At 43.6% G+C, this 70,630-nt stretch overlaps 2 protein-coding genes across 5 annotated transcripts in view; one reads left to right on the top strand and one right to left on the bottom strand.

Moving 5' to 3' along the window:
• Nucleotides 1-5,997, bottom strand: part of LAS1L (LAS1 like ribosome biogenesis factor) — a 12,315-nt gene extending 6,318 nt beyond the window's left edge. For all 3 annotated transcript variants that reach the window (XM_041485047.1, XM_041485048.1, XM_041485049.1), the window contains exons 1-8: nt 5,403-5,997; nt 4,693-4,818; nt 4,435-4,504; nt 3,238-3,319; nt 2,005-2,196; nt 1,369-1,415; nt 880-989; nt 79-164 (exon numbers count right to left, since the gene is read on the bottom strand). In XM_041485047.1, the coding sequence (XP_041340981.1) occupies nt 79-164; nt 880-989; nt 1,369-1,415; nt 2,005-2,196; nt 3,238-3,319; nt 4,435-4,504; nt 4,693-4,818; nt 5,403-5,986 (1,297 nt within the window). In that variant the 5' untranslated portion in view covers nt 5,987-5,997. The remainder of the gene's footprint in view (nt 1-78; nt 165-879; nt 990-1,368; nt 1,416-2,004; nt 2,197-3,237; nt 3,320-4,434; nt 4,505-4,692; nt 4,819-5,402) is intronic.
• Nucleotides 5,998-23,143: 17,146 nt separating this feature from the next.
• Nucleotides 23,144-64,418, top strand: MSN (moesin). Of its 2 annotated transcripts, XM_041485138.1 has the most exons (13): nt 23,144-23,294; nt 45,489-45,572; nt 53,505-53,600; nt 54,122-54,396; nt 54,864-54,947; nt 55,362-55,508; nt 55,974-56,070; nt 57,443-57,606; nt 57,990-58,120; nt 58,757-58,917; nt 59,425-59,517; nt 59,933-60,166; nt 61,203-64,418. In XM_041485138.1, exons 1-13 carry the CDS (start codon nt 23,283-23,285, stop codon nt 61,365-61,367), a joined length of 1,743 nt encoding a protein of 580 aa, XP_041341072.1. In that variant the 5' UTR covers nt 23,144-23,282; the 3' UTR covers nt 61,368-64,418. The 2 variants fall into 2 exon arrangements, with proteins under 2 accessions (XP_041341072.1, XP_041341073.1); XM_041485139.1 differs by lacking the exons at nt 23,144-23,294; nt 53,505-53,600; nt 54,122-54,396 and having other exon boundaries at nt 45,514-45,572.
• Nucleotides 64,419-70,630: the final 6,212 nt, after the last annotated feature.

Here is a 70,630-nt window from a genome sequence, read left to right as displayed (position 1 = left end):
GTCATAACACCATAAGAAAACATAAGAACATAAGAAAAGCTGTGCATTTTCTACTTGGGTGATGCATAAAGCACTCACCTTCATACTTGATATTTAGCATCTTCAGACAATCCATCTTTGGGATGAGAAAGCCATCACTGAGAAGAGCTTCAGCCACTGTTGCCCTAGAGCAGAGAGACTTATTACTGCCACTTATTCCTTTATGTTATCAAAACACCACCTGCCCCAGCTCTGAAACAAGTTTGACTGCCAAACACCTGGAACTGTGAGGAGGGAATGGAGAAATTTTTTGTTTGAGAGATCTGGTAATGCTGTTCTTGTATGGCATATATATTTATATTTAAAACATCAGGAGTTACAGCTCTTATCTGTGACATGATACTCTTTCCCCTCTGCAGTTAAACCATTTAGATTTCTCAAAGCAGGTCAAGATCTCCATGCAAAATTATATGGTAATAAGGAAGTCTCAACACACTAGGGTCCTAGAGGCTCTGTAGTAATAGAAAGATAAAAAATATAGAAAATACCAAGTATTGCCCTGCAGTTTTGAAGAATTCCAAAGGTTCCTGTGAAATCAAAATCTCTACAGGACTGAGCTTTTGAGGAGCTCAGCCCTGGGAGCATTTTTTGGGAGCTTTTGAAGACACTGAAGATGCTGCTTGCCTTGGGGCCAGCATCACTAAGTCTGGGACAACACCTTGGAGACCACCTGGCACAAGGACCATTGCTCATTAGCACACATCAACAACTCAGTCCTCAAAGAGGCACTAATTGCTTTCTCTATGATCAGCTACAGGACACTATGAAAAGGCAATTTAATAGGTCTACAGCCCAGTTCAGCACCATACCTTTCACCTCAGCTCTTTATCAGACACATACCTGTTTTCCTGCATCAGGTCTTTGATCTTAGCCAAAATCCAGTCCAATTCTGAAGAGGAATCAGACCACAACTCTCGAGACTTTGAAAGAGATGGCATAGCCTGCATAACCTGAGTGAAGGAAAAATTCAAGCATTAACAGAAAATACACTCCCATTACAAAGACATTATTGCTATGACAAGAAGATGCACATGCCACCTGTACTTCATCACCAGCACCTGAAAAAGTTCACAAATGTTCCCCTTTCTTGGAATCTCCAATAAGCACAGATCTCCTTTATAAACCTGAACAAAGTGTCCACGTTAGGAACTGTCAAGAGCTCAAATTCCTTGTTCTCTGTAGTGAAGTTTTCCCTTGGCAAGCCATGTATGACAACACTAGCAGACAGACCTGAGCAAGGAACTAACTAAGGCAACAAAGGAAGAAAACATATTGTCCAAAAAAGAAAAATAGAATTACTGAAAGTGTTGATCATCAGAGTGCACTTACCCGGAATTGCTCATTCTTGTAAGATGTCAGAACATCTCTGACTTTTTCTAGAAATAAGCATAAATATATAATTTAAGCAGAAGATCAACTATGTGAGGGAATTTTGTATCTAAGGAAGCTGTTTAGTTTTGCCAAATTTACAGTCAAGGAACAAGCATTGGTGAAACGAAGCCAACAATTCTGTAGAGACAACACACTGAAGGCTCCCAAAACTCCCAGACTTATCCAGCAACATGAATTTTCTCAAGTGGGGCTGAACCATGATCTCCATATTTTATCACTAACAGTAGCCAGAGACAAGTAAGCTGGATAAACACAGACAAATAAAAACCAAATTTCTAGATTAGTGTAGGAAGAAATTGTTCCCATATGCAGTTTATGTTCTGATTCATATTTGTATTCCTTGTACTTGGCATTTAGCATCAATTGGAGCAGCACTATAGCAATTCACAAAGTGCAAAAATTTGGAGAAATACTGCCAAACCAGTCAGTAAACACCAGGAATCCACCAAAATCCAAAGAGGAATCCCAAAACCTGAGCTGAAGGTATATGTTTATGCTAGAAGATGACACATTCAGACTGCTTTCTTTAGCATATCCAATCCTTGTATCTGCTGTTGTTCTAGGAACACCTACCATGGAATTCCTTGTGCTTCTGACAGGCCTCACGCTGCGGGGTTTGCATCTCCCATGCTTCACCATCCCCATCTGCATTTGCTTCCACCTCTTCCTGCTCTTCTTCCTCATCCTCATCTTCTTCACACAAGTTATTGCCCAGCTGACGGCTCCAATACATCTTTCGTAGCCAGTCCAGCACAACATCACAACCTAAGAGAGAACAGAAAACGTCTCAGTGAGGATTTCTTTGTTATTGCAAAAAGTAATAGGTGGCATATTGCTAGCTTGTATTATAAAAATAAGTGCTATTAACCAGTTATGAACGCTGAAAACACAAAATACTCCATTAATGAAAATGTGAACAAGTTAAAAAAACCCCAAACAAACAAACAAAACCCCCAAAACCAACCTCCAGAAAGAAACGAGGAGGGGGAAAAACCCAATCCAGTATCACAGACATGGTAACTACCCATCATTTTTTTGGGGGGGAAAAAAAAGATTGGACACTGCTATGGCACTGCACCTTGCTCAAGCTAGGTCAAATTTAAGCAGCAAGTAGGTTGCTGCAGTGGCATTCTGATGAGAAAATGAGTCAACACTTTAGTATCACCATGGTCAACACAGCATCTACAACAATAACAGAATTTTTTTGTGCAGGGACTACACTATGCATACAATAAACAGAATGGAAAGAAAATGCCTTTACTTCCATCAGCATTTTCCCAGCTCAATCTAAGGACCATGCTGAAGATTATTTAACTGGATTCTTAAGCCTTAACCCAAAATTTCCAAGAGTCTCTTCAAATGCTATGAGCTGGTCATTCACTCAGGCTTGCAGTATCCACATTTCTCCCTCAATGGGACTTTTTAAGAGTCTTAGGTATCACTAAACCATCAGGAAAAGCTTCCACCTATTTCCCCAAGACGAACTTCCTGTGCCGTAAAAAAGAAAAAGCACCAAACTATTGCAACCAGCTGTTGTTTCAGGGATAGGAGAAAGCCTCTGAACATTTACCCTGTGAGGAACACAACCTGGAGCCACAGGACACAGCTCAGCTATCCTGAGAGGGCAGCGGCAAATCCTCTCAGTGTGGTATCACAACTCTCCCTGCCAGGACAAGCACACTGCCTGTCCTGCAGCACCCCAAAACGGAGGCAGGGGTGCTCCCCTCAGGTCCTGCAGCTCTGGCACTGCCACCCCAAGCGTGCCTCAGGCCACCCCTCCCAGTGCCAGCTGCTGGTGGCACTCACCCTTGCGGCACAGGGCCAGCCGCGGCAGCTTCCCGTGCGTCAGCTCGTGACGGAGATCCACAACCCACACGGGGATGTCCACCTGCAACAACAGCCAGCACCTGAGCCCTCTGCTCCCACTGCACCTGCACAGCTGCACAGAGCCTCCCCCAGGTGGGAACAGCACCTTCCTGGCCACTCCTGTGCTGTAGTTCCCCTGCCAAGATCCCCCAGCTCTCTGATGCCACTCCTCCTGCGGCCTAGGATCCCTACAAATACTTGTATTTTAGAGTTTAGGTCCTTCAGTGTTACATGCAACAAGAGATTTCTTTTTAGACAGAGGTGTTACATGTAATTTAATGTAACTGAGAGGCAGTTAAACTATATTTAAATGGGTGAGACATTCTGGATAACTATGTATCAAAGACACAAATAATATCACGTATAATACTGAAATTTCTACTGTAATTTGCATGCAGTTTTTTGCAACTTTCCTGAGGACAACTACATTTAACTATGCAATACCTTTGCTTTTAAGCTTGATCAGTTTTAAAAAGTGAGAAGTAGAGCTTTTCTCAAAAACCCAGGAAAAAAATAAAAATAAATTCATAATTCTCACACACGGGCCCAAACATATACAGAAGAGTCTCAAACACTGTCTGTCCTTCACTGTCAAAACTTGTTCAGTCCCAGGTATGGTGTTCAGTGCAGCTGGCAGTAAAAGGACTCAAGTTGGTCCTGCTACTACAATTACAGCTTGAAACTTTCCTCCTCCATACATGAGTGGAAAAGCTCATCTGAATAAAGAGACACAATATGAAAATACCTGCAAATGTGAGTGTTTTTTATGTACAGCCTTGCTTGTCAAAAAACTAGGATTTACAAACCTCAGATTTAGCTCTTTTTCCTATCTCAGTCGCCAAGAAAGCAAAACTTGTGACAGTATATCAAGTGGGACTACACACATGTAAATCAAGACTTTTGATCACATGTGAGGAAAAAACCTTTAATGATCATCAGCCTTTGTTACTCTTATTGTGACTTCAAAGAACAAAGTTTTAGATCCAGTTGCAACAAACCTGTTTAAAACTTTGCAGCTGGAATAAACAAGCATCTATATCTGTTACTTTGGTTACAAAAGAATGATCCCCACAATTTCATTCACTCAGTGTTGTTAATAACCTATAAATTATCAAGCAACTCTTATTAAATAGTTACCTCTCTCGCTAATTGTCTCAGAGGAATGTTGACCATCTTCTGTTTCCTTTCTGTGATCAAGTTGACAAATCTGCATGCAGGTTACAGAAAAAATAAATTACTATCAAGAGCTGCAGAGAAACTTGGAACTCCAGAGACAAACTCCCCGTGTACTATACAACCCTGTGGTCCCAGAGATGCAAAGTGAACTCAGACAGTGGAATAATGACATCTGTCCAGGTCTTTCTCTCAAAGCACAAGGGTCTTGAGAGCCCTTACCTTACAAGAGCCAGCCCATAAGAGAGGATGAGCTCGTGTGACTTCAGTCTGCCGGATGAATCGAGGACCTTACAGCGAATCAGTTCTGCTGTGGAGTCCACTGCAAGAGGCATTTTTGGACCATACCTGAAGGCAAAGGAAAACCAGGTGAGCAGGCTCACACAAATACACTCACCCTGTTAAAAGGGCAGCCTTTCCACTACATTTTGTGCTCTGTGGTACATAACAGCCTAAGAAATGACACGCTGAGACAGCATCAAAGGCTCTTTCCAGGACGGTTCTATTGGAACAGAGTGGTTACACGGTTACTCCTAAGCACACGATAAATGAATATTTACTGATACGCCAAGCACACAGACAAGATGCTTTACCTAGGCGGGTCTTGTGTACGGATGCAGCAGAGGAATTTAGGAGTATACCTGCCTCGAGCAATCAGCCCGTGAAGCAGCGGGCATGCAGGGTCTCTGCCCGCACTGCTCCCACAGGGCCCCGTGCTCCCGGCATAAGCTGCGTGCCCGGAGCCCCCCGCAATGAAGAGGGAGCGCAGCAGACGGGGCCCACACAGCCCCGGCCGCGGAGCTGCTCCGGCGGGGAGCTGCGCTCGGCTCCCCGGCCGCCCCCGGGCCCAGGACCGGGCCCAGGGCACAGAGCGGCCGCTCCAGGGACACAGGGGCGGCCCCGAGACCCGCCCCGCTGCCCGCGGCCCGTACCGGCTCTTCCACGCCGAGACGCGGTCCAGCGCGTCCTGCTGCAGCCGGCTGTCGCCGCAGTACAGCCCCACCATCACCTGGTCCCACTCCGCCCGGCCCCTCCACGCCACCACCGTCCGCAGCGGCTTCGGCCGCTTGCGCGCCGGGGACGAGCTCGGCCGCTCGCGGCGGCAGGCCGGGCCCGCGCGGGCCGCCATGCCGCTCCTCGCCCCGCCTCCCGCGGCCGCCCCGGCCCGGCCCTGCCCGCTTCCCGCGCCGCTTCCGCTTCCCGCGCCCGCCGCTCGCTGTGGGTGCGGCCGCCTGAGGCGAGCCCGGCCCCGCGGGTGCTGCAGGGGTGCGGCGGCGCTGGCGGCAGCTTCCTCTGCGGCCCCCAGGGCTCGGGGCAAGGCGTCCTCCCCTTGTGCATGCGGGAAGCTGAGGGACGGCGAGGTGTGTCCTGAATCAGGGCGAGGGAAGCCTTGCGAGAAAGCGCAGGGCAGTCCCCTACAGCCGCACCATGTGCCCCATAATGTTTGGTGTCCAAACGCTTCTTGAGCTTTGTCAGTCTCGGTGCTGTGACCGCTTCCCTGGGGAGCCTGTTCCATCCTCTGGGTGAAAAGTTTTTTCTTAATAGCCAGCCTAAATGGCCCCTGAGTCAGCTTCGTGCCATTTCCTCGAGTCACTGGTCAGGAGAGTGAAGAGCTTGGTACCTGCCCCTCCACTTCCCCTCACGGAGATGTTGAAGAACACAATGAGGTCTGACCTCAGTCTCGTCCAGGCTGAACAAACCAAGTGACCTCAGCCACTCCTAAGGCTTCCCCTCCAGACCTCTCCCCTTCCTCCTGGCCCTTCTTTGGATGCCCAACACAGCACAGAGTACTCAAGGTGGGGCAAGCACGCTTCTTGGTGAAGAACTTTTTTCTGATATCCAACCTAAACCTCCCCTAACACAATGCCAGGCCATTCCCTTGGTTCCTGTCCCTGGTCACCAAAGGGAAGAGATCATCCTGCTCCTCCTCTTCTCCTCATGAGGAAGTTGTAAATTGATTGAGGTTTCCCCTCAGTCTCCTCCAGGGTGAACAAAGTGACTTCAGCTCTGCTCATCCAGGTTCCCCTCAAGGCCCTTCACCAGTTCTTGACTTTTATGTAACAAAGTCACTAGGCTACTAGCCAAAATATCTACATGGGGTTTTTTTAGCTCCGAAAGAAGTACATAGTCTACACGACTCAATACCATTTTAATGTAATTTACTTATTTGAGGCATAAATTAGGAATATTCCCCTTTTAACTGGATGGTCTTCTTGTTGTTTATATAGCAGGATGATGTGCTAAGATTATTTTGTTTAGGAAGTAAAAAATTCCGTATACAATATCATTTAAGTTTTATTTTTCAGTAAAAAATTATTTCATGCATGCTGACCAGTCCTGCTAACTTGAACTGACCTGTGAATCAGCATGGAGTAAATACAGCTCCCCCTCCTTTTTCATGTTCCCAGCACTCCCCAGTGTGGAAGCATGAGGAGTTGCTTGTCATGGAAAACATCAACACAGCTTCATACAGCACAGAAGTGATGGGGAAATGGGGCCTGTGCTTGGCAACATGGCTTTGCCAAGAGGGTGAGAGTCCTTCCCTTCTCTGCCTTGTTATGAATTATTTCATGCCTCATGGAGTCTCTTAGTTGTGAGTTTCCCAGCAAGAAGAGCAGTGAATGATAAGGGAGAAGCCCTGCTGCCTGCTGGCATTACCCATCATGAGGGGAGTTTGTGGTGTGGTTCCCTGATGACTCCAGTGCAGCCCAGGAAAGGAAGGGGCTTAGGCTTTTCTGTGCTTATGACTGGCTCCGTTGGCCCTGCTGGGCACCTGGTAATTATAGAATTATAGAATGCAGTGAGTTGGAAGGGACCCACAAGGATCACTGAATCCAACTCCTGAGATCATTGTCCAAATGAATTTTGAACTCAGACAGGCCTGGTGCTGTGACCACTGCCCTGGAAAGCCTGATTCCCAAAGATGAGCTAATTGGTCTGCAGAATTTACCAGTGGGTGAACCCTTACAATTTATCTTTGGGATTATTAAAGAGAGGAAAACCTCAACCCCTCATTCAGCAAAGCATGTGAGATTGTGCTTCATTTTGAGTGTGTCTGGGAGTGAAGTACCTGTTTAAGTGGGCTTAAGATCCCAGCTACCTGGTTGGAGCAAAATCTTCTCATTTATTCTGGACCAGGGTAGACTTATGCTGGGAGATGTGTGAGCGTTGCTGTGGTAGTCTTTCTCTCACAGTCCTGATTAGATGCCTCAGATAATAACATATTAGTAATGATTAAGCCAAAGCACCCATGGTTTTAATGCAGTTTGTATCAGCTTGTCACTGACTGTAAATAACTATTTGAGTAACTTGGAGTGGTGAAATCACATCTTCATGGTTCCTGTTCCTTCTGCTAACTGCTGTAAATTGCACTTTACAGTTGCATCATGGATGCAAAGTATAAGTCCCTCTGACTGTATATTTTTTTTTCTAAAAGGTTTCCTGTCTGCCGGTTCTTGAGCTTTGTGAACTGGAAACCTGCAGTTTCTAAATGCACTGAACAGAGCCATGGTACTCTTAGAAAGACTTTCCATACCCTAGTAGTTTTACTGTAGTGAGTGTTTCAGGCTCATCTCCATTTGGGAGATTTCTCAGCAAAATTTGAACTGTCAGTGTTGCTGATGCTGCATAAATGGAGAAAACAGACCATAGAAATTGCAGAGCAGAGCAGGACAATCTCTCCCATGCCCAGCTGGTGATGCTGTGCCTGATGCCCCCCAGGACACGATTGGCCTTCCTGGCTGCCAGGGCACTGCTGGCTCAGATTCAACTTGCCATTGTCCAGGATCCCCAGGTCCCTTTCCCCAGCACTGCTCTCCAGCCTCTTGTTCCTCACTCTGTACATACAGCCAGGGCTGCTCTGTTCCAGTGCAGTTGGCCCTTCTAAACTTCACAGAGCTGGTAAATGCCCACTTCTCTAATTTGTCCCAGACTCTCTGCAGGGCCTCTCTGCCTTAGAGGGAGTCAACAGCTGCTCACAATTTAGTATCAATGGCAAGGCTACTTAGTATTCCTTCAAGTCCTGCATCTGAACTTTTAATGTTGAAGAGAACTGGGCCAAGGATGGAGAACTGTGGAACCCCACCAGTGACAGGTCTCCAGCCTGATGCTGCCCCATTCACTCCAATTCTTTGTGCCCAGCTTGTGAGCCAGCTGCTCACCCATCTCATAACGTGGTTATTCAGCTGTATGCTGGACATTTTATCCAGGAGGATACTGTGAGAGACAGTATCAAAAGGTTTGCTGAAGTCCAAAAAGATTACATTGGTTGTCTTTCCTAGATCAGCTAGGTGAGCTACTCTATCATAGAAGGAAACATGTTTTACAATCAAGACTTCTCCCTCATGGAGTCATTCTGCCTGTGACTGATGCCTGCGTTGTCCTCCAGGTGTTTTTCAATAACTCCCAGAATAATATCTTCCATTATTTTAATGGGCACTGAAGTGAGACTGACCAGCCTGCAGTTTCCAGGGTCCTCCTGCTTGTCTTTCTTGAAAATCAGGACAATATTCACCAGCTTCCAGTCAGCTGGGACCTCTCCAAATTCCCAAGACACTCAAAAATCATGGAGAGGGACTTTGCAATTACATCAGCAGCTCTGAGAGTTCTTGGTTGAATCCCATCAGGCCCATTAGATTTGTGGAAATCCATCTGGACCAGCACAATTTCAGGGTCAGTTGGGAGTTGATCATTCTTGCAGTCATGGTCCTCCAGCTCAGGGCACTGAGATCCCTAGTGTGTGCTTCTTTTACATATATTCATTTACAGAAATCTTCTTCAATATTTGCAGTCTTTCTCATCTCAGACTCCCTTCCACACTGCTATAAATGAGACATGCTCCATAAACTCCTGCAAAATGCTGATACCTGCTCTAGAGTTAGCCCCTCCCAGGTACTCCTTAATGTTCCTCCAACTTGGAGCTACTTGTGTGCACTCTGCTAACCCAGTGCAATAGCAATGAGCTGGAAGTATATCACAGAATCACAGAATATTCTGAGTTGGAAGGGTCCCACAAGGATAATTGTGTGGAGCTCTTAAGAGAATGGCCCACTCGGGATCAAGCACACCACCTTGATGCTGTTAACACCATGGTCCAACAAACTGAGCTAATGGCAGGTTCTTTAAAGTCATGGAAATGTGAACTACCCTGGAGCCAATTAGTCTGTTTTACCTCGTTGAAATCCCTTGTCTTCTGGATACCACCTTACACCTTCCTCCTCCTTGCCTTTGTATTAACAGGGTGGGAAGGACACAGTGTCTAACACTCATGCTGTTCATCACTGGTACAAGCAGGACCTGAACCCTAGCACCCTCCCTTGCCTCTGAAACTGAAACTGAAAACTGATGTTTGCTACAGATTGTGATACAGTCTCTGGGTAAAAGTCACTTGCACCCTTGCTCTGACCCAAGCCCTGAAAATGTGGGCTTCTCCTCCTTGAAATCCATCAACCCGTGGCATATATTTTTAGATGTGCCTGTGCAGCAGGAAAATTCAAAGAAAACTTTGCCAGGGAGACCTTTTCTGTGAGTCATCTGTTCTAGGAGGGGAGAGTTTCTTTTTCATGTCTCAGCTGGGAGCGGTCCATCCTCCAGTTGCTCAGCAGGCCAGTTTCTGACGTGTTTCTGAGCAACGGCACTAACAAAATGTGTGGGGCCAGAGAGGGAGCACTGTGCTCTCTGTCAGTGATTTGAGGGGAATCATCCTTTTTTAAAATATGCCTTTCTGTCTCCCTCCCCCACTTCCCTTTTTCCTCCTTCAGTGTTGCCACCTTGTAGTATTTTAATCAGAGGAAGCAGATATATCAAGGAAGTCAATGGCAGGGGCGAGGTGGGTGGGGGGGGCAGAGAGGAAGAGGAGGAAAATCACATCACAGCCCAGTCTGCCAGTGTAAACACTTGATGATTTCCTGTTATTGTAGCCTAAAATGTACCATGACATCATTTGCAGGCCTCCCAGAATCACCCAGAAGGAGGAAAAGCCAGCATTCCCAGCCCGCCCCCAGCGTGAATCCAGGGGATTCAGACCCTATAAGGCAGTGAAGCTCTGCAAGCAGCAAAGATAGTGTTTCGAAAGCTTTCTTGTTCTTGGCAATGTGGAAATTTCACAAACAGGAAAAACTGCTTTTACTTTTCCTAAAGGGGAACCGTTTATGCCTCATGAAATATTAATGCCTTGAACTACAGTTACTTTAGAGGCAGAGCTGAAATACATGAAATGTTCTTAGCTGAGGACAAACACAGGGAAGCCCCTCAGCAAAATCACATCAGATTATCATTACCAGACATCTACTTTTTTGTAATACCCACTTTCATTCCAAATCGCTCTACACACAAGGCAGTTCAGTCAAAAGTTGTGGATTATATAAAAGAGTACAAAATGAAATTAATCTGATAATTTTGAAAGGTAAAGCTAGCTCTCAATATAGCAGATATTGCCAGTGAAATGTTCTTCCTCCATTTCTGAGCATTAAATAAATTCTTGGAAAGTGAAGAGCCAAGCTCTGTGGAGCCTAGATACACAAACTATCCTAGAATTTGACTCAAAAAGTCAGATTTCTGTCTCAGTTACAGTAAATCACTCAGTCTGCACTGCTGTAGGGAAGAACAGAATCAGGTTCAGTGAGATGGGCTCTCATTACTTTTATTGAGAAGGACAATAACTAGGCTGATTTCACAGCACATCCTTCAGCTGAAATCTCTTTGGGCAGACTTTCACATGACCACAGTGGGATATCTGCAAAATCTGTTTTTTTTTTTCCTAAACAAGATAAAAAACTTCATAAATACAGTACTGTATATATAATCATTTGGACTCATACCCTCCCTTACACACCTGCCAACTGCCTGACGTGTCAGTAACTGCAATGTAACTTTTTGTTATTGAAACAAGAGAAACCAGTGTTTTCATGTTATATGTAAGGAAAATGAGACACTTAGACTAAATGAACCTCTGCTCTACAGAATAAAATGAATTGTCTTAATCTGGATTTAAACCAATCCTATGCCTCCAGATAATATCAGAATATTAGATTTGTTTTACCATAAAGTAGACTTGAAATTCTGAAGAGAGTCAGCCTAGAGAAGAATACAAGCAAGTATAATAAATAAAACACACCTGCGACTGATATTAAAAGGAAACAGAATGGTCTTGCAGTTTACTGGACAAAAAGTAAAATAATATATAAATTTTGCTGGGTTTACTGGAATACAAAAGTGGGCTGTTCCCCATGAGCTATTTTTGTATAGGAAAACAAAGATATTCAATTCCTCACCATGCTGAGCTCTTTTCAAAGCTATATATACAAGATGATTATCACTCATTAAGTAGTTTGCTCTTCATTCCCAATGCTGCAGGGTGCAGCACTAGGAACTAAAATGAATTTATGCAGAGCTGTGCCAGGACCCAGCAGTCAAGTGCTAGGTTCTAATGACAGCATCAGGACCTTACAGACTTACACCCAGCTGTGCTGCAAGGAAGGCCCCCGGACAACCAAGTGCTCAGGCACCCTTGTGAGAGCTGTGGGGTGTTGGGGACTTGAATTAACTTCTGTTAATCTGTGCCTTTAGAGGGCTGAGGTAATCGGGTGGTCTTGGCAAGGCAGGAGAGGAGATTCTTCTTCTAAGTACTGAACTTGCCAGGTCCTTTGTGCAGTTATCCCAGCTCTGGGATCTTTGCTGAGTCGTGTGAAAACTCGTGGCTGCACACTGAGAGGGGAGATGGCAGCAGGGCTGTGCCTGGCAGAGGATGGGTGGCCACAGCTTTGGAGTGGGGGACAGGTACCTGTGGAGCTTTGTGAGGTGTGAGTGTTCATCTAAGAGACTGGTTTATCCTATCAATATCAATGGGATATTGATCTGTGTGTGTGCAGGAGGAAATCTGGGTCATGTGCTGAGTCTGATTCCTCCATTCCCACAGCACAGGGATGACTTTCCACATGAGGCTGCTTTCCCTTGGTGCTTACACACTGCAGGCTGCTTCAGTGCTCTGCATGGCATGTTTTCTTCAGGTGATTTTTGATATAGGTGGTCTTTTCTGCTAAATGTTTCCCATTTTGGTTTTATGGCATGATGCGATGCCATGTCTCCTGGGTCTGTGAGATAAAAATGACACGGTACTGTGATGTAGTATGACTGGGATTTAAGAGAGTTCTTAATACCTTATGAAAAATATGAAATAATGTAGAGAGAAGATCAGAAAAGATTACAAAGTAGAATTTATGGAAGTTTAGGTTATGACATATTTGGGAGAGGAACAAAGTCTGTTTGATTCCCACTGGTTTGTACAGGATTATCTCTGCTTATAGCCAGGGTAAATCACCCAGGAAAGTTTGACTCCTTTTTTTGGGAAAAAAAACGAGGCAAAATCAAAGTGAAAGTGGAAAAGTAATCATTCACCAGAGTAGTAAAGCCAGATTTAGGACTGAGTATCAGACCAGAAACAAATCTGTCTGTTGATGCGAAGAGCCAGTCCAGAGGTAGCTCTTTCTACCAGTAAAAAATTATTAAAAACATTACTGCATATTTTTTTTGTTCCAGGAAGACAGATCAGACATCACCTGTCCATGTACCTATAGACTTCTGCCAGATCAAATCTCATCTCTGCTGAAGTGTTTTAGCATGAAAGCATGAAGTCAGCAAAACTCAAAATGCCCTAGCTAATCAGACAGAAATGTCCTGTCTGCTTCAGACAAAAAGTTTACTGTCAGCAATACAGACCTGTGTGAATACAGTATTAATGTTCACAGAAAGACAGCTTGTGTGAAAAAAAAATCTTCTAAAAGAAAATAAATACCTTGTTTGTATTTCATTACTCTACTTCCTCTAAGTTCTTTAAAATGGAAATGGTCAGAAAATTCAGTTGAAGGGAAATTGACACCGTACACATCTATGCTTTGGCATAGATTCGGGTAACTTGAACATATATTCTGTCCTCACACTTGGCCTTTTACATTCCCTGAAGTCAATATGCAAGATGGGTTGGTGGTGGTCTGGTGATGTACTTCACCATTTTTTTATGTTGCAGTGGGGCAATACAGGGTTAAATTTTGTTTCAAGAAAGCTCAAGTTACCTTGGCAGGCTGTGCAGGTGGTGTCTGACCATGTGTTGGTTAATATGGAAGTGGATCTTCTTGTTTGTGTTGCTGAAATGAAATATTTACTTAATTGACATTGCTTGAAATCTTTACTATAAATTGTATTTTTATTATGTCTTTTCTATACTATACTGTATTTTAATCTATTTTTACTATAAATTGTGTCACTGTAAACATTGAGTTGAGGATATGATGACCAATGATAAGGACAAGTTTACTTCTGTGTTATCCCCCACCTTGCTATTCTGTCCTACCTTACACCATCCTGTTCCTATAGTTATTATGCTTCTGGAAGCATTCAGCTCCTACAAATGCATCAAGTAGTAGGATTAGTAGAAAATAGGAATGGACTTTCAAGAAACCACCTAGTACATATTCCTGTCTTTAAAGCAAAGTTAACTATCCAACTCCATATTTTCTGACAGTGCCAACCACACTGCAGGAAATTAAATACTAAGGTGAGCCAGTGGAAGCCCTTGGAGCTCTATGGCAAAGTGAGTTCAGTTTCTAATTCTGTCCTTCACTCTCTGTGGTGGTAGTGACAGGGTCTGCATGCCCAGTCCAGGATGGGGCCTGTTTCAGTTTCTCTGTATGACTGAAAACCTCTCTGGAGCAAATCAGCTCCAAACTCAATCAAACACCTTGTGCTGAGGTCCTGTCATCAGGGAAATGCAGGGAATATGTATGATGGGGAAGGGGAACATTCCTGGGCTTGGAGATCTCAAAATATATTTGAGCTTAAAAAACTAATTTTGACATCACTAGTTTTTATCCTTGTCATTTTAACTCAGGAGATTTTCTTTTCTTAAGAATGAAGAAACAGAAATGGGTTAAGTGAGAGAAAAAATTGTTTTAAAGGTAGAAGTCTGTGTTCCTTATGAAGACAGAAAAATTCTCCTGAAACTGAACAGGCATAATTGGGACTGACTGTCTCCTTCTTTGTGTCTGTGGCTGAAGACAGGAAGTTCTGTGACAGAGAACAGCCAAGAACACATATATCTGTGTATGTGCCTACCTGTCAATCTGTGATATCTGTCTGTCTATCTATCTATCTATCTATCTATCTATCTATCTATCTATCTATCTCTATCTTACCCACTAACTCTGCTTGTACAAATATCCTAAATGCCTTAATTCTCTGCATTTTTTTTTTTTTTTTTTTTGATCAGAGACACCATGTGTTTAACAAAAGCCTAAGAAAAATAAATTATGTCATCTCTCATGCCTTCATCTATCTGGGCTGGGTGGTGTGTTCTGAGTAGTGCATCATTGTGTTCCACTGCATGGAAAAAAATGCTGGGTGCAGAGAGTTTGTGTGGAGTTAGGCTTGCCCAGGCGTGCACTCCTCTCTCAGTCATGGATCCCTGACTGTATCACACCCTGTGATGTTAACAGGGTGGGAGGGAATTCCCTCCACTTGTGAGTGTGTCAGCTGAGTGGGAGAGGTAGCATCAGCAGTCCCAGATTAGACTCCTGCTCTAGGCAGCTTCTGCACAGTGAAGTTCTGGGTTTGAGTCCACTTCATGTTCTAGCATGAAACATGCAGCACTTACCTATGTGACATTGTCATGGGTCAGGGCTTGGTGTTCACCTTGAAAAAACCTGATATTTGAGCAAGAGCCAGGAGTAATGCCATCAGTATAAAATGTTCCTGCATTGGAATAAAAATGGCTGGCAACTCCCTGTATATTTTTAAGGTTTCCGAAAATAGATCTAAGTCACAGGCAAAAATGAATGGAGCTGAGGCTTAAATGGAAAGAACGGGTAAAGGATTATTTGTCTGAAATGGTTAGTGCTGAGATCATCTTCCACATTACATGCCACTACCTGGAAACATGGGCCCGATTTCTTTTCCCTTTTTATGGCATTCTGAGCCCTGTTTTCCAATGCATTTATTCACTTGACCAAGTTTCAGTACAGTGGAGAGAACTGACTTGGTATTAGTGTTGAGACTGAGAACCCCACCCCTGCTCTGATTCTGTCTGTAGGAGCTGGAATTCCTGGAGCACAGAGTCAGTCTTGGAGCTCTGGAGAAGCAGAAGAAAGTTAGATTATAAGCAAAACCTCTGTGTGTGAGGGAGAGAAGGTTTTTAAATCTCAGTGTCAGGTGAGAGGGAAGGTCAGGGATAGTTGAGTGGGAGCAGAAGCTGACTGGAGGGTTAAATCTCTGGGGAGGTGCACTCCTCTGTTCCAGGAGGAATTTGATGTTACTCAGTGAAGCCTTAATGCATTTTGTAGAGGGGAGAAGGAGAATTTTGAAGCCAGCTCCAATACTGCAGTTTGGTGCTAAACCCACCCATGTCTCTCAGGCATGGCCTGGGGCTGAAGGTGCTATTCTGACTGCGTTTGAGACTGTCTTTCTTGGAGGTTACTGTCCCCACAGAGGTGCCAGCAAATCTGCATGTGTCCTTGCCTCCTAACTTACTTCTGTCACCCTGATTAAAATCTATCTTGCTAAAAATATTTGAACAGGTTCTATAGACACAAAAGCAAGTCTGGATCATTTTGACAGGTAAACATGCCTACATTAACAAGGAGTGTGGTGTAATAAGAGCAGATATGGAAAACAAAAGAACTGCTGCTGGCTAACATTGACACTAAATGTGCTTCACAGTGAGATGATTTTGGAGTTGCTCTGTTCTCGTCCAATTAACTGAATGCTTGCCAACAGCTGGAGCATGATAGGTACACTCCTGGAGCACATCCAAAAGGAATTCAGTTCACCAGATATGAGACTGCACCATGATGGGAAACAAAATGCTCTGAATTAGGAAATTAACTTTGAAACTATCCTCCCGATCTGAATTAAAAAGTGATTGTAAATGTGACTTTCTCATGCAGTTGGTGGCTGAGAAGCTGGTAATCCCCAGGAGACCTAGAGGACAGTGATGATGGGGATGTGGGAAAACTTTTTAACAACTATTTGTACACTGGCACTGGGTGTATTTCTATGTGTGCAGAGTGAAAATGTCAAACGCGTGACCCTGACTTTCCAGCTGTTCTCAACACCTGTGCAGCATGGACATGGACACTTTCCAAGTAGAGGGGCATATTTTACACCATTACTGTGCCTGAGGACACAAAGTATTAAGATTTGGAGGATTAGACCCATATTAATCTGCATCTGTTCTACAACTTTGCAGTTGGAGGGATTTGGATCAGACTGTTGTGCAGTTTTTCCCTTTTTATGTATCATAGAGCCTGGACGAGAAAAACAGCTGTTATTCATGACCTGCTATCTGCCTCTCTGGCTCTTGATACTAGCAGTGATCTGAAGTACTTGAACTGAAACACCACAAGAGGCTTGAAAAACAAACTTTTTGCATTGACAGCTCCAAAAAAAATATCCAGGAAACTAGTCTCTTAAATTAAGAATAGAGATTGTATGTAGGTGAATTTATTTATAAACCATTAACATAACATACAGAATTTGCACTGTTGCCTGAAGCCTTAAGATGACAACTTTGTCAGCCCCCTGTGAGGTAGCCAATCTTGTTATATTACTTTGATAGCTATTCAAAAGGAATATAAAACCATCCAGTCACCCACTGACACAGCTTGTAGGACCAAGGAGAGCTATCTGCTAGTCTCTGTTTCTAATCTAGAGGACACTACTGCCTCCACTACCTCCTATCATAACTGGATTTTCTTTGCAGCTGAAGGTTCCTGCTATTACAGCTCATTGTGAGTGTTGGTGACCCATGTGCCTTTGGGGGGAGTTTAATTTTAAATAGTGAAACTGCATGACCTGAAAATCCCTCTCAGAAGTGGCTTCTCCCTGGTTCTTGCTCAGTAACACTTGATTTGGTCCTTCTTTGGCCCTTTTCACCATCTAGGAATGATTCTATATACAATTACTCCTGATTGTTAAGTGTTGGTACCTTCAGAAAAGCCCAGTGTAAATGGGTGCCTTCCATATAGACTCGTGTGCAGTGGTCACCTGCATCAGAACCACCTGGAGCCTGCTTCTCACCCCCTGAGGCTGGACTGGCCATTCCCACTCTCTGGCAGCCATGGAAGGAAGCGCCTGGTGGCCTTTGTTACATCCTCCAAGTTCCCAATCTCTGAGTCACAAAGGCAGTGGCCCTACATGGTCATCACACCAGTACCATCAGCTTGGCTCCACACCAGCCATCTGAGGAGGCAGAGCAGGAGAGAGGGGGAAGAGAGGAGAAAACTCCCACAGAGCCTGTTTCTTTGGGGCACTGAAATTGTGAAGGTCTTGGCTGAAGACTCCAAATCACCTCCCTTTCTGCAGCAAAGCCTGTTAGTACTGCATGTAAACTACTGGCAGTCTGAGCCCTATTGGATAAAAAAAATTGCTAGATTTTATATCTACAGACTTAGAATTCTCCTGTTAAGAAAGTAAGATGGATGAAGAGCAGAACATCAGATTTTGTTAGATTCTGGAGATTTAATTGGTTATGTGCCATCATGGTTTGTTACAGTGAGGCTTTGATGGTCAAGACAGGTCTGGTGGATGTCCCACAGGTTTTGTGGACTGCCTGTTGAGGAATACATTTAGTGCAGGTAGCTCAGTGTGCAGACCCCAGTGCAGGCTGAGGATTGAGCTCAGGGACAGGAGGTCATGGACTGGCACGGGCTCTTTGCACAGTGGCACGAGGACCTGTGGTGCCAGCCAGGTGAACAGACACTCAGAGACACAGCAGGAACCCATGACTCAGAAGACCCCAGGCTATGCCAGCACAGACTGTGAGGATGGAAAAGTGCAGGGAGTCCTTTGTTCACAGTCCCTCCCTGGAGGCACCAGGACAAACTGTGATAAAATTGCTTAAAACAACCAGAGGCCTGAGACTCTGCTATGGGAACCTGGGGTCAAGCTGGGGGGGGAAACTTGTCTGACTGTCTGAGAGTGGGGTGTGTGGGGAGTCAAGTGGGGCCCCTACCAGGTCACTGGGGCTGCTTTTTGAGAAGGGGCTTTGGTCCCAGCATTAAAGTCTCTGGTGGTGGCAATGTAACTGCCAGAGTGGCTGCTGAATGGTCAGATAAGGAAGTTTCCTCAACATGCCTCAAGGGGATAAAATGCAATGGGTAATGTAGGTGTTTTACGTTTTGCTTTCAGTATGTTTTTAGCTGGCCGTGATTACTGTAAATGCTTAATGGCCTCTGAGAAATACATGTGAGTGAGCATGTTTCCTTTTGGAAACACATCACACCCTCAAACCTATCAGAATAAATACCATTGGAGTTACTTTTTAGATTAGATACATTTTCCTAAAACTGAAAGCCCTACCTTGATTCTTCCTGTCACCCACAGGAATAATTTTTCTTCACTGGTTTGAGGTAGAACAGAGCAATGGGATTTACTCCACCTTCTTGCTCTAAGGCAAAAGTGTCAGTATCAGTCTCCAAACCTCCCATTGTTCCAATTCTGCACAGATTTAAGGGCATTTCTACATCAGTACCTTTCACACAAACTGGAAAAACATATTCCCATTATTTTTTTGTCCTTCCTAGTGATGTTATCTGTTATTTGGATTGTAAATATTTTGAGTAAAGTCCCAGAATATCCATTAGATTTCCCTTTGTTTCCCACATTGCTCCAAGCAGTACAAGATGTAGAAAGCACGAGCATTTTCTCCCATATGGTACAAACAAAGCAAAAATGAAGATGAGACAATTCTAGCAGACGAGTTGTTCTTACATTTTTAAAAAATATGATCATTGCATTAATTGCACACCTTTTGTCTGGTTTGAAACCCTCCCCTTTAGTCTCCCTCTGCACAAACAGCATATTCCCAGCACATCCCCAGACATACAGGAAGAGATGAGTGGTGTGGGCCATACAGTGAGTCATTGTTCCTAGTAAAGCCTTCTCCATGCTCCTTGCAGGGCTGTCACTGCCAATGGGGGATTTATATGCTGGAGGGAATGAGGAACTAGGGCTTTACAAAGCATCTGGCAGACACAAATCCCAGGGATTTCCAGGCAGTTTCAGCTATTTCTGCCCTAGTGAGTGGACAAGCCAGGAGCTGGGACCAGACATTGCAATAAGTTCATTTTCTTGAGGTGGAAAAGGGATCAGATAAATGGGTTCACAAATCCAGTGGCCCCATCAGTTTCTGCCCTGTCACTGCAGCTGCATGTGAATGGAATTATTTCCAGGCTTTTCACATCCTGCTGTCCTGAATGTGAAGTGCTTTCCCCTTTACCCCTCTCATCCTTCCAGCTTGAGAATCACTGCAAAAGACTACCCTGATTCTCAAGACTTCAAGGTGTGACTGAAGTGGTAGCGTTTGTTTGGGAGGAAAGATGTTTTTTACCCCTAAATACAATTAAACACTAAAAAGATCCAAAATCATCACTTACAGCAACTCATAGTGAACCTATAGGCATTAATGTCTCAGCAGAAGAAAAGCAGTAAGAGCAGGAGAAGGAAGTTTAGCTGCTATTCAAACCTCAGAACCAGGCTGGTTAATTTTAAATAGAGTCCAGGACTACTGTGTGTTGAAGGTGCAGTTCTCATACTACAGTAGCAATTTCATTTTGTGCCTTCCTTTAGTTATGTGAACCAAACTAAATTTCAGCCCTCTGAAATATGCCTCTAGTATGAAACACCTTCGGCTTCTATCTGTCAAAGCCATGCAAAGGGGAGCTCAAGTTATTCCTCATTAGTCAAAAAACCCATATGCTGTTAAAACAGCCCCTTGTTTAGTGCTCATGCTAAATAATTCTGGTATGTCAGAACAAATCATTTACATGTTCTTTCTGCTTAAAAGAAGCTACTACAAAAGGCTTGATGAAAATAAAACCAAGACAATAAATCCCCAGTGAAATAGCAGACTCTTCCCAGGAGAATGCTTAATGTCATCCTTGTCTAATCTAATTCTGAAATACTTTAATATTATTTGGGATCTGAGCAGTATGGGAGTAACAGCATTTTTGAGGCCCTGGGTAATGCTACTCATATCTCCAGCCTCCTGCAAGGAGGACCTTTAATCAGCTGATATTTTACCCCTTGGAATTTCATCCTGAAGTCAGAGGGAGATGTAACTCATCTGCAGTTCTCAAGGAATTCACTGATATGGTTGTTCTCACACATGGCCAGGCAGGGAGGGCTCAGCAAAAGGCTGCTGGATGACACCAATGCTCCTCAGCAGCTGCTAAAGGAAAGGTCTGCAGGGAAGGTCAGGTCTTGGTGCAGCACCTCCACCACAGGAATTCATCATGGAATTGTGGCTGGAGCGACGTGAGGTTCAAGTTTCAGATGTCTTGTTCTCCACCTCAGCAGTGGAGGGGAAGGGGAAAAGAAGAAGCTGGAGAGGAAGTGAGGTGTAGAGACTCATGTGCCTGTCACAGGATACTCTTGTCTTTCAAAGTGGCATGAATGGTATTTTGTTTGGCTATTGATAAGAATAATAGGGAAGAAGGACAAGAGAAGTGGCTGGGGTCAGAAACAAGTGTATGCTATGCTGAAGCTTTGTCTCGGCCCTTCAGACTCTTTGGGACTGTTTGATATGGGGTTTATGACTTTCTGTGGACATTGCCAATGCCTTCCACACTCTATGTGCTTTGGATCTGATTGTTTCACTGGCATGGGGATTCATTTGTCTCATTAGCCCTCCTCATTAGCACTATGAAGAAAAATCTTAGGTCCCTGGATGTTAAATTATGGCCCCTTAAATTTGGCAGGAAAATAGCTAGACTTCTATCATTTAAGTTTATCACCTTTGCAATAAAGATTAATGGAATTCTCCAAACGGTTACTTAAGACTTATGAAGGAATGTTGGTAAAGAAATTTCAATAGAAGCAGAATTGGGCTCTCCCCATCATATATATTGCCAATATATATAAAAGAAGTCTCCACAGTCTCTTGAATTTAGGGAGAAAGCTGACACCTAATATTTCTGGATCCAAATCTGGCAAAAAAATCACAAGCAAGTGACTTTATTATTCTGTATGTCTTCTGTGAGTATCTATTTCTGTAGGAAATAAGTGTAACCAGTGTTGTTTGACCTTGTCTGAGAAAGTCTCAATGTAAAAAGGAGACAGAAAAGAAAGAAAACATTTTGTAAACAGCCTCTTAGGCACCCTGTGACTTTCTGTGCAGAAAAGTTACACCAGTTTACATCAATCCAATTATACTCACGTTTTTTCCTAGGTAGGCATAGCATAGAGATTCTAGTTTAAGTGAAACCTGTATATTCAGCTGAAGCAAACAAAGTGCCTGGACCCCATTTCCATCTCCTGCCAGACAAAAATGTTTAACAGATTTGACAAGAAGACACAAAGTCAAGGAAAACAATGGTATGTTCATATTTTCTTTAAAAATAAGACATTACATTTATTTAATTTCCTTCTTCTGGACACTGTTATCTTTAAAAAGAAAAACTTCTAGTTTCCTGGGAGAAAATAGGACTTAGTATGAAGTCCTTTGAGTTATACTCAAAGTCCCAAATGAGACGAGATGGCTTCTTTAAATCCCCATGAAAATGGTGACCCTTGATTCCCTCCATCAGTGGTTGCAAAACAGAGATGGCAAGAGAAGCTCTGGTGGATGGCCTGCCACTGGTCCTCTGCTATTTCCATCCTTGAATTTGGTTGCTCATTTATATTCTGTGATTATGGGTGTGGCCTTGGAGAAGCCTTGAAGACCAGACATGACTTGCCGAGCTTCAGGGAGTCACAATCCCTTGGGCTGTTGAAGCATCTGGAACTTGAGAGGGAAGATGTGTGCTAATGTCTTTACAAACAATTCGATGGGTGAAGGTATGGATACTAAAGTCTTTGAAATGGCTCTTAATGTCTCTAGTAACTTTGGGCAGTAGGTTTGCTGCAGATCCCAGACGGCTTGGCTCCTGAAACTGTCAAGTGGGTCTGCACAAGCTTGAGTTTCTGAACTTTGGGGTAAAATGACAGGTTCAAGGGGGGAATATGCAGTAGGCGGTTCGCGAAGGCTGTGCCTTCCTATTACCTCAGCTAAAGGGGAAAGGAAGCGGGCAACGTGCGGCCGGGAGTTCAGGGTAAAAGGAGGCTGCACCCTCCAAAACCTCGAGAGAAAAAACCCTGGGGATGCGCCTGCGTGTGCCAGTGGACTCTCTCCCTTTATTCAAATAAAGTTTCAGGACTTGTCTGCCTCTTTTACGGAGAATGGCTTATCATAGCATGATTTTCCTTACAAGCTGGAAGTATACTTTTTAGTCAAACAGATGGCTGTGAAAACCTTGTACAGAACAGCACACGGACCGGCCAGAGCACGGGCCGAGAAGCCTGGACTGAGCCGCGCCTGTGTGCGCACAGCTCTGGCTGACAAGGGCCAGAAGCATTGATCACAGGTCAGTGCTGCGGTCTTACTTCGAACAGCGCAATCGCCGACGAACTAGCATTATTTTCTTAAAGAACGCTTTTATCAAGGACCAGAACTCCCAACGATCCGCGCATAAACTTCTGCGACCGGGGCTCTATAGGCGCTACTTCATGGGCGCTGGAAGCCTCGGCTCTCGCACCGATGGGAGCGTGCCGCAGCCCCCGCAGCCCCCGAGGCCGCGCCCTCCCGGGCCGCTCCGCAGGGACCGCCCGGCTCGGCCTTCCCGGGGCGGGGGCGCCGCGGCTCCAGCCCCGCACGGAGGCGGCCGGGCGGGGCCGGGCGGGGCCTGGCCGGGCGGAGAGGCGCGGAGTCCCGTTAGAAGCAGCGCGGAGCCCGTACGGATCCCCACCGGCGCAGGAGGAGCGACGGCCGTGCCCAGCCCGCCGGGAAGATGCCGAAAACGGTGAGTGCCGCCGGCGCGGGGCAGAACGGAGGCCCCGCCGCGGGGTCCGGACGGGTGCGCGGGGCCGGGCGGGCGCGGCCTGGGGGCTCCTCCCGCCTGGGCTCGGCTGCGCCCCGGCCGGCGGCGGCCGCCCCGGAGGGAGCGGCGAGGGGCGCGAAGGAATCCCGGGGAGCGGAGCCTCCCTCCCGGCCGCCCCTCCATCTTGTGCTCCCCCGCCTGAGGGGCCGCGCCCGGAGCGCGGGGTCTCGGCGCGGCGGGGCCGCCTCTCCGCCCTAAAATGTCCGGCGGAGCTCGGCGGCGCCGCCCGCCCGCGTGTGCGCCCGGACCGGGGGGAGCGGGAGCGGAGCGGGGCGAGGCTTCCCAGAGCCGGGAGGGAGGGAGCGGGTGGCTGCTATGGCCGCCTCGTGCGCTCCCTGAAGGGGAGAAGTTGGGGTTTTCACAACTTGCAATTAGTCAGTTTGGGTTGCCAGGGAACCTTGTCCCAGCTTGACTCGAGGTATTTCTTGGCTGGGGAGATTTTGGTACTTTAGAAAGTCTAGTCAAGTCTGTACTTGACTCTGCTCGCAGCAGGAGTTTGGTGACTAATGAGGAGCATGGGGTTTTTCCATTTAATTTCTCCTGGTTGGAGCAAAAGAATTAGTCCCAGCCCTTCATTGATAAAACAGGAAGGAGCAGGCTGGAAGTCTCTGGATGTTTCCGTACCGGAGTGATCTGAAATGGCCTAAGAAAATCTAATGTTTAAGCAAAGAGTCTGTGGTTTACATAAAGGAGAGGAAAAAAACAAATCCAAACAATAACTCACCTCTGTGCAAATAGAAGTTGAAATGAAATCTACTGTGATTTTCTTTTAATAGTTTACTTGTTTTACTTTAGATATTGAATGCCTATTTGATTGACAGCTACTTTTCCTGATGTCTTAAATGCCATCTCTGATTGCATGGATAGCTAGATGATGGTTATTATTATTCAAACATCAGCATCTCAAAGGATATCAAACCTCAGCCTCTTCAAGGTTAAGACAGTATTTTCTTAAGCTTTAGAAAGGCCTTTCATCAAATATTTGTGATTAGTGAAGATTTACTTACAAAAAAAGCTAACATACAGGCAACAAGTTCAATAAGGTTAACAGAAATAGCACAAGTCAGGGGACTTCTATGTAAAATGCTTAAGACCTTTTAGCCAGAGCATTTACAGTCATGATGGGTGACTTTTTTTAGTGTGGATCGGCCAAGAAGTCCTGACCAAGAGCGGTTTGCGGGGCGGGGTTCCCAGCACCAGGCTGAATCCGAGCGCTGGCTGCGAGGTGCTCGTTGCAGCCTCCCAGACACACCCTGGGCTGGATTCACCTTCTCAGTCTGCTGCTTTCTGGTTTTGACAGAGCAGTTCTGCTTTCGGAGCTTTTAAAAAACTGGAGCAGATAGAGAAATGCAAGTGTTTTAGTGCAATGCTTTGTAGTGCACGCTGCAGGTTCTCCAGAGAGCGGTTCCAGTGTCTGTTGCAGTACAGAGCTGCAGGCCTGCTGCTCTATCAGCCTTTGGTTTCCTGCCCCATCTGCTCTAGTTACAGACCCAACTGAAATAATATTTGAAACATTATTTCTTGATCTTTGGTTTGCAGGAACAGGATATGCTGGCATAACTGTGTAATCAGTTCTTCATGTGAAATAAACATGACTACTACTGTGCTAGCTTAAGATTTGTTAATAGCAGCTTAATTAACAAAACAGTAAAATGCAAGACACTTTCCTCAGTCAAGGAAAAAAATCAAGGTCAAATGTGGGTGAAACCTGGGCAGTTAGATGTAGGGTTATGTGGGCTTCATCACAAAAATAAATCCATTGTGAAGAAGACAGATGGAGGAAATGTTCTAGGGAACAGTTCTGGCTGGGCAGGAAAAGCATTTGTGTCAAAACTACTCGGTTGGTAGCTCTTATCATTCATCTGACCAGACTTACAGAAACATGCTGCTGCGTGGCTTAAGCAGCAAAACCTGTTGAGTTCTGAGTCTCTACACCTCCTCAAGCTAGGCTAAATGTTAGCACATGTAGCTGGAGATTTCCATTTTGTTATGGGAGGATTGCTATGAGTGACACTAGGCTGTGTAGCACTATTAATGAGAATCCAAGATTAACTCTGGTAACCTTTGAACTAGTGCACATGATTTGCTGTTGTGACATGTAATGGGGGGGTTTGGTTGCTGGAGGCTTTGTAGAAAGTCCATCATGCATCAGCCTGCTGATCTTGCCATACTCTCAACAGGAAACCTTCCCTGTTTAATCTAGTGATACAACTCTGGTTTAAATATGTTGTTCTGGAAAGTTTGTGAAGTGTGAACAGTTAAAGCAGACACCAAAAAGGGCACATAATTTCTCCCATGCTTTGTATTGCCGAGGAATAGTTGAGTACTAAAGTAGTTGAGTGCTAAAACTGAGCTGTTGTCAAGCTCTGGCAAGTCTCTCCTCCATTTGTGTGCAGTCCATTTGCCATGAGTAGTCTCTGATCTCTCCCTGACTGATGGGTGCAAGGCTTCTGTTCTGGGATTCGTCAACTGTTTTGCCTATGCATGTGCCTACTCTGTGAATGGATGGGCCGCTGGATGTGAAACAGGAGCATTCATCACGTGTGAGGCGTGTGCAGTTCTGTCACCAGGACTTGGGCAGTTCTGTTTTGGGTAACATTGTAGAGAAAGGGCTTTAATGAAAGCCAGTCTGGTGAATACAGAAAGTTTTAGAAGGTAATAAGGGAAAAGGTACCAGTCCAAACTTTATTGTACCTTAGTTTGAAGCTGAGTGTACCAATAGTTATTAGGATCTTTAGGGACCCTGTCTGTAGTTTGAATTGATGGTCCTAATTCCCAGCAGGACTCAAAAGGCCCTAGAAATTTTTGTTTCTGTTGTTCTTTGGAGCTTCAAGGGTCTGGTTAGAAGAAAAGTAACTGAGAGGTTGAGGTGTGTATCAGGAGAGTCCTCTGGTTAATTAGTTTCTTGTGTCTGTGGCTACTTTCTACCAGATGCTGCAACAAGATGGCAACTATGAGTAGAATGCTACACTTGTTTGGATCATTTTTCTTCTTTTTTTCTTTTTTAACCTCTAGCGGAATTTGCTTGATGTCTTGAAGGGGGAAAGGATAGTGATGAAAGGATAGTGACTTTAATAGGTGAGGACTTCTCTCCTGGTCCTGTTGTGCTATGAATGAGCTCTAGAAGCATTCTAGATGCTTTCTGTCTTATTTCATGACTGGCCCATTGGTGCTATCTCTTCCTTTCCTCTCAGTACAACTTGGGAAGCTTGGTGACACTGATCCAAGTTTGACATGTGTGTTAACTTGATAGGCAAACTCAATCCATTATATGTTTCTCCTAATGCCATCAGTAAAGAGGTGTGTTTGTATGTTTCCAAAGACCTTTCTTTAGAAGGTTTCTCCTGTTGGTGATTTTCAGATGACTTTGTAGTTCAGAAGCAGCAATAGCTAAAACATGCTGAGTTTACAGTGGAAGCAGGTAAACCTCTGAAACTGGGAAGCAGTGAATTGTCTGTAGCTTTATACCTACCATTTTTTGCAAATTTTGCAAAACAGGAAAGGCCTTTGCACCCTAGCTTGTATTGTATTCAACAGCTTGGTCCCTAGGTTCTGCAAGAATAGCAAAGTTTTACTTCATGTCAGGTGAAGCAATTAAGCTTGACAGTGAGCAAAAGGTTCTGTTTGGTACTTTTAAGCCTTCTATATTAAAGTTAAACAGGGATTTTAAATTACACCATTGATGAGAAACAAATACTCACGGTAAAATCTTCCTTTCTCATCTTATGGCAAGCCCTGCCCCTGACAGGGCAAACCCCATCATTTATAGTGGTTTTACACTGTTGTGAGCAAGAACTGTTCCAGTGCCTGATCTGAACTGGTAGTCATGATCCAGTTCATAAAACTTCAAGGTGACAATGTTACGTATAAGAGTCCTTGTCATACAAGAGGTTTTAGAAGATTAAATGTCTTAGTTGTGTCCTTTATTTAATTTCCCTGTTGATTTGTTGCCTGAGGCAGCTGAGCAAGCTGCAGGTTGGTGACGTGCAGCTGAGCAAGCTGCAGGTTGGTGACTCAGTAAAAGGGGCCCCAGAAGAGCTTTAGGTCTGCTGCTTCTGCTGTAAGAATCCTATGGGGAGCAGGGTGCCTCCTACCAGGTGTTCACCATCACTTGCTTCTTGCAAATGTCCTCTCACCATAACGTCTGCAAGTAGCATCTTTTTTAAACCTTCAGGGCATTGCAGCCCTTTCCTTGGGGTGATTCTACCTCGTGTGATTAGTCACCCCTGAAGTTTCATTACAATTCTTGCTTTAGTCATGAGGATGGTTCATAAGATGTCTTAATATGGACTCGTTTATTTTGAAAGGAAATGGCATCTCTGTCTCCAGAGGAAACTTGGTTCAGTTGTTTTATGTAGAATGTCTAGGCTGAAGTGAAATTCTCCTCAAAAAGCTGCTTGAAAGACTGATGAACCGAAACCGAAGGATTCAAATACCTTCTGCTTGTGACACTGGGTGTGCCTGGGGACAGCACCCTCCTGGGGCTGCTGGCCTGGCCACCTCCCTGCTGCTCAATGGCTACTCCACAGAGAAGCCCCTCTTCCTGCACAGAGGTGGCTCTGGCTCTGCTCCAGGCTGTGAAGGAAACTGACTAAAAGCTTCCTCTGGCTGCGTCATCTCCTGGACTCTTTCCTGGCTCGGTGCAGCCCAAGCAACCTTATTTGGCTGACTTCATTTTTTTTTTTTTTCCCCTTCTGTGCAGCAAGAGGGCCTCCCTGAATTTGCACAATAAAGCTGTTATCTGTGCTTAATCACTGTTCTGAGAACTACAATGGGGTTTGTTTGAAAAGAGCTCCAAGATTTCAACTCCTTGGATCTCTATCATTCCAGTGTCCCGTTTCCCTTTTGTCTGTTTGCTCAGTGATTATACCAGAAACCAACTCTCTGCTGCTGAAGTCACACTATCGGAAAAGAGGAAATCCCTCTCTACTCAGAAATAATCCAGGACAATTAACTGATGTAAATTAAGAGCAATAGTAAGCAGCCAGTTAATTTCTTGCTTTTCCCTAGGGGTATTTGGGAGCAGCAGGTATTTGCGTAGTGCAGCCAATAATATTGAGTTAAAAGTTTGTTTTTATCCCATCTGAAACTTCCAAACTAGGCTGAAGTCTCTAGGTTGATGAAAGGCTACTCTTTCAAGCACATCTCTTTGTAACGTTCTTGTGGCTGTTTCTAGGTGGAGCATTCAAGTGTTTTGGAAGTTGTGGGCATAAACCTCACCCTTCTGAGTCCAGTAGCTAATGCTGACTCTTAAGGTTGTGTTTAAAGCAAATACTTGGTGGGGAGAGAGGAAGAGACAGTCACTGGCAGGCTTGCTGGTTGTAAGACCACGGGATCATCTACAACTGTTCAGGGGTTTAGAACCTGAAATTGCAGAAGTTTGGGCCTTATATTGACAAGAAACAATTATGGCTGCAGCAACTGTGGCTATCAATAGGTAGATGATCTAGTGCTGCTTCCTTCCTGTGCAGCTGTGAAAGGATATATTCACTTCTATCAATGTGTGATCCTCCAGGGCAGTAGTGGGGCAGTCAGAAACTCCTCGCCTTTGTATAGCAGTTTGTTGAACTTAAATGGGGAAAAAACATCTTTTGAAGATGTTTTTAAAGGCATGACTCCTGCAGAATGCTTTTTCCTAGTTGTTTAACATCTGTGAAGCTGCAGTAGTAGCTGAGGAACCTATTGAAAGATACAAAATGTGGGTGAAAGAACGTTGATCAGTTCTCATCCTATTGCCAGGCTAAGGAAGAGGAGTACTTGGCCGTGCTAGGCGTCTTTCCCTTTGGCTCTTGCTGGTTGATGAATAGCTATGGGAAAGGGCAGAGGAGTGCCCCTAAAGGAGGAATGAATGAAACAGCTCTGAATCTGATCAGCTCCGCAGAGAAACATGTAATTAGGCAAGAATGAGATGACAGACTAGAAGAGGGAAGAGACACTCCTTTCTCTGCCAGCTGTGATTCTGTGTAGAGTAAAATGAAATCTCAGAGTTCAGAAAGAATACCTGAAACAGTGAATCAAGTGCCATGGTATTCATGGTCCAGACTGAGCTGTATTCTTGCAGATTTTGAGTTCTCGTTTGTTTGTTTCCTAGATCTCTTTTGTTTGTTTCCTAGAGGAAGGGTTCTTGGGGACAGAATTTTTGTTTGCTTCCTAGATCTTTTGTTTGTTTCCTAGAGGAAGGGTTCTTGGGGACAGAATTTTACTGTACTGGACTGTAAAAACTTGGTTGTTGTATTTTTTTATTTTTTAAATTTTTTTTTTTTTTTTTTTTGGTGGGGCAGTGGGGTGTTAAATTGATATTGGAGAATTTTGCATGCAACCTATTGGAGAACAGTTACTCTGCCATTATATACCTTCCTATGTTCTTGAGGTGGAATCATAGGCTCACTTTGGTTGGAAAAGACCTGTAAGTTTGAGTTCAGCTGTAAACGGATGACATTCAGCAATGAACCAGTCTTGTCTGTCTGTGTACCAGTGATATTTACTATTCTCCTTCGTAGGCCTTTATCAGAGCATTTTTTCCTCTCTTGATTGGGAATTTAGTTATGGTGGTGAAGTGACTTAGTACAGGAAAACCTGCCATTGCAATCTGATCAAGCACTTAGTCACAGCATTTAATAAATGTATTTGGTTTTATATAACATAGGCTAATAAAGCATAGAATTCTAGGCTAACTAATGGGATTCTGGGCTTTTTCTTGACAGTTGAAAAGCTATGGCAAAGAAAAAGTTAGCCCAGGATTCATTGTGCTTGGTTACAGTGCAGAAACTGAACTGCCAGAGAAATTATTAGGATGAAGTGTCAGGATGCTTGATATCTTCCATCCCCCAGAGGCATGGCTTTTCATTCATAATGTCTCTAAGAACATCAATATGGCATATGTTTTATTTTTTAAATTCACTTTGCCAGAACAGCATACTCAGAGGGGAAAAAAAAAAATTGGTCCCTCAATATGCTAAATGTCTTTTCAGGCAGTTTTCTGGATGGACAAGAGGGTTTTGGTTGTGTATAATTTTTTTCTCTGTTAAAATCCAGAACTGGCTATCTTCTTGACAATTGTAGTCTACAGGACTTGCAGAATGTCAGCAAATGGTTCTGAAGGCACACTATAAGAAATAAGGCTGTTCCACTGCTGACAAATTCAAGCAATATCAGGCTGCCCAATAAGAGTTTTATTGCAAAACCCACACAATACTTGGTGGTCCAATACATCTTATATGAAAACAATCCTATTAGTCAGAAGTGATAGAGAAGGAGGGACTTGTACATATGTATTAAAAATAAGGATTTGCTTACAGATCATTAAGTAGACACTTTAATGAAGATAACCCCTTTGGACTGGTTGTTTTGCTGTGTTTGATGCCCCCCAGGGTGTGTTTTGCCCTCTTGTCTCCAAGGGCACAGTGCTGGCTCCTCCTGAGCCTGCTGCTGACCAGCATTCTCAGATCCCTTTCTGCAGGGCTGCTCTCCTGCCACTCCTCTCCCACTTTGGACTTGTGCCTGGTATTACTCTGCTCCACATGCAGAATCTGGCGTTTGTTCTTTTTAAATTTAATGCCACTGATCAATCATGCTCTGAGTTATCTAGATATCTTTGCAAGACCTGGTGTCCCTTGAGTGAGTCAGCAGCTCAGTCAGGGCTGGTATTGTCAGTACCTTTGCTAATGGTGCATTCAGCTCCTGCAATCCAAATAATTGATAAAAATACTCAGCCCTACTGGCCCCATTGTGGAAACCTGGGGAGCATCACTGGTGACTGGTTGCCAGCCAGACACAGCCCCATTCCCTGCAGCCCTCTGAGCCCTGCTGCCACTGCTTCTTCATCCACCACGCTTTGAACTTCCTTATCTTGCAGCTGAACAATTTGTCCAGAAGGATGTTGTGAGAGACAGTATCAAAAGCTTTACTAAAATACTGAAAAACTGCATCCACCACCTTTCCTTTATCCATTGAGTGGGTGACCTTATCGTAGAAGGATACCAAGAGCCCTCATTGGCTGTGCCTGATGACTGCAATGTCTTTTAAACACTTTAATGTCCTTTATATGCCTTTCAGTAGCACCCAGTAACTTGGTTAATCTAATTACTCTCTGACTTCTAAAACAGATCTGCAAGAAAGCAAAATTGCCTGGAAAGCTGGAAGGATTAAAAGAAACCTGCTTATATTGTAGCTTATAGTGCAGCTGAGACAATAGAATACTTGGTGCTTAAGCAATAAAAACATGCAATATTGTGACGTGTTTGGTGTGTGATTTGTGTGTGTTTTGTTTTTAAAATCAGCAAAGTTATCATTTAGGAATGTCACTAGATTATGTTACTGATTGTATTCATATGTTCCTCTTAAGTTTTGACAGCTGTCATTAATGGAGACACTGCACAGCAGGCACAAGAAGGGTGTTGCTTCTCCAGTGTGTTGTTTGTTACTACTGTATGTTGCATCCAAATGTTAAGAAATGTCTGTGGTCTGTGAGATGAGATTGAAAGCTTAAGCATCAATAACTGTTTTGCCAACATCTGTTTATTTCATTTGTTCCTACATGTATCTCAATATTAAGGAGTCATAAAACCACTTTTAAAAAAGTGACTGATTAACTTAATTTGGTTTTTTGGGTAGACAATGAAGGCTTCAGCTGAGATGTATTGAATCCAGTATCTGTCCTTATTCAGTGTACTGTATCTACAGTTATCCTCCTATAGTGGAAGAGCAGGATCTGAGCTTGCCTAAAGAGAAACCTGGCTTCTTTTATTACTGAAAAATGTGCTCTTTGAGCTACTGGGTTTTTGTTGCAGTATCTGTAATTTTCACTGAGGCACACTCAACATGTGAATTTGTTTGCATTGGTGAAGTACTGGAAGCAGAGAGCAGTAAAATGATTATGTTCTATCACTTCACTCTTCACAATCCCCTAGACAACCACAAGCTGCTGTATGAGCTGTTAGACATGACTGCTCATTTTGTGAGCTGCCTTAAAAACTCTGAGATTACTGGTAATTTGCACAATGGGGTCAGAAAATACTAGTATTACTAAAAATGTCAGGAAGTTCCAAGTCCATAGTTGGGACTGTGAAAGGCTTGAAGAGTGTTATTATTCAAGACCATGAAATGCTTTATCACTAAGCCAAGAAAACATTTTGATAAGTGATGTATTGGTCCTCCAGCCTGCAGCTCCATTGTGCTGATTTTGTTACAGAAGCTGGACTGTAACTTATTCTTTGCTGTAATATGAAGTGACATACTTTCTTTGTTGCTGTGCTACTTCTTCACTTCAAAAACTATCGAGGAACCCCTCTTACTGAAGTCGGTATCGAAAAAAATGCAAGAATTGACTTATATTTTTGGATTTGCTTAAAACACTAAACTGCAACTGAAGTTATTAGTATTCTGACCCAGCCATGACAAATTGGGAAGCAGCCAGTTCCTGAAAATTAATTTTCTTACTCTACTTGTAAATGGCTTGCTGCTGCTTGTGTCTTGGGCTCTGTGAAATCTGTAGAGACCAATAGATTCTGCACTGTTTACCTGGGGCTCTCTGTTGACAGCCATGCATGCAGAAGTGCAACTCTCAAAAACCCCCAATTTAGGTTTTTCTTTTTCCCTTTATCTTGCTCTGTGGTTTGTTGCTAACAGATTGAAGGGTGACTGCAAGAGGCAGTGCAATGTATTATGCTCAGTTTGAATACCCTTTTGCACATCCAGCAGTTTAGGATAGAGATTTTTTTTGAAAGGGGGTCCATGTCAGCATTTTCAGCTGTAAGAATATATCAGTATTGTAATGTTGTCTTGAATCTACCAAAAGACAGAGCAAATGGAATGACAGAGTAACTTCCAAATCACTAAAAGATCAGACCAATATGAACAGTACTTGCTTCAGCATGATGCACAGAAATACAATGCTATCTTACTGTTTGTTCTGACAATGGTAAATAATCAAGTAAAAATCTGACAGAAGGCTGCCCTGCTTCTTTGCTGCTTCAAGTTCTGACAGATTTAATGCAGAGGCTTTGCCATGAAATTCTTTTACCATATTCAAATGACAGCCTTGATTTGGCGGTGTTTGGAAGGATTTGGCAATAATTGTGATTGGAGAGGATTCAGACAGTCCTATAAACCAAGTGATTTTGCTGCTCTGCCATTCCCTTAGAGAGAGATGGGTGATTAGATGCTTTTATGTGGATCTGTCCATTTCCACAACAAGCCTGAGCAGGAGTAGTTAGCTGCTCTTACTTCTCCCAGTGTTCTGGACAAGTGCAGTTAGGGATAAGACATCTGCATGCAAGAACATTGAAGGAGCCCCTGACTTGATCAAAGTTGAATTCATGTCTGCCAATCCTATGCTGCTGTACCTTAGCATATAGAAAAACCTGAAAACATAAAGCAACCCTACAATACAGGTCTGAGTAAGAGCTAAACTCTCAAGTTGACTTCTGAGTGTTCTTTGCAGAGGGCTGGTTGTCAGGCTCCCTGCCTCTCCTTAGTCTAGTTTACTGTTTGCTTTTTTAGGTTATATCTGCATGTATGTTGAACTATTCAGGAGATGTACTCCACATCTGGCTATTTATCTTCCTACTACCCAGCTGAGTTTCCCAGTTTTGACCTGCAGCTTTAGGAAGACCACTAAGAGTTTGGCTTATCTGCATGTTTGGCTGCATAAAGATGGTCCATAACATCTCTGTAGAGGAGAATCAAGGATCCAGGTATTGAAACTGCAATTCATGTAAGGAAATTATTCTTGCCCACTTGATACAAGAAGTCTGTTTATGTTAATAAATCTTACTTGACCACTGACAGTCCTGGGCATTCAGCAATGTCTTCATCTTCAAATGCATGTAGGTCTCAGGTGTTAGCTGAAGTTTATCAGGCTTTCTTTCTAAAACAGCCCCATATCAAGCAGTGTATTTCACGAAGTGTATGAATGTGAATCCAAGAGTGTGGATTTAATTGCAGCCTTGAATGAACTAAATCAACTTGGTTGCTTGCTTGAGAGCTTTGATGGTTTGCTGCCGCTGTTAAGTTTTGCATCAGTTCTGTTCTGAAGTTCAATAGAAAATGGGGTTATTGGCAGGTGTATATGTGGCTTGATGGCAAATCTCACTAAGGGGTTGTGAATCCGAGCTGCTGCAAAGGATAAAGCAGGTATCCCTGGGAGTAAGGAATAAGAGTGGTTCAATAGCTTGGTCCATCTTGTCCAATTGTACCCAAAAAGCCATCTTTCCCTTTCTGTTCTATGGCCTGTAGCAGTGTCCCTGTGTAAATGTAGAGAACATGACCAATGAAATTATTCTGTTGGAGAAAATAACAGAAGAATTATTCCCACCCTGATTCATCCTTTTGAATTCCTCCTTATGGTGTAGTTGTGGAGTACAAGAATGAACCCAGAGAAGTGATTGGGAGGGTGCAGGTTGTTTAGGATGGCTTCCTGTGGTGGTGGATACCGACACTGCATGTGCTGGCACTGCTCTCTTCAGCTCCTGTGCCCCTTCAGGAGCCTTTTGGGACATGGGGTTCTGTGTCATGGTGGTGTAGCTACTCTCCTCTGTATTAGGAAAGCTCAGATGGAGCTTAAAACTAGATGGAGCTTAAAATAACAAAGACTACTTCAGCAATCACAAGCTGATCTTTTATAAACTGGACAGTCCCAACAGAACTATTTAAAATCTAAAATAGGTCGGTGGTGAGGGAAGCAAATATGGGTGGGGAAACTGAATATTAAAAAGAAGTGTAGAACTGAGCCATTTAGGGGAAATCCTGTGTTTTAGGGAACTGTGACCTAAATAGATATGAAAATTTAGCCAGAGTAAATGAGACCCTGTACTGAAAGGAAGTTGCAGGATTTGTCTAGCGTGCTGGAAATGATAAAGCTGAAAATCACAGGATGATGAAACAGCTTTAGCTCATACTTGACTGTGCATGTAGTTAAATTTGGAGGGATGGCTCATAGTCTGGGCAGTCAGATCCCACAGTAAGACTGTGTTCTAGCTCCTAGAAGTCTGGCCATTGTTCAGAGGTTCAGTGAGGGCTGTGAGCTGGCCAAGAACTTGATGTGCCACACCCAGGCCATGCTCTGGGTGTCTAGAACAGGCAGCCCTGTGTTCAGTTCCCCTCCCTGTAACAGAGCTAAACTGCTAGGAGTCTCTTAGCTGAAGGCCAGAGAGAAGCACGTGAAACAGATAAGCTTGCTCTGACTTTTTATCTAAATGTGAGCCCTTTAGAAGGAAGAGCTTGGCCACAGCAGTTATCTTCATGCTTTCTTCCCTGTGGAAAGTGGCTTTAGTGATTAGCAGAGATTTGGAGTGTAGCAATTTTATTTGCCCTTGATTCCAAGTGATCTCTGAAACATTTCTTAACTGTAGGTGAATTTAGAGACCTTTGCATAGGAACTGAGTATTTAGTCTATTAGCTCATGAACTTCAAGTACTTACTGTACATGTGATACCTCAATGCAGGTCACACTTGTCTTGTTAGCATCCTGTCTTGATCTTGTTTTGAGCTTCTTCCAGCAAAGTAGATGCTTGTGATTTTGGCAGACATTCACTGGATGCTATGTTTGGGAAGCTCATTGGCTTTTTGGGAACATATCTTGGTTCCCAGTCTTGACTGATCAGCCCCTCAGACTGGGTCTTTGCAACCATTAAACAGATCTGGGAAATTCCCTGCCCTTGGCTTGAGGATGGAAGGGGAAGAGCTGGACAAAGGGGAGGTTGGGATGGGGGGAAAGTTGCTTCCTAAGAGCCTTTCAGACAACCTGAAATGCCTCTGAGGGTGGTAGGGAGTGCTGGGACTTTTTTGGTGGTCGAGTGACTGCAGTCACAGCCAGGACCATAACACCTTTGTACAGTGTACAGCATAAGGGGGCACAAAACACTTGTTTGTAACCTGGAAGTAGGATTGCCTGGGAGGAGCACACAATAGTGTGAGGAGTGTCACCCATACCAAGGCTGGCATTCAAACATGCCCACTGCCTGCTAACTGCCCTGAGGCTGAAGAGCTTTAGCAAGGGATGTGGTTAAGGTCTGACATGTGAAATACAGCTGCCAACCCTACTGTTAGTGTGCAGAGCCCATAATAGATGTGTAGCTTCTCCAGAGAAAAGCTCTTGTAACAAGCAAAAAAAAAAAAGGTGTTTACAAAACAAGCAACCTCCCCAAAACAAAACCCAAAGCTGCACAGATTGTGAAAGTTGAATGATGGCAACTGCATGTTGCTAGATTTTGCTTCAAGTTTTACCTGCTGATCCAGATGTTGCGGAAAAAGGGTTGGGGATTTTCCCCATGGTATTTTAATTTCCTTCTGGGTTTTGACTAGTAAAGGATGTTCTCTCTAAGCAGCTCAAACAGCAGGTACAAAAATAGTTATTCCAAGGGCTTCTTCAAACTGACTCTAAAGAAACAGAAAATGGCAATGTTAATTACTTGGAACAGCTACAGGAAAGCAAAGGGAGGTGCTTGAAGAATCTATTTATGGAAAAGGAAATGGCAAAAATAGAGGAATTGATCCATTGCACAAGGTTGGGAGTAAGTAGTGTAATAAGTGGCATACAAGTATCTGGTCTTGACCGTAAATGTGGGATCCACCCATGGCTGCTTCTACTGGCTCAGTACTCTCATCTTGCAACTCCTTTCCTCTAAATGAAACTTATTTGCCCTCTGGAGAGGACGACAAGTTGCTAATAGCCAGGGTGTTCAAACACCATTGGTGGGAGGTAACTGGTTGAAAAGTAAGGAATTACATTTAAGTACCTTTACCTGGAAACATCATTAATGATTTTGGAAGCCATGCTGTGTAGGCGGTGGGGGAATTTTAGTAATAGATTTGAATTAATAACTTCGTAGTAGTCTTTGTAAATTAGAACCTTCTTCCTGAAAAAGTTGCCTGCCCAAATCAGATCACTGATTAAATTGGGTAAATGATAGCTCCAGAGTTCTAAAGTGTGGTGTTCTCCAGCCCTATGGAGCCAGCATTGGCACGCCCTGGCTTTGAGCGCTTGTGCACTTATGAGTGTGTTCTTGCTGGTGCTAATGAAGGAAGGTGTCTCCAGAGCAGTGAAACATTGATTGTGAGAAAGCTGCAAAGCCTGGGGCAGGGTGAGTGAAGGCATCTAAAGTAAGGCATCTTCAGACACAGACCCTGTGCATGAGGAACAGGCTTTTTTTGAGTTTTCTTGTGAACTCTGTGAACGTGGTTTGAAGGAGACCTAATTTTTAAGAGAAACTGTGCTTGAGGGTAATAAATCTGATTCTCCACCATTTGAGGAAAAAAAAAAGGACTTTGTAGTCTATATAAGGGTGTCTGAAGTAGACTCCCTGACTTGATATGAATAGCTGATCTCTGGACTGATAAACATGTCCTGCAAGGACAACCCCCTCCAGCTCCCCTTAGTGGTCCTCTGCTCAGGCCTCTCTGAGCACCAGGTATCAATCACATGCAAAAGAGGACTTAAACAGGAAGGTGGCTGTGGTTTCTCACTCTTGGTCTTGAGAACCAGATAAGCAATATAAGTACTGCTGTGTTGCTGTGCTCTGTAGGCATTGCCTTTTCAATGGCAGCCACTGCCTTCAAAGAAACTTTTTTTTTTTTTTTTATGGGAGCATTCCTGATTACCACTTGCTGTATGGAAGAATTTTATTTTCCTTCTCATCACTGTGAGATAAGCAGTACAAATTAACACAGGAATATTTTGAATTTAACAGTCAGACATATATACCAGGGCTCTGACAGTACAGTATGACAGAGTTTATATTAGACTAAATCACTTGGTTTCCTTTTTTGAAACTGACCTTTAGCATTATATATTGTAGCAGATTTTTAGTTACAGACACATACACACACACAGAGACTATTCTGAGTTTGAGGGGACCCACAAAGACCCAAGTCCAGCTCTCAAGTGTATGAAGTGTATGGGGATTGAAACTGCAATCTTGGATGTTATTAGCACCACGCTCTAACCAACTGAGCTAATCTCATTAATCACCTCAGTCAGTTTCTTGTCTTTACCCTTTTCAAGAATTGGGGTAGGGTTTCAACCACTGGAAGCAATGACTGCTATAAACCTTGTCAGAAAATTTATGGAAATGCAGTTGGAATGGGCACAGAATTGAACCTCTTCGTTAGGTAAAGCAGAAATTCTCTGCTTTTCCAAGTTCCACATAGGAGAGCTTATCTTTTTTATGGCTGATGTGACGTAACTATGTTTTCCCCCTACCCAGTGTTTGTAAATTGGTGCTATGAGGGTGAGTTTTGCTGAAAGCTGTGGGCAAGCTCTGGAGCATCCCTTGGTGTCTCTGCTGCAGTGAGGTATTAAATGCCACAGATAACACAGAGCATGTCTGCCCAGACACTGCTGCTCTCACCCTTTCTTAGGTGCTGGTGCCTCCAGCCTTTCTCTATACAGTTTTTGCAAGCAGGCTTCTCAAAGCTGTGAACTTTCTTGGTCTTGTAGGCTGCTGCTCTGGCTGCTTCCTCTTCCTGTCCCCAGCAGCGTGGCTCCTGAACTGTGTGGGTGATGTGGTTTGTTGCCTACACGAGTCATCTTGTCTTGCTGGGGACAAAGAGCAGTTGCTGGTGGTGGGGATACAGCTCTGGTGGGACTGTGCTCAGGTGTGGCTCTGAATCAAAGCTGGCTTGTTGCCCTGCTCCTTCACAAGGAAGGAATAAGGCCATGTGAGCACAAATTTAGGTAGATTTAGCCTGAATTCTTCCTTGACCAGGCTTGTTGTTGCTCACAAGAGAGGTTTGTGAAGCTGGGCAGTAGCAGCTGCCCCTTCACTGCTCTGTGTCTTCAGGCTCCATGCTGAAGTCATTAGGGATGCTTTAAAAGGGGCATTCCTGCTACAGGCTGTACTTAGGTAACAAAAGTACTGCTCACTCCATAGGATGAGTAGTACTACAGGCTCACTGGTACCAGAAGTACCATGGCAAGTTTCCTCCTTGGGTGGTAGCTTTACTCAGATAGTGGGGTGGGATGGGAGGGGATGCCTCCTGTGGACTTACTGCATGGCCTGTGCTCCAGTCAGATGAGAAGTGCTGTGTCCCCAGCAGAGCAGGATGGGGCTGCTGGAGAGAGCTGGGAGGATCCCAGGAGCTGCTGGGAGGGTTAACCTCTCTCTGGTGTCTGCAGTGTGCTGCCTAGGGTGTCCCTGCTGCTGTTCTGTTCCCTGATGAGCTTAGAGGTATGAAAAGGCCCTTTAAGACTGCTGGAAGGGGGCTTGGTTAATTAAGTGTAATCCTTTGAGAAATTGCAAGCGCTTTCACATGACCCGATCCCAGCCTCACCCTGACACAGAGGAGCCAGGGCTGTTTCAGCAGGGTGCTGGCACTCGGGAAGGAGCCAGATGTCTGTGAGTATGGCTGGTGCTGAGTGTGGGGCATCACCTCTGGTTCCCCTCCAAGGCATTGCACAGCTCTGCTGTCCTCGCCGTGGGCCCGTGCAGGCTGACCAGTGGTGGGAAGGGAAGTGCAGCACTGCAGAGCACTCTACTCCACTGGCACGTTCTGAGAAACAGGGGACACTTCTTGTTAAACTTACTGTATTGCTGCTGACCTTGCTAAAAAGCCAAAACTGGGCAGCTTTTTAGGTTATTAAGGTGCTTTATGAGATCTTAGTTAGTACAACTCCAGCTGGATTTGATGTGCTTCCGAGGTCAGACCCGTTGGAACTGGCGCATGGTATTGGTGAATATTTTTATGTGGAGTAACTGCTGGGTAAACTGGTGCCTGTCAGTGCAGGGGCTATAAAGGTTGGTCTGGAATTTCTTTCTAATAGAGCTTGCTTGAGTATAAGTTTTCCTTATGTTACTTTCTCCAGAAATAGTCCACTTGGAGGCTTGAACCTGGGAAGGAGGGAATATCTGAAGCTTGAAGCCTCCAGCCCAGCAGGGCATAACAGCTTCCTTGCATACAGGAAATGCAGGGAGGAAAGAAGCTTTAGCTCAGGGTCAGGGTTTTGTAGAGGTCAATATTCTGTTGTGCTGACTCCACTCATTATTCTGACATGAGTTTCCTCGTACTCTATTCCTGTCTCAACTTGCGACAAACAGAATTGTCTTTTCTACCTCTCGTGCTGCTCAATGCACTGGGGCATTAGCACAGGCACTACATCCGTTACTGAGTGTGACAGTATCAGTCCTTCCTGTTTGTCCTGCCGTATGCAGCTACACATTTTCATCTCAGGAAGCTGTTATAGCACACTATTAGGAGGATTTATTCAGAAACCTGGAATATACCTGACAATTACTGCTGCTAGTAAAATTTATCTGGAGTCATAGTGGGCCAGAAAGTGAGACTTGAAGGTATATGGTCAATGTTAAAATACCTGAAAAGATGCTGCAGATAGGTGCCTGGTACCACTGTCTTTTAAGTGTTTCTCTTGTAGATTGCTGAACGCCATGGCAGGAGGGGGGTAGTGGTGTCGTGGGCCTTTGGAAAGCTTTTGCTGGTCAAAGGGAGCTTTCTTTGGCTGCAGCTGCTCTGGGGCTGGAAGAGTCTCTCTTCCATGCAAGGGGTTCTGTCTGTGCAGGATGCATCACACTTGACAGTACTGTCCTTGGCAGCAGGAGGCTCTTTAATGTGCTCTGGCAGAGGCAAGCTTTAGCAGTGCTTAGACTGGTGGAACTATGGTAATTCCCCAAATGGAGAAGAGGAAGGGTTGCTAGTTTTCTCTCTCTTTCCTGTAGCTGTTATGAAAGGAATCAGTTAAGTATGGGCACTCTTTTTGGCATGTATTTTAAATTTGGTGAGTATAAATTTGCCTGTTGAAATGTGATACTTGAATGTTCTTGCAATGTGCAAAATGGTGTCTGGAAGCATTTAATTAGTAGCTGTTTGTATGAGAGGATATTAAATGATGATGGAAAGACAAAAGGCTATTTAGAGGCCACCTACTAGAATAAACTTCTGTGACTTTAGGATCCAAGTAGAATTTAGAGAGTTGCAGATATTTGCATGCTGCAGCAGGTATATTATTAATGCTATGATGAATAAATTAAATTAATTGCTTTAAACAGAGTTTGAGTATAAATTATTGCCTTAGGATAGTATTTTTGATAAATCTGTTCATGAGATTTAGTGAACCTTCTTAAAACACCTCCTAAGTGTTGAGAGTTTGAGAGATGTTGAATAACAGAATATTTGGAGTAGGAGGGCAGTGTACTGGGGGATGAATGCTGCCACTAGACCTTGTGATTGAATCACGGGTGTACAATGTCTTTCTCTTGCACATCTCTCAGCAGTGTGTGCCTTACCTGTCTGGACTGACAGAGCTAAATTTGTATACACTCAGAAGTCCAAGTCAGATATCTCACTGACTTTTTTTCTGTTTGCAACCCAAATTATAAACATCCCAAGGCTTATGCCATCCCTCAAACCTAGGAAAACCTTATTAGATGACTTAGAAATACAACATCTAATAGATTAATGCTGATGAATCTTGAGGCTTTTCTTAGAATAAGCACTGGTAGCAAACTAGATAGATAGGTGGTTTAAAAGTGCTTTTTGGCAGAGTAACTCTCAAGGAACGAAGCAAATCAGTCCAAACTTTGATGGGACTGCATAGTGTTGCTTTGTTTTGCTATAGCACTTTTATTCCTATGTGTAACATTTGTGTTGGTCAGCACTCAGCTGTGAATACCTTAGTGAAATGGTTTTACCTAAAGTGAGACTTTAAATGAATGAAGAGGAAGAAGGTAAACATGCAGTGCCTGGCACTACTTGTCTGGTAGGGATTACAGCAGTCTGTAGATCTCTTCCTGTAGCTTGTTTGAGCTGCAGGCAGAGTGCATTAAGATCAGTGCCTCCCACCACCTGGAATGGTAAAAACCTCCCTCTGAGCCACTTGTAGTGAACTGGAAAAACAAAACCACCCTGGCTTGGTAGGGTATAGGGAAAAAATGTCTTTGTGTGTTGTTTTCACACCAATGAGCCTTAACAAAGCTCAATTTTACAGCAAACTAGCTTCTCAGCCAAGTATTAAATTACCACTGATGGTTCAAACGAACTGATGGTTAAAATGTCAGTGGCACAGCCCGGGATGTGCTCTCTGCCCGGCTCGTTGTGCTGACAGCTCGCAGCAGCGCGCTGTTGAACGTGTTAAAGCCGCGCTCAGCCCGGGGAAGCAGCGCTGCCGGGGTGTGGTTCTCCCCAGCACAAGCCTGTTTCCTGTGGTAGCTCAGCTTCTGCTCTCTTAGATCAGCCTGAAGTTGCAAGTTGAAGTTGCAGACCCATTCAAGACTTTGCTGCTCCTAAACTTTAGGTTGCTACTCATCCTGAGCACAGGGGGCTTCTGGGGGTGGTGGTGGGGGAAATGTGTAAATCTTCCTATTGAGTGTACTGATTGAAGGATAATATCAGGTCAGACAGCTTAAGGGCATAGAAGTGACTGACAGTGAAGGAATTTTGTAGTTCCAGCATGGGACTTTATTTTACTGTGCTAACAAAGATGTGAGTTTTAATAAGTATTCTGCATGAATTATGGGGTTGCTGAAGCAGCTTTATTTTAAATGTTAAGGTGTGATTTGTTCTGAATAACTCTTAAGAGCTGTTTAGGCACAAGTTGCAAAGAGGTGCCACAGATGTTTCAGTTCAGTTTTCTGGAGCTCAGATATCTGGCCCTTAATCACTGATGTGCATGATATCAGATAAGAGTAGCTACTGTGCTTTGTCCATAAACAGTGGAGCAAAGACTATTTTCTTTCATGGTAGCTGATATATTGATGCTTTAGGTGAACAGGAAATACTTCAAAGCTAACAAAATGTAAGGTGTAACTTAATGGTTCATTTAATGTAACCCTTCTTATACCTGACCATGGCTTATGGACAGCTTTGCTCTCACTGGTGACTGTGCTGGATGAATGAGGCTTGCAGAAGAGAGAAGCAGAAGTCTGCTTCCAAGTGTAAGCAGCAAAGCTGTTTTGGGGAGCATTCAGCCCTTCTAGGAAGTGGCCAGATTTTTGTTTCACCACAGCACCATGAAATTAGCCCCTTGTCAGGGTCTAGGATTCAAAAAGAATAATTTTGGGAAGGTGTACACTAAGAGAATTTAAGACATCTGCATGCTATTGAAAGCTGCTAATTAAAAAAAAAAAAATAAAAAAAAAAAGCTTTGTTCTTAGGAGTTTAGGCCATTTGTGCTTTCCTTGCTGCTTCTGTGGGATGGTTTTGCCTTAGCTTGACATTGTGTCAGAAGATTTAGACTGCTTCAAAACCAACTTATTCCTGATATACTTGTTCATGATATCTTTGTTCTAGTACTGTCTAAATAGCATTCCTTTTGCATGAAACAGGTAGAACTCCAATTTATGTGTATTTCAGCTTAGCTCTGCTAAGCCTACCTTTAACCTTACAGAATTTTTAGTTTAACTTAAAACAAGAAAACCTTTAGGTTTATCCCAAGCAGGTATCAAGTGCGAAATAGTGATGTGTCTAGTCTGAAGCAGGCTTTCTGGGAAACCACAAAAAGTATTTGTTATAGTCAGAGGTCTCTTTTTGGTACTTACCTAGATTAAGTAGCAGAACATTTCTTGCTTATTGGGGAAAAAAACCCTGGTTCTAGTTCTCTTGCAGTCTAGTTTCTTAGTAAACACGATGTGAAATCTGTACATATTTTTGGTAGAAATACAGGAATCAGAACTGTCTGTGATTGGTATTATGTGGTTCCTTGAATATTTCTCTGATTACTCTTGCTTTTTTGGTCTCCTGTGTCATGCAGTTAGCTTATAGTCCAAATATGACTTTGAGTTGTTCTTAAAGCTGTTCACAGTGTAATTCCCTCCACCCTTCACCACTGGAAGTCTGGTGGTGTGTACTAATAGGATTGATTGCACTGAAGAGCAAAAAAATTAGGATTTGTTGATCTGAGGTAAATGACTTAGCAAGATAGAGAGCTGTTAATGCAAGGCCTGTGTGCTGGGGTTTGGTGCATTGTGAGTATCTCTTCTGTACAGTTTAAAGCCTTGAACCTTTGCTTTGGTGGAAAAATATTTTAAATAAAGCCGTTTTAATATGTACAGCTTGTGTTCAAAAATTGTGAAATATCTTAACCCTTTTCAGTTGATAGGCATGCAAGTAGAATTGGATTCTCAGGCAGCTTGGTGTACTCACAGACCTCACTTTTCCTGGCTGAAAATTAAGGTAATGCTTTCAGGCCAGGACAGTTTCTGTCTAGCACCAAGCATCTAAATAATATTTCCCAGTAATTATCAGGAGTTTTGAATGGGATCAGCAGTGTTTTACACTAGCATTTGACGTGAAATGCCTCTGCTGTTTAAATTGCTTCATGAGAAGTGAAAAATGTGTCTTCCTGCTTCTATGGGATGAAGCTGTGAACTCCCTTGCTGCAGTTCCTTGCCACTTTCATGCCACAAGTGAAAATGTGATGGTGAGACATTCCTGTCAAAATAGTGGATGCATATAACATTTCTTCTGGAAGACCATTCATGATCTTGCATCTAAGGCTAGTATAGTCATGAAATCTTGGTTGCAATTTTGAATAACACCTAAACAATTTCTGCAGTTTTTAGAAGTTTTTAATCTTCTCGAAAGAATTGGAAAGCAGCACTGGCAGCTCGACTGCTATGGGAGTTGTTCTCATGTTCATCATGCAGCCTGTGAGGGCATCCTTGCATCCTGTCTGCTTCATACCCACAGCCCCTGGAGCATGTCAGGATTGTGCCTTCTAACGCCTCCAAATACTCACAACAACTGGAAGTGTGTTGTTACTGACCAGCCTTCTGTGGCAGACTGAGTTGTTAATGCTTCTGGGAACTTCCTTCAAACAAAAGGGTTGGATGTCTTCTTGTGAGCACCAGGTTTTGGAACATCTCTGCTTTTGTGAAAGACACCAGAATGTTCCACTCTGGAAATTAAACTTTGTAACTCTCATGTGTGTCAGTACATGTGAATATTTGTAGGACCAGAGAGGATAAAACCACTGTGAAACAGGAAAGTTATATTCTACAGGAAAGCTGTGAGTACCATGCTGGCAGAGCAGTGACTTTGTGCCTGCTGGCAGTGAAGCTCCTGGAGGCTTGAGAGCTGCATCCTGGTCCTGGGCAGGTGTTTGTTTTCATTATTGGGTAGCATCACAAAAATGCACGTGTTGTAATGATGCATTTTTCTGTCTTCCAGATCAGTGTGCGTGTTACCACCATGGATGCTGAGCTGGAGTTTGCCATCCAGCCCAACACCACAGGGAAGCAACTCTTTGATCAGGTAAGTGATGGAGCTGCAGAAGATATAAAGTTGATAAAGACATTGTAATTCTATTGAGGCGACAGCAAGTAATTTCTAAAGGGCTTCAAAGATTGATTGTCACTATATGTAACAGCTTCAAGAGAACTCAGCACAGCAAGAAATTGTACTTTTTTCCCAAAACTACTGCATTTTGTAATCTCCAAGATTCCGTTAGGAGCTATTACTTCTTGTGAACTGAATTGATGCTAAGGCTCAAAATCTGCAGTCTTTGTTTGTAAGAAAAGTCTTATGGGAGACCAAGTAAGCTATTTTTGGTTGACTTACCTGTAATTGATTCCAAATTGATTCCAGTTGGTCTCCAAACCAGGAGAGGCTCAGCTGGGTTTCAAATGCTGCTGCAACCTTTAAGTGCAAGTAAAGTGGTGTTCTGTACTCCCACCAGGTCCTGAGGGAAACCGTAAGAGCAGTGATGGTTGTACCACACTACATTGGGCTGTCTGCACAGGGTGCTTCAGCCTTCCCCAGCTGTCACTGGGCAGCCAAATTTCCTGCTGCTCTGGCCCAGGCAGAAGCAGGGAGACATGTGCAGCCCAAAGCTGGAGCAGCAGAAGACAGACATTATCAGCTGCAGTGAGTGAAACTTTGTCAGACTCCACTGTGTTTCTCTGCTGTAATTGGCCATGAATTTGCTCCTTGGAGAGAAATGGGAACAGTAAATTCATAGCTCAAAGATATGCAAATTGAATCTTGGACTAATGACAAGATGAGGGAACTGCCAGACCAGATAGGTCAGATTTGGGTGTGGTTCAGTAGAGCTAGGCATTCTGGGGTCAGCTCTACATAGTACCTATCATAAGGAAGAGAGAAAATTAAGGGCTGATTCACCCATTGAAGTCAGCTATTTCATTTGGGGCCAGCAAATACAATTTAAATTTTTATATATTTTTTTAGATCTTTAACCACAAACTACTGTTTTCTCTTGTACTCAGCTGGATGATTCAACACTAGATGATATACTGCCCTTTGCAGCCCAGCCCTGAAATGGAGAGAGATCCAAAGCTTTAGTGAAAGAGCATCCTTTCATAATGGGAAAAGTAAAAAGGCTTTCAAAACAGTTTCTGAATTGCACTGTAGTTCTCAGCTGTCTATGTTTTACTGTGCAGTAGTTCCTGCATATTTTAGCCCTGTGTGGTCTCAGATCTGACAGGTTTGGATTGATAAAAGTGAAAGCAAAGTTCTGTCCAGAATCCATCTCTGCAACATGGAACTCTGCCAGAGTTAGTTTATCAGAATGTTTGCTAATGAAGCTGAGGTGTCCCCAGGTTTATTAAAAAATGAACTGGTTTGTTTTGATTTTTTTTTTTTGAAGGGGGTGTTCTTCATGTCGATGCTCCCCATGATTATTTTTCAATATCTGGCTTCTGTTACTATCCAAGCAAAGCACCAAGTGCTGAGAAACAATACTATTCACGTCAGTAATATTTTTAATCTGCACATGATATTTTCAGCCAGCTCTAGGTCATCTGTGGCTTTGCTGCAAACTGACATTGCTGGCAGACTTGGGCTTCATCAGTTTGTCTCTGAGACACATCCAGCCATGTTTCCAATGTAGCAGCTCTTCATGTCTACTAATTGATTTCACTCCTTTGTCATGCTCTTGGACAGCTGCACATTTTCCTCCCCTCAGTGTATTTCACACAGCACCTGTGTAAACAGAATTTTGTTTTGCTTTTTCCACAGTAAACACTTTGCCAAGGGAGAAAACAAATGCTATTTCAGAACTGAGTTTCTCAGTTGAGACAGTGCTTAATTCACCTAAATTGGATTGTAGGTGAAGCTGGAAATTGGGGAGGGAAAAAACTGAAGCTAGTTTTAAACATTTGCTATTTCTAAAAGGTCTGATTGACATAAAACTTGCTCCCTGTAGGAAAGGGATGGGCCTTTAAATGTATTGTCAGCTGTTGCATATCCAGTATTTTTCACATGACTGAGCTGTTTTTGTGCGTTGGTTCCTGTAAAGGGAGAGTCCAGGGCTGCTGTCCCTGCTGACACTGTGGCTGCTCATTGTTCACTGCCTCAGTTTCTGTCCTTAGGTTGTCTGAGGTCCCATGATGGGGTGCGTGAGAACAAAGTTACTTCTGTTTATTTTCTAGCTCCCTTAAGCCATGCTGTGCCCCTGGACTTGATAATCTAGTGTTTTCTGCACGATGCTGGTTCTGAAAAAAAGATCTGCTTTCATCAGTATTTTTTTGAGGGAAGGGAGGGCTACTTTACAAAGCAGACGTATGGTTTTGCTGTTGTAGGACATTGACTTCTGGTGTGAAACCTGATATTTGACTCTTGCACAGAAAAATTTTAAGATATCCAGCATCTTTTTGCCCTGGGGTGCCCTTTCACTTTGAACTGTCAGTTCTGAGTTAAGCAAGAAGGAAGCTGCTAAGCATTACCAAGCTTTTTGGCTGCATGGCTACCTCAGTGCAATCTGCTGGCTTTGCTCAGTAACATTTAGGCAGTATTTATTTTCACCTGTTGTGTAGAAAGGTAGATAAATGTATTCATTGTGCCACACATAATTCTGTCCCACTCTGAATAGGATTCAGAAGATTTTGGAAATATTGTAGCTAGGTTTTAGCTTAATGAGGAGAAAAGCATTTGAGTCTAAAGTTCCATAGTAATAATATGTGAATGGGCATGAGGTAGAAATGTTCCTGTCTTCCTCTTTCCTACTTGGTTAAATTTCAAAGTGAATTTTTGTAGTGATACAACAATGCAGATTCTTCACTGCTTTGTAGGAATTGCTTTCTGCCCCAAAGCAGCTGGCTGCAGAAATACCACTGAACTGATACACATGTGCAGTAACATCATTTATTCTAGAGCTCTTCCTATTCCCTAATCTTGTAACTGCACAGCTTTAGCTTAAATATCTTAGGCTTGTGTGCAAAAACAAAACGTGGATTAAATGAGACAGGATTGTACTGTTTGTCTTCTGCAGTTTTGCTGGTGTACCTTTTAACATCAGCTGCTGAACTCCAGCACTTACTGACTCACTAGCAAGAACTGTAACTTTGCTCCCATTCCTCAGGTGCCAGTGATGGATTAAAAGAAGAGCTCAAGGACGGGCTATGCATGTCAGGGGTGCTGCTTATCCCATAAGCTTTATTACTTCCTAGGTACCTTGAAATGTTGGTTTCCTGGTGATGCAGAGCACAGGCTCTGCAACAGTGATAGTTGCTTGATTTCCTCCTTTGACCCTTTTCTGTATGGTCTGGAGAGCAGTCAGTAAACAACAGCAGTGCTTTGCATTGTGTCTTCTACACATCAAAGATTAATCTGTTGTCTGGTGAAAATTCTTAGTTATTTGTTGCTGTGGGTGGGTTTGAAATTGTGTCACTCCAGTCTTTTGCCTCTCAAACTTTCTTTATTTAGGTAAATTGATTCTAGCTTGAATCATTGAGCATCCAATCTCCTTAAAGGTGATTTCTGTCTAAGAGCCATGAAGACAAATCACAGGTTAAAGAAGCTGTCACAATAGAAACTTCAGTAGCTATCACTTCAAACTTTAAAAATATGTGGTTAACCTTCCAAAGATGCTTTTCCTCATTATTGTGAGCTTTTGTAGGCAAAAATTAGCTTGTAATAGAAAACTGCACTTATCAATGGATTAAAATTATGACAATAAGCATCTCTCTGCACACTTTAAACCTGGTCACTGATGCTGTATTTTATATTCAGCATTAAGTCTTATGCATTTTCTTTTTAATTCTTAAGGTTCTTTCAGATTTCATTAAGAGCCAGACCTCCTAAGATTCTGAGGTTTTGTGCCCTGGCTTCTCTTGCCTTGCTTTTCTATCTGCATGGCCACCAAGGTGCTGTGCAGCTAGAAACCTTGGTAATGCTTAGCAGCTTCCTCCTTGTTTATCTGCTGCAGTGAATTTAGTGGTTTTGTAGAGTACCAGTTTGTCAGACTTCTTTCATGTTTGCTTAAGATTACAACACAGGCTGATCAAACCCCTCTTGAATTCTGAGTAACTCCATCTGAGTTGAGCTGTGTTTGGAATAAAGGTGGTTGGTGTCTCATGGCCTGCAAATGAAACTTTTTGAGGAGGGAGAGTGTAAGAGAAATCTTTAGCTACTTTAGCTACTACTAGGTCATACCTAGTAGTGTTTAAAGACATATAAAATGGCCCTGGAACACTTAATCCACCAGGTGAAAGCACTGAACCCAAGACTCATTAAGGCAGTTTCATGGTAGAAAGCAGCAAGTCTCAGGACAGTGGCTGGTTGTCCCAGCAAACCCCAGAACTCTTCTTCCTGTAATGAAGGCTTGTGGTTGAGTTGTATGAAAATGTCTCAAATTTCACAGGAACATGTGGAAACTTTCTGACTTTCAGAAAAGCAGTAGTTCCAACCAAAAATGGACTGCTTGTTGCTAAAGATGTCAATGGCAAACTGCAGTAAGTACAAAAACTCGAAGATCCTGTAGTTTAGCACATTGGCACTTCAGCACTTTGGAAGGAAAAATTAGAAGTACATCCACCAGCTAAACGGAGGGGGAACAGTTGAATATTTGTGGCTGTAAATGGAGCCTAACCTGGGTACTAAGTTAGGGTACCTGTAAGACCACGTTCTAAGTGTTTTTGACTGGCATATGAAACTGCAGGTGTGCCACCAGGTCAGAGCTCCTCCAGCAACAAGGTTAGCTGGCAGTTTTGAGATATACTTGGCCTGTCATAGAAAGACAGGAGGGAGGGAGACTTACTTACCTCATCTTTAACTAGGGCAACATTCAAGGCATTTGTCCCATGACATAGCCTGAGATGATTTGGCCTTTGATGCAGGAACATGATCCAGGTGCTACGCCTTTTCCTCTGCTTGCATGCTTTGCTCTTGCCTGTGTGTAAATAGTGCTATCATCAGAATCTGTACTTGTTTGCCAGTGTGGTGGTGTGTTTCCTGGGCTGAGAATGACAGCCATTTTCAGTCATCATCTTGATGCCAAAATGTACATTTAAGAGGCTGCTTATGGCTCCCTCTTCTGCTGTGGAGCAGCACCCAACGGCAGGAACATAGTTCAGAGGGAGCTGGGTGAGTGCTGAGGGGAAGGACAGGAATTGTCATGCAGACCTAGAAAACATGGCATAAGAAGGAATGAGAGAAAAGGTTACCTGAAAGATCTTCTGTTTCTTCTCTGAACCCCTAAGTAAAAAAACCCCTACTAATGTGTGCTTAGACTTTCTGCAGAGGATGAAGTGAGTCACCAGAAAGGCACCTTTTCCCCTATGTCAGTATGGCTTACTGAGCAGAATTTAAAGATAAAAGTAGTACTCAATTAACAGTTTTGTAGTAGCTGGTCAAGGTACCATGGGACAGCTGGATTTGAAGGCTGCATCCAATCTGTTCTTGTAAACTAAGCTTTACCCAGCAGGCTAAACAACACCCAGGGACTGACTTAATGCTCCCCCTGGAATGAAGAAAAGATGCTGCTCTGCAGATGGATGAGAGTGTAGATTTTAGGTATTTAAGTATTGTGGTCTGTGTTAAACAGACTCTCTATTCTCTCTATTCTCTATCTTTTGTGCCAGCCCTTCTCCATCCTTAGCCACTGCCAGTAGCTGTTTGCTTTTTGGAACATCTCACAGTTCATTAGGGCTCTGAATGCTGTACACCCCCAGACATAATTATGCTGCTGCCAGCCAGATTCCTTGCAGCTGTAGAAAGCTGTTGCTTCTTCGTGCTTTTCCCCTTGCTAAATGGAACTAAATAGCCTGCTAAAGCTGAGGAGGGAGGAGGACTATCCTCCCTGCCTTAGTTCAGTGGCAGCTTGGGACTGTGATGGTGAGTGCTGTGCTGTCTCCCCTCTTCTCTGCCCCCAGCTCGTTGTTGTCTCTGCTATTGCTGTGCAGGCTTCTGCTGTGAAATAAAAGTCCTTTTGTGTGGGACCACAGTGTGGAGCCTTTCAGCTCCTTGCTGGCAGTCCAGCCTGTTGAATTCCCAGGCATAAGCTGCTGTCAAGTGGAAGAGAGAAAAGCAGACCCATGCAGTCGAGTGAGGAGCTCCTATCCCATTCATATGTTAATACTTCTAAGAACAGAGCTATCCTTGGGCTCTAGGGCAGCCTTCCTTCCCCTCCTTGAACCATCTGCTTCCAATCACAGAATCACAATATATACTGGCTTGGAAGGGACCCACAAGGATCACTGAGTCCAACTCTTGACTCTGCACAGGACCATCCTGAAGAATCCCACCATGTGCCTAAGAGCGTTCTCCAAATGTTTCTTGAACTGTCAGGCTTGGTGCTGTGACCACTTCCCTGGGGAGCCAGTTCCAGTGCCCAGCCACCTTCTGGGTGAAGAGTCTTTTTTTCTGGTATCCAACCTAAACCTTCCCTGACAACTTCAGGCTGTTCCCCTGGGTTTGGTCACTGGTCACCAGAGGGAAGTGATCAGTGTCTGCCCCTCCTCTTCCCCTCACAAGGAAGTTGTAGACTCTGTCTTCTCCAGGCTGAATGGACCAAGTGCCCTCAGCTGCTCCTCATAGCGCTTCCTCTCAAGGCCCTTCATCTTCATTGCCCCCTTTGGACCCCCTCTAATATCTTTGTTATATTGCAATGACCAAAACTTCATGTACACAGCAAACCCTGCTTCTTCTCCAAAAGCCTCCTTAGCTGTGTGCATCCTGCTGTGTGATGCACAAGTGATCTCCATCCCCCTGAATCTGCAGGGGCTCTAGCCCAGCTCTCCTGTTCATGTTCAAGCAAGAACAGGCTGATTAATTTCAGGAACCCCAGTGGGATGATGTACACGGACTACATGCCCTAGTGTAGGTTTTGTCTGTGTGTGTGCCATCAATGGCATGCCTCTGCTGAAAACTGCATTTGGTTTTTCTGCCTGAAAGGAGCAAAGGCCCTAATGCTGCTTTTGAGAGGCCAGATGAAATGTCTCATCCAAGCCCTAAACAATCTATTTAGTGATGTGTTTGAGGGGAACCTATGTCTTTGTTGTTGTATCTTGCCAAAGTAGAGGCCACATCACAAGAGAACAGAGTGCACCTTTGGGCAGTACAAAATTATATCAACTGACCCGATAACTGGTTTTCACAGGGCAAGTCTCAGTCTCTGCACCAATGTTGCATACCATTGCTGCATCCTGTGGCATGTCCCAAGCTTTTCAGGGCACAAAGGGGGATGTCTTGATAGCAATTGGGCTTTGGAGAAACTTCCCCCTCTTTTTAACCAACAGTGGCACTGTACTGCAGTAGTCTTGCTGCCCCACCATTTCTTGTCTCTTTCACAATATGTCTTTAAAGCCTTCTAAATTCCTATTTACACAGCATGCCTGGTGTGCTAGGGAAGTAAGTAACTACAGAGAGAGCTTACATAATGGTGTAGTTAATGTCTGTGGTGGCTCTTTGTTCTGGCACAGGGGACAGCATATGGATTTAACTTCTGCACTTCCTCTTAATGGTGCTGTTCAGTAGAGAGCTGTATGAAAGGCCTGTCTATAGCTATCAGTGGAGTAGAAATAAATCTTAAAGTAGCTCAGCCTAGAAGGATGATTCATGACTTGCCCAGGAATAGTACATTTGCATGATAAGTGTGGAATATACCTGAAAATGGAGCAATGTTCCTCATTCCTGGAAGTTACTAAACCTGTCAGAACTGCTGCATTGTATTTTGGTATACATGGTGGCTTCTAAGTAGCTGAAAAAAATAATGTCCCAGCTGTTGTTTATAAATAGCAACAAGCCTTAAAGAGCTGAAGGATAAGAAAGAATATCACACACATCCACTTAAGAACTCTTGGATGCCCAATCATCTTTCTGTGCACTGCAGCAGGTGAGGCAGGGGTCAGGGCACTGCCTGTCTTTGTCTGAACTTACCTCTAACGTGTTCTCAGCCACTGGTGAGTTCAGTCCATCTGGGGATCTTGCTAATAATCACCTTTCTTTCAGGTTGTCAAAACAATTGGTTTGCGAGAGGTCTGGTTTTTTGGACTTCAGTATCAAGACACCAAGGGTTTCTCAACATGGCTAAAATTGAACAAAAAGGTATGTTTGCTCCAAAGTTTTGGTTGTCCTTGTTCCCTTCTGAGAGTGCAGGGGCTAATTCAGTCTCCATACTTCTGTCAGGGATCTGTTCTTGCCTACCCATGCACCTCAAGTACTGCAAGATCAGTGAGCTGCAGTGGTGCCCACACACTCCCTCCCCAGGGTATGAGGAGTTGAGGTATCTGGCCTGGTCCTGCATCTAGCTCTGTTTGTTACCAGGCCAGATCTGTTACCCTTCCTGGTAAAATGCTGATGTTGTATTCAAATGAGCATCTTGGTTGGGGAGAAACCTGGAAAGTAACTTAGCTACCACTGGTCATAAGTACTGGCTTGTGTGAGTCCAGTGGGGAGAAGTGATGAGGTATTTATTTAGCAGTAAGTAATTGAAAATCCTTGCTTTTCTGCACACTCTTCTGCATTGGGAAGGATATTTTTTTTTCTAGTGCATGCTTGTCTTCCTGTTTGCAAACTGCTCCCTTTCACTTGTATATAGGCTATAAAATCTGCTAACTCCGTTCCAGGTAACAGCACAGGATGTACGTAAAGAAAGCCCCCTGCTTTTCAAATTCCGTGCCAAGTTCTACCCAGAAGATGTGGCAGAAGAGCTGATCCAGGACATCACACAGCGCCTCTTCTTTCTCCAAGTGAAGGAGGCAATTCTGAACGATGACATTTACTGTCCCCCAGAAACAGCTGTCCTTCTGGCTTCTTATGCCGTCCAGTCCAAATACGGAGACTTCAACAAAGATGTGCACAAGTCTGGCTACCTTGCTAGTGATAAACTGCTCCCACAAAGGCAAGTGAACCTGCATAGTCTTGGCCATTCTCTTTCTTAAAGGGTCTGTGATTTTTAATTTTTTTTTTTTATTAAATGTAGGGGGTGTTTTGATTGCAATGCTCAGAATAAAATATAGTTTTGTGCCACTTTGAGCATTTAGATTAGTATTCAATTAATTAAGTGCTTTAACCTTAAACTTCCTATTGCCACTCTGAAACTCTAATCAGAAGTAGTGAGAGAAGCTCCAAAACAAAATACACTACAAGAAGAAGAAACTGAATAAAATTTGTCATTTATTAGAAGTCTGAATACTGACCATTGTCTCTATCTAGCCTGTTAATGAAGCTGTATTTCTTGGAATAATTTTGTGGGGGAACTCTGATGCCAATGGAGTATTTAATGAAATATTATTATAGAGTGATGTGATTGTGTGTGTGCATATATGTAGTGCTTGGTTTGAAACATCTCATGTGTACTCTTTCTAGGGTTTTGGAGCAGCACAAGCTGAACAAGGACCAGTGGGAGGAGAGGATCCAGGTGTGGCATGAGGAACATCGAGGAATGATTAGGTAACTGATGCAGAGTGAAACTACACACTAACACTGCTTTAAAAACAATGTACAAATGCATTAAAAAAAATCTGTGCCTTGCTTCAGGATAAGTTAGCATTCTTCAGGTTAGTGCTTTAAAAACAGCAATGTACAAATGCATTAAAAAAAAATCTGTGCCTTGCTTCAGGATAAGTTAGCATTCTTCAGGTTATTTTGCTCAGAGTAACTAGGATTACATGCCTCTGCTGGTCCATGTCAGCTGGCTGTTCTTAGTCAAATATGAGTTTGCAGAGTTTGTAATTATCACTAGAGTGATGCTTAGAACCTTTGCCAGCTTGTTGCTGCTCTGTCCATGTGGGAAGATAGCACCTTCTTGCTCTAATGGCTTAAAGACTCAAAAGAGACTATCTGCTTTCTTTTTACATGTTGCAGAGAAGATGCTGTCTTGGAGTACCTGAAAATTGCACAGGATCTGGAAATGTACGGTGTGAACTACTTCAGCATTAAGAACAAGAAAGGCTCTGAGCTCTGGCTAGGTGTAGATGCTCTTGGACTCAACATTTATGAGCAGAATGATAGGTAATAAACCCCTCTCTCTTCATTATTGCCTTCAGCTCCTTTCCAATATAGTCATTCAAAATCAATCTCTCCTGGAATTCAAATCTTTAAATAAACTCCATGATTTCTGTATCATTCTTGGCTGTGTTTTTGACATTGCCAGAAAAATCCAGAAAAATGTGCTTTTTGGACCAACAAATACAAGAAATTGGCAAATCTTTTCAAGATAGTTTCACTTTATCCCTAGTCTTCCTGCTATAGATGCATTCTCCAGTTCTGATTTTCATTTAAAAAACCAAAAAAAGTGGGATTGAAAAACTGCATTTTATATTTCATCTGCATGACTAATTTTGTCTGCTGATTTCAACTTCCATAAGAGCACTGAAATATGAGGGTGGATTTGATACAATTTTGAGCTTTATAATCTCAGTCAAGAATTTGGAATGACTTTGGGCTCTCATTTCTTTTTGCTTCCCATTTTTGCAGGCTAACACCGAAAATTGGATTCCCCTGGAGTGAGATCAGAAATATCTCATTCAATGACAAGAAATTTGTTATTAAGCCTATTGACAAGAAAGCACCAGTAAGAAGCAAGATTCATGTTAAGCTATTAAACTTTCAGCTTCTTAGCTGAACTAGTTCTGTGGGCTTGGTTTTGGGGGCTTTTTGGGGTTTTTTGCACAGAATCTTTTCATCAATAGCATGAATGCGGATGTAAGCAGGGAGACCTGTTCAGGGCAGACAAGTGATAGTTATGATTTTTTTTCTGGCTAAGAGGGTAGAAATTTACTATAAGCTTAAGCTTTTAACATCAGTGGCAAGGAGTAACTATTTGCTTAAGGTTTCTGATTCTCCTAAGGCTATTTAGATTTTCTAATAATACAGTTAAGGATCTGAGGTACCTCTATTAGCCATGGATGCTGCCTTTGCAACCTGTTGGCTTCAATAATGTGTGGGATGATCTTTTGCAGGCGTTCACCTTATTTAAAGCAGAAGCTTTAGGTCATTTTGTAGGGTAGGCTGGAAGTTTTTTCCTTGCAAATTTATATTGAATGTAATTGCTTTCATCTTTAAAGCCTAATAATTTCTGGTACTAGCCAGTATCTTCTGTTCTTCTGGTCATTCTTGTTTCATTGCTGCTTGAAAGCATTTCCCTGTTGCTGTTGCTCCTTTTGAACAGAACAAAGTTATTTATCCATTGATGGTAACATTTAAGACCCTTTCTGGCATAAGCCAAGACATTACATTCAGTGTGGCTGGCCAGGCTATTATACAGATTATTGAAGGGGGAAGGAAGGTGGCAGAAGCTTTAGGTCATTTTGTAGGGTAGGCTGGAAGTTTTTTCCTTGCAAATTTATATTGAATGTGATTGCTTTCATCTTTAAGGCCTAATAATTTCTGGTACTAGCCAGAAATTATTATTACTGTTCTTCTGGTCATTCTTGTTTCATTGCTGCTTGAAAGCATTTCCCTGTTGCTGTTGCTCCTTTTGAACAGAACAAAGTTATTTATCCATTGATGGTAACATTTAAGACCCTTTCTGGCATAAGCCAAGACATTACATTCAGTGTGGCTGGCCAGGCTATTATACAGATTATTGAAGGGGGAAGGAAGGTGGGAGAAGCCAGGGACTCGGTGTGCCTGGTAAAGCAGCCCTGCTGGGGTTTGTAATGAAATGGTGATGCAAGATGCTGTGTGCTTGGTGCTAGGGGTGTGTTACAGTGAAACCCAGAACACTGGAATGACACATTGGGTGCTCCTGCCCTGGGTGTGCTTGTCAGGTTGAAATCCATTCCAGAAATAAGTGTCTAACTGCCACCATCAATCAATTAGACATTATTAAGAAAAGCTGGCTGGCAGCTCTAAAAAGCTCTGGTCTTAGGAGCATAGTGCATACACAAGGGGCTTCTTATGCTGGAAGAACAGGTCTAATGCTGCCTTTTTCTTGTCCCAAGGACTTTGTGTTCTATGCCCCTCGGTTACGGATTAACAAACGAATCCTGGCCCTCTGCATGGGGAACCACGAGCTCTACATGCGCAGACGTAAACCAGACACCATTGAGGTGCAGCAGATGAAGGCACAGGCTCGGGAAGAGAAACACCAGAAACAGATGGAGAGGTTGGTAGGGTTCTGAGTAACCTGGCTGTGACTAATCACTGCGTGAGTAGCATCGTGTGCTAGATGCTACTAAATGGCTGGCAGCACCGTAATCTGCTTCAGCCAAAAATAAAGCAGGTTGCTTTCTGCTCCTGGTCTGATGGGTTGATAGTAATGGCACTCATCACAAACGTGACTTCCCATTACTTTCTTGGACTTAAGGACTTGCCATTGAGATTAATGCCAGCAGAGCTTATATTTTTGCACTTCTATAAAGGAGTACATCTGGAGTAAAGCTCATTATCTGAGCGCTGTAGGGCACATGTTGTGTGTGCTCTTTTTGTATGTTTACTAGGAAGTGCTCCAAGTTGGTTTGAAATTACATTGTGACTTCCTTCCATCAGAGCCCTGCTGGAGAATGAGAAGAAGAAGAGGGAGTTGGCAGAGAAGGAGAAGGAGAAGATTGAGCGTGAGAAGGAGGAGCTGATGGAGAGACTCAAGCAAATTGAGGAGCAAACCAAGAAAGCTCAGCAAGGTAATAGGAAATCTTTCAGTGTTTCCTTTGATGATGGATAGTCTGAGAGAGAAGGGTTCAAATAGTAAAGCTATGAGCATCTCTGAGTAATTTGTCTCTCCAGTGTTGTGTGCTAACTGGTGTTGGAGCCCTGGTTTAGCCTCCTGAAGCTGAATGTAAGCCCTGCATATGCAGTTGCTGAAAAAAACCATGCATTAAAGAAATGGGTAACAGCCAAGATGTGTCTCTTAGCAGTAAAAGAACCTTGCCATTGTTCCTGTGCTGGCTGGAAGCTTTATCCCAGCATATCTATAGAGGAAGAAGTCAAAAGCAGGGGTCACACCAGCCGTTGCTGTGGTGATTTATTATCTAATTGCTCAGCTGGAGTTAATGTGGTGTTACCCAAGAAAAATACTGAATACTTCTCTGTCCTTAGGTATGTAATTTGGGGATGGGTGCTTCCCCACAAATCCACTGGGTGTGGGCCTGACTTACTCTTACAGCTCCAGGTAAAATGTAAAGGAGAGGATAGGGAACAGCTGCTTGCATCCCTCTTTTACCTGTCTCTCCAAAGGAAAACCCTTATCCAGGCAGCCTTTCCTCTTCTACTGCCATTCTTTACTTGCTCTGACTTGAAATGTGCTCCCCTATTTTCAGAATTGGAAGAACAGACCCGCAGAGCTCTGGAGCTGGAACAGGAGAGAAAACGAGCTCAGGAGGAAGCAGAGAAACTGGCTAAGGAACGTAGAGAAGCAGAAGAGGCCAAGGAGGCCCTATTGAGAGCATCCCATGATCAACAAAAGACCCAGGAACAGTTGGTAAGTGGGTGAACTGAAAATCAAGTAGGGAAAATAGTGAAAGGGGAAGCATCTAAGCTTTTGAAGCAAACCAGGCTATGAATATAGTGAGGAAGCACTATATACGTAGGTTCTTTAATTTTTATCCTCAAGTAGATGAAAATATACATAAATACAGTGTATTTGTACAGTAGATTTGTATTGTTTTTTTGCCTTTTTTTTTGTATGTGTTAATAATTAAGTGTTGCTTTCCCTGGTTTGGATTCAAAGAATTAAGTTTTGTAGCTCTGTTTTGGGGAGGAGGAAAAAGAACCAACTCAACAACCAAACAAAACCCCAACCCACAATGAAACGCAAAACTTTTTTGGCTTCCTTTCCTCTTTCATCATGGAGGTATTGATGGAACTGAAGTTAGCAGGAAGGCTTTCTTCTTACTGAAAAGATGTGTTTTCACTCAGGACTTGAACTAAATGCTTGATTTAGCAAGTACCTTGGGTTTTGTTTCCACTAAAAGCCTTTCTTCTGCAGGCTGCTGAGATGGCAGAACTCACAGCTAGGATCACACAGCTGGAGCTGGCCAGGCAGAAGAAGGAGAGCGAGGCACAGGAGTGGCAGTATAAGGTAAAGCAGAAGCTGAGCAAATGGCATACTTTTTGTGGAATTGCTCTTTGATCTGGGTTGTAACCCAAACTACTGCACTAGATTCCATGCTAGACTCAATGCTTGCAAGCTTAAGGGTATTGTAAATACACAGCTTTGGTTTTCTCCACAGAACTGGTGACTTACTCTAACTCCATGTAGCAATTTTTGACTAATTAGAGCTGTAGCCCAATTTCCATTAACAGTAACCACTCTTGAAATCTCTGAAGTATTACCCAGCAGAAAATTTTGCAAATGATTGTGGCTGAGTACCTTTGGAATACACCCCTTCAGAGGTGTAAGGTTTCCTGTAACGAGCACCAAGTGGTGCTTCTGTGAGAAGCCTCAGGCACTCAGGATTATACTGACTGACTCACTGTGGCATATCCTACTGCAGGCACAGAGGGTGCAGGAGGACCTAGAGAAGACCAAAGAGGAGTTGAAGACTGCCATGAGCACCCCTCATGTCACTGAACCCATGCACTCTGAGAACGAGCACGATGATGAGCAGGATGAGAATGCAGCAGAAGCCAGCGCTGAGCTACGGTCAGAGGCCACCATCAAGGACCGCAGTGAGGAGGAGCGCACCACTGAGGCAGAGAAGAATGAGAGGGTCCAGAAACACTTGAAGGTAAGAAGCTGGCAGCAGAGTGTGTGTGTGGGTGCTGCTTCTACTTTTCTCAACATTTCTTGCAGCTGGAAGGTATTGCTGTTATGTAAAAAATGAGGGGAGAACATAGGGAAGGGAGATGATCATGATCTTGCCAGATAGCTGCTTAACCATTGAGCAGAGAGGCAGATCTTGTCTCCTGGCACTTGAATTCCATTTTACTGGAAGCAGTGAAGTATCTTGAAGCAGTGCCAACAAGTAGTGTCTGTCAGATGTAGTGTGCTTTCTGTGAGTATTGCCAACCACCTGACAGCTGTTCACAGCCCTGGCTGCAAGGAATTGAAGAACTTTGTCTGATTCCTATCCAGCAGCTGTCTCTAACTGTCAAGTCTGGGTTGTATTGCAAAACTCTGCATTGCAAAACCCTGGAGAACCCACTGGGGCTCAGCACAGAGACAGCACTACTGCACCTTCTTCTTGTGAGAAACTCCAGCGTTCTGGTGTTCAATTCCAAGCAATTAGTTGTGCTGCCTGACTTGCACCAGGCTTTAATTATTCTGCCTTGTACTGTGATGGTTACACACAGAGGGCTAGAGGTGCATTTTATCTTCTGCAGCAAGTTTCTTTTCTGGTGGAAAGCTAGTAATTCCTCAGATTCTGCAAGATGCTCCTCCTGTCTTCAGAGATCCCTCCATATGGCCATTCTTTTAAAATACAGACATTGGAGACAATCTTTCTCAGCTGTGCTAGGTGAAGATAAATAGGTGCCAGATTGCCTGATGTTTCATACCTTCAAATGTTAGGAATAAATATTAACAACTTCCACAAAATCATAGATCTGTTTAGGCTGGAGGGGCCTCCATGAGATCATCTGATCCCACTTCCCTGCTCAAGGTCAGCAAGGTCAGCTAGAGTAGGTTGCCCAGAAGAATACACTGGGGCTTGTCTGTTTCCTGTCTCTATAGATACCGGATCTTTAGGAGGATCAGCAGGAAATCTTGTCCAGCTTTGAGTCTCTGGCATGTACTAACCTGTTGCTGTTTCTCCTCCTCTAAAGGCTCTTTCCTCAGAGCTGGCAAACGCTCGGGATGAAACCAAGAAGACAGCCAATGACATGATCCACGCCGAGAACATGCGCCTAGGCCGAGACAAGTACAAGACCCTGCGCCAGATCCGGCAGGGGAACACCAAGCAGCGCATTGACGAGTTCGAGTCCATGTAAACTCTCCCCTGCACCTGCTGCCCTGCACTCTCTTCTCCCCTCTTCCCCATCCTCTCCCATCATCACTCATAATCGTGCTATGCTGGAACCACTACAGAAGAGTGACCATGGTCTTATTTATCAAGTTTTGGGCAAATGCTGGAGTTAAGTGACAGAAGAAGGAATAGTAATAATGTCTGCCTGGGGTGGCTTGGGGAAGCAAATGTGTATTAGGGCAAATCTGAAGTTGTTTGGCTTGGGGTAAAGTCTTAGTGTGTTGGGTTTGCCCATTGAGGTGGCTGTGTTGCTGTCTTCTCCCTTTGTGTGGGGAGACCAGCAGATACTTGTACTGCATTAAATAGTCAAGAGCTGACAGTCTGACACTCTGCCTTCCTACTAACCTGTGCAAGCTTCAGGATTAAGCTTAGTAGCCAGGGTCTGAATCTCTGACTTAACCCAGAGTCTGAATCATGTAGTTAAAAAGGGGAGATTGGAGCTTAGGAAGAAGGATTGAAGGTAAAATATGGACTTTCTCTCTAAAAGACCAAAGCTTTTGTCCTACAAAAATAAGCAGACCAAACAGATTCTGTGGTGTTCCTGCTGGTGTTACATTTTGTTGTTTAATGATGGAGCTTTGAATTTCCTAATCATGAGGAGGCCTTTGGAATATTTCCACTGATACAGTGTGGTTTGAAGCCTCAAATTCCCTGCTTTCCAGAGGTTTTGTCTCTGGTCAATTGCTTTGTTCACTATCATTTTTCTGACTTCAATGTAACCAGTGAGGCAGAGATAGCTAAAGTACAATGCCTTCCTTTTTGGTTTTGCCAATGAAAACCTAAAGTGGGAGGTAGAAATGTAAAAGACTAAAAATTATTGTAGCTGTATTTTCCCTTGCTGAACAGATACTTTTCTAGTTACGTGAAGAAGATTTCAGGTTTTTCCATAAGAGGCCTTTTTAGCACATAGTTGTTGGTGCCTTATGACTGTGTATAGATCTACTGTAGCTCAGATACCTTTAGTTTAAACTAGATGCAATCATAAAAAGTGATCAGCAGCTGGGGACCAAAAACTGCTCTCATATCTGGGTCATGTACAAGGCTGCATCTCTCTTCCTGGCTTCAAGCAGCATTTGAGGGGAGAGGATCCTGAGATACTTGTCCAATTGCTTTCGTAATCCTCACTAGCACTCTGCCACATCCCTGGCTCAAGTGCTTTTCCTTCCCCAGAAGGATGCTTGGCCTTTTGTAGCTTTGAGAACAGAAGGCTTTCTCTTAGAAATGGGATACAAATGGTTGTGAGACTGGTCCTGAGAGCTGCTTGTGCCAGTTTTTGTGATAACCATCACCTCCTGTCATCCAAGCTGCCCATGCTGTAGCTACCCAGAGTCCTCCCTGCCATTTCTGTGGAGGAAATAGCCATGTATGCTCAGGGTTGAATTGGATGTTGCCTTGATCCCTCATAAAAGGAACTGTTAACCTTCAGGAGAGTCATCTTAAAAATGGGTTCCACCTAAAGTGAAGTTCTCCTTTGTTTTGCCCTCCTTAGGATTAGCCTGTCCCTATAGGCAGTCATTAGGTTAGCCTGGGATTTATTTTCTTGCCTAGCATAATTCAATTTTGTGACCTGCTCAGTTTTGTTGATTCTCCTTTTGTATGATGTTACTGGTAATGATGATAGAAGGAAAACATCTGAAAACTGGAGCATTTTCAGCTCCCTGGTGTATGAAAAAGGGCAAAGGGGAACTGTGCCAAAAAACAAATGTTCATGATAGTGTTAACAAACTGCAGTATTTCCCCAAGAATTCCTTGGGTGGCTGGAAACAACCTCACCAGTTCTGTGTTACTTTATTTTTTGAAAGCAATGCAAGTCTGTGTGGAGATTCATACAAATACCAGCCAACCTCTGTTAGAAGCAACATGCCAATCTATGCTCTTAAACCTCCAGGTGTGTCATGTGGGAGCCCCCTTCTCTCCCTTGGACACAGAGTGCTTTTGGGGGGGCACATGGCAAGCTTTTTGTTGGCCAAGAAAAATATGCCTCAGTACCATGAAAGTCACAAATGAAAGATTGGAGTTAAATTTGTCAGAATGTATTTACATATTTCTGTACTGAAGGTGATTGGCATTGGCTCTGTGCAAGTCTCGTTACTGGGGAATAGACAACCTTTAAACTTCTGTTTTGGTGCTTTAAAGCTGGTTCTCAGCACTTCTGCTCTGTCCATGGCAACTATTGATGCATTTGAGGGGAGAAAAATCTTATCTAATATTTTAATAATTTCCTAACAAGCTGATGTATGGTGCCTGGAATACATGTTCAAATAATAAACCAGTAATTTTCTGCTTTGATGGGTCACACAACACTGCTGAGCTCTCATGTATTATGATGTTGGCATGACTTCTGTTTATATGGTTTTTTTAAACGTTCTAATTCCACATGGTCCAATAAAGGAATAGAACGGCTTGTGCCAGTGAGTCCACCTAACTCTTTGTAGTTGTTTCAGCCCTGCCTTCTTTTTAACCAGTATTATATTCCAGTGGTATCTAATGATATTTGATTTCAATATTTCTAGCTATGCACAATTAGAAAATATTAGTCAAGGGATGGAGGGTATGTTTATGGTCCTCCTTCCCTTGGAAATGTATACTGTATTATAAAGATGATATTTTGCAAGAAAACTAATGTAAGAAGCTTTCAGTATTATGGTGAGATTTGTAGACACATTTTTTATTTGTTAGAATACAGTGAGTTGTTCTTCCTCTTCATGTTCCAGTTTAATTGGATAACTACTCCTCTTGGGGGTGGGGGGGAGGGAAGTACTTTATCACATGTTGCCTGGCTTATTTTTTCTTGTTTTATTTTTTTGTTGCTGTAAATTATGTTGAAGGTTTTTGACCAGTTGTTTTACTGGATTATAATAAAACATCAATTCCTTAAGGTTGTGGAGTAATTAATGGGTCCATGTGCTTATCTGCAGAGAGAACCTTGATTAAGATATGTTTTTCCTGTTCAGAGGAGTTGTTAAAATCCATACCTTGTTCTTCCTGAAGTGCCAATAAAGTTCAGAGAAATTCAGCAGATTGTGTCTGGCTGGTTACTTAAGGTTTGCTTTAAGTCCAGTGCTGTGTCCTGCAGCTGGGCAGATCTGCCTTGTGGTGCCCAGAGGTCAGCCTGGGAGCTTTCTCACAAATAAGGAGATCTTTCTTGCACTCTGAAAGGGAACAGCTTCAGTAACAGCCCTTTCCCCTCCCCAGCTGTCCAGCTGGAGCCAGTACTGGAATTGTCACTTCTTTGTGGAGGCTCTGAGTACAAATGTTCAACTTGCAAATGGACTGGCCAGAGGGAGGGATGGAGCTGCTGTGGGTGAGCTCCTGCTGTGCCCAGCCCTGGCCTGTGTGCATCCAGGTTAGCCTGGAGAGGCTGCCTGGGCCTTGGTGCTGCTGCTGCTTGCATGGACACCCTGCCAAGTCTGTGCTGCCATCAGCCTCTTCTGGGGATTTGGGCACAATTTGCTTCACAGCTGCCTTGCTGTGGCTGTCTCTGCCTGTTTCCCAGGGTCTCGGGATGGCTTCCAGCAATGGAGGAATGGCTGCTGCCATCCTTCTGCTAATGAACTGTGTGATTTTTATTTGCAGCTGCTTTCTTGGTGGTTGTGAAGAGGGACCTCACAGAACCTCTGCCTAATCGTTGCTGCACTGCAGAATAAGGTGGAGATTTCATTGGAACATGTTAGTGCTCAGAGATCTGGCGCAGGGGAAGAGACCGGGACTTTTCTATAAGCAAAACATGAAGTGTGGAGCAATAGAGGCTTCTGCAATCCCCACCAGGCATGGCTTGGATTCAGTTTCTACAGGTGAGTCTTCTTTTTTGGTTCCTTCCTGCCAGGATTCAAAAAACCTGAGCACTGGAGGAATTGCATGCCTCCTTTAATGCTACAGCAGCCTTCAGTGAAAGGCTGGTCCTGTTCTTGCTGTTTCTAGTGTCCTTGCTTCTCAATGGACATTACCTTAGAGGCTTGAGGCTTAGTAATTCTCCATGTGGGTTTATCTATATTCAGTTTGTCTTTGAAGAAATGGAAGTATAAAGCATTAAAGGCTGAAGACTACTTCTGTACAGGACCATGTTAAAAAAAATCCACACCACCCTATTCTTCTAGTTTGTTGTAAGGCGTTCTGTAGTTTAGGATCAGAAATTTGCATTTAACCTCTAATTTTTGCAGACAGCTTCTGTTGGATTTGCTAGTCTGTCTGGGATGTTTCAGATCCCGTTTAGGCTGTATCTACATATGTTTGGGGCCTAGCTGCTTTTGTCTGTGGGACAGGGGCAGACTAGAGCATAAAAGGCTCTCAGAAGGCTGGGGGACTAGAAACACTGTCTTTTGCCAGGTTCTGCAATGTTGCTTTATTAAGCAGTGCAATTTATTAAGAACTCTAAAGAAAAGTCAAAGTAACTCTGTAGAGTAAAATATTCATTGAGTTCAATCTGTTTGGTAGACTAATGCATTTGGCCTGAGATGCACTGACTCCAAGCAGGACAAAGTAACTGCAGAAAATAAGTGTGATTGCTTCCTCCTTCTCTTCTTTGCTCTTTCTAAAGCAGGGAATTGCAAGGGCATGGTCTCCAAATTCTGATTTGTTTCGATGCAGACAAGCCCTGTAGGGATTTCTCTAGGTAGATGAACAGCTTATTAATTTCTTGCACAGGATAATATCTTTGGAGGGAAGCACAAGCATTTTTCCAGCATCCTAGGCTTGGTAATGTACAGGGTAAGGTATGATAATTGCAGGCACTCGTATGGCAGCTGCTGGAGCACCTACAAACACAGAGTGCAATGAGAAAGCAGAGAGCACCCAAGGCATGGCTTGTTTGCCCTGTACCATCAGTATGACTGCTCTGTTCCCTGCCAGCTTTGCAGCTGTGCATAACTCGATCTTGGCTGTACAATTTAAATGTCTTATACCAGGGCATATAATCTCAGAGCATGTGACAACTGGCAGAGAACAGAATTCCTCTGTCACTGATGTCAACCCATAACTGTTGCATACCCATATGCAAATGGAGGCCGCATGTGATGTTAATGTCTCCCTTGCAGAAAAATTACTTCTGTAAGCAAAATGCCCCATCCCTGGAAATGTTCAAGGCCAGGCTGGTTGAGGCCCTGAGCAATTTGGTCTGATCAGTGGCATCTTTGCCCATGGCCAGGGGATTGGAACTAGATGATCTTTATCCCTTCCAACCCAAAGCATTCTGTAAAAAAAGGTCTGGGCCTCAATGTATGAAATGTTAGGCTGAGGCTGGTTTTTGTCTTGCAGGTTTGCAGTTCTAAGTGCAGTTTGTAGGCAAGGGAGCAGGTCCCTGTGGCTGAACAATGCCTAAATGAGTATCTAGCTCCAGGTGATGGGACTGTAAACATCAGTAGCAATTCCAAGATGGAGATTTTCAGGACAGGTGTCAGGATGAGGGGTATAGTGAAAAGGGGAAGAAAGAATGAGGAGATATTAGAGAAAAAATAGTGCTGAAACTGCAAAAAGTAATACTGGATGCTTGTAGAAGGGACTGTATCTTCAGGTTCTGGTCAGAATGTACTTGCTCAGAGCAGGTGTTAATACATACATTTCTGAGATATATATATATATATATATATATATATATATATCAGAGCTAATTTTAAAATTACAAGCCCCCATGATTGCTATAGCCTGTTGTTGTGCATCATCCTTTAACTAAATGCAGGCTGGGATTGCTCTGGAGTCAACAAGTTTGACTGAAGGGGGTGTGAAATAAGCTGCTCTTGAGCTGGGAGGTTATGGTGAAGGCTGTCTACACCCCACATGCAGCAGTATTGCACTCCCATCCATCTTTGAAGCATCCTTGACTGGATGCTTGAAGGAGAAGCATGTGCAAGTGAAGGTCTTGGCTGGGGCACTGTGACTTCTCAGTGGCCTTCACCCAGCCAGGCAGCAGCTGCATTGTCAGACGTGGCTGCTGTCCAGAAGCCCTGTTGTAAATTCATTGTGCTTTCTGTTGCAGTGCCAGCCCATCTCTGATTGCATCTCTGCCCTCCTGCTTCCCGTGGTGAGAATATGGATCTTGCTCCTTTTGTTTGTCTCATTATCAGGAGGTTGCTGAACATATAGGGAAGGTTAGAATGGGGCAAACAGCATTGTTTGAGAGATGTAGAAATTGAGGCACATTTATATTCTCCCCAAACCCCAGTCTCTGAGGCAGTGTCTGTGACTTGAGCTCACTTGGTTGTGCACTTTGTCCCCGATCTGTGCTCAGTGCATCTCTTGTGAGGCAGCAGAACACTCTGTCTGGGCTTGTGGGCTTGCAAAAAGTCAAACCAGTACAAATTGTTCTGTTTGCTTTTATTAGCAACTTGCTCTGGAACAGGAAAGGTGGTTAATGGGTTTTTAAAGTGACAATGGGAAAGGTGAATTTTAGTTTTGTTCAGTGCTTTAGTTCTCTGTCAGCAAGCAGCCCATATCTGCTTCCCTACAGGAGTATTTGTGAGGCAGTGGGCTTGGTAGGAGGGGAGGGGTAAGCTGTTCTGGCTTTTCCAATTAATGAAGGCTGCCTTCTGGAAATGTTCATTATTCCTGGGTCTGTGTGCCTGCAGCTCTGACTACAGTCCCTGAGACTTCTCCCATGGGACCAGCACGAGCTTGCCTCTCTCTACACCTGAACAGCATGGGCAGTGACTGAGCCCGGGCAGCTCTGCCTGCTGGCAAGAAACTCTAACACTGGTCAGAGCAGCTGAGTTTGGTATCTCAAAAATCCAAATGCTTCTTGCTGTGGAGGGCTGCAAAGGTGTTGTGTAGCTTCTGCTTGAGTTAGGCCAGTGCTGATTTCAGTGTTCACTGCCTTGTGCAGAAGCTGGGGCTGAGGTGGAGTTGAGGCAGCTCACAGGTTTTTGGATATTTGCATGAGAGTGCCTAGACTGGGGGGAGGGAGGACCACATTGTTTGGTGTGTGCTACAGAAGATATAGGACAATGTATTTCAAGCTAGAAAACCACTTCCTTACCAGCATGTGCCAGCACATGACTGGATGTGTGGGCACAGCCACTGCACTGACAGAGTGTGGCCTCCTGGCAAGAACCCAGGGAGGTGGGGGCAAGGTCCTGTGTGCACTGGTAGGAACCTGCTGGAGGCTGGTTCCTGCCAAACCATACTGGAAACAGAGCTAAGGGTTCTCTTCAGCTGAGTCTGGCCCTATTACAAAACAAGTGCTAACCTGTGAAGCAAAATTTTGAGGTTTTTTTTTTTTTTTAATTTCCAAAAGCAATGATATTTTTATTTCGTTGGTTTAGTTGGTTGTTTGGTTTGGGTTTTTTATTGGCTGGTTTGTTTTTTTGTGGGAGGGGTGGTTATTTGCAAAGCTTTCTATTTTTGTGCCCTTGGCTAAATTAATGATGATTTACTCTAGAAAGGAGATTGTGCTTCTGCCCTTTCTCAGAATTTCAAAGATCTTAAAACAGACTATCCAAAATCTGTAAGGGCCTGATTCTCTCCTGCCCCAGCAGAATTGTTTTGCTTTCACCAGGGAGCAGTTGTCCCCTTTGCTGCACCTCAAAGTCTCCCTGATTCCCTCTCTGCACTGGCCTCTCTTCCATCAGGTGACATTGACCTGTCACTTGCTGTGCTCTGAGTTCCTGGCAGGGAGAGGAGTCAGTGCCAGGCAAACACACAAATGTCCTTGCTATGGAAAGTGCTGTGCATATATCTAATGTATCTCTCTCAGCTCAAGGTTTGCTGGAGAGATAAGATGTTTTGTGGTTTGTATGTGCTGCGGCCCCTCTCCTTGTGGCTCTCATGGCCAGCCTTGCTTTCTTTCTATGGAAATGGCTGAGAGACAGAACTGGGCTGTCTGCTGCATCTCTGTAGTGCCTGAAAAGCAAAGGCAGAACTGGCCAGAGTCTCTCAGCTGCAGAAACTGCACAGAGTAGTTTTAAGTTTGGGGGTGAGATGGAGCTAAACAATTCGGCTTTGAAGTCTGAAGCATTTGGGGCAGCTTGTAGGAGAGAGAAAACCACCTGGAAAAGTTGACCTGAGAATTATTATTTTTTTAAAATCCTTTATGCATTGCCCATGAATTTGTCTCCACTGGAACTGTCTGAGAGGTATGTTTGAATGCTTGAACATTTGCCTTTGAACTGAAGAATACATTTCCCTCCTGGCTTATGGAAAATACTTGCATTCCTTAATGTCTTTGATATTTTTCTCAGAAGGCCTAAGCACATCTTTCCAGCCCTTCCAACCTGAAAGCTTTGGGTGGAAAACTTTAATTGTGGGGCAAAAAGCCAAAACTTTCTGGTCATCTTCAGAACTATGAATCCAATGCTGTGTGTGTGCCTCTGTGTTGAGGCAGACATTTTCTATCTTATGCTGTGGTTTTTCCCCTGTACAAATTGCTTAGAGAGTCCAGTATCAACATTTTTTTTTTGCTTATACTGGCTACCAATATGTTATTGCATTAAAAAAAAAAACTTGATTAAAGCAGACAATCTACCAAATGGTGAGCTGTAAATTTGGTGGAAGGAACCATTTATGCTCTTGAGATGAGAGCTGTTCCCTAACTCCACAGAAACCAGGAACTGAAACTGTATTTGCTGTTGTATTTTTGGCCCTCAAATTCATATTGATTTACCCTGTAGAGGAGGGTAGACTAAACCAGTGACCGTGTTTCTGGGAATAAGTTAAGAGTTTTCTTCTGCAAGGCTTCATAGCTTAGCAGTGTGGATTATCAGTTAGCATGAAATGAATGATAGTTATCTGCACCTTTATGGTACTTTTCAGCAGACAGTTTGGCAAGTGAGCAGCTAAGTGTGGCTGCTTGTCACCACCATCATGTGAAGTAAGTGAATATTCACATTTTAGAGACGGGAGCCTGGTGTATTGGGTAAGGCAATGATGTGGCTGGATGCCATCTTGTCAAGGGCAGAATTCATGTGTCTTGCTTTCACTCCTTTGCTGTAGGAAGTGTGTGCTCCTCTCCTCAAGGCAGCAGTCATCGACACTCCTGGCTCTCTGCTCTTCCAGCACTCAACTTGCAACTCCTTGTATGATTATACCTCACAATTAATATTTCTCCTGAAATTTGATTTAATTCTGGCTCCTAAAAGGGAAGTCTGTAAAGAGAACAAAGTGAGCATTGCTCGGAAACTGGCATGTGGAGGTGATGTTTCATATGTTCCTGTGCTTCCACCAATTCCCATACCCTGCTGGGCTGGGCTGCAGCAAGATCCAAGCACAATCCCTTTGTCCATCCTTCCTTCCTGCTTCCCC

This window comes from Pyrgilauda ruficollis, unplaced genomic scaffold (genome assembly GCF_017590135.1).
Source record: "Pyrgilauda ruficollis isolate IOZ18807 unplaced genomic scaffold, ASM1759013v1 scaffold7, whole genome shotgun sequence".
Lineage (NCBI taxonomy): Eukaryota > Metazoa > Chordata > Aves > Passeriformes > Passeridae > Pyrgilauda > Pyrgilauda ruficollis.
This window is presented reverse-complemented; position numbering and strand designations above follow the sequence as displayed.

What these genes read in the sequence shown, in the direction of transcription:
- MSN (XM_041485138.1), top strand. An exon ending in GAACATCGAGGAATGATTAG is followed by an intron (nt 54,948 to 55,361) that starts GTAACTGATGCA and finishes TACATGTTGCAG; the next exon opens with AGAAGATGCTGTCTTGGAGT. An exon ending in GGGTCCAGAAACACTTGAAG is followed by an intron (nt 60,167 to 61,202) that starts GTAAGAAGCTGG and finishes CCTCCTCTAAAG; the next exon opens with GCTCTTTCCTCAGAGCTGGC.